This window comes from Galeopterus variegatus, unplaced genomic scaffold (genome assembly GCF_000696425.1).
Source record: "Galeopterus variegatus unplaced genomic scaffold, G_variegatus-3.0.2 Scaffold5334, whole genome shotgun sequence".
Classification (NCBI taxonomy): Eukaryota; Metazoa; Chordata; class Mammalia; order Dermoptera; family Cynocephalidae; genus Galeopterus; species Galeopterus variegatus.
Window position 1 is genome coordinate 1 of NW_007731445.1, and position 56,096 is coordinate 56,096.

The 56,096-nt window shown below is 44.0% G+C and overlaps 3 protein-coding genes and 1 non-coding gene across 4 annotated transcripts in view; 2 read left to right on the top strand and 2 right to left on the bottom strand.

Annotated features, from left to right (window-relative positions):
* Window positions 1–531: 531 nt before the first annotated feature.
* Window positions 532–29,642, top strand: LOC103604690 (PERQ amino acid-rich with GYF domain-containing protein 2-like; the record flags this gene model as incomplete). The annotated part of the gene is made up of 9 exons (XM_008589264.1): window positions 532–851; window positions 4,777–4,875; window positions 12,781–12,903; window positions 16,247–16,468; window positions 16,589–16,794; window positions 17,933–18,087; window positions 19,874–20,049; window positions 22,844–22,997; window positions 27,831–29,642. Coding segments are annotated over 9 exons (1,523 nt in total), but the record flags the coding sequence as incomplete, so codon positions are not given.
* Window positions 13,291–13,364, bottom strand: TRNAL-GAG. The gene has a single exon. It is a non-coding gene; the product is annotated as a tRNA-Leu (tRNA).
* Window positions 29,643–41,262: 11,620 nt separating the features above from the next.
* Window positions 41,263–47,782, top strand: LOC103604691 (chromosome unknown open reading frame, human C2orf82). The gene is made up of 2 exons (XM_008589265.1): window positions 41,263–41,387; window positions 47,580–47,782. The coding sequence occupies exons 1-2, from the start codon at window positions 41,315–41,317 to the stop codon at window positions 47,780–47,782; spliced, it is 276 nt and encodes a 91-aa protein (XP_008587487.1). The 5' UTR covers window positions 41,263–41,314.
* A 2,142-nt stretch (window positions 47,783–49,924) lies between these two features.
* The window catches only part of NGEF (neuronal guanine nucleotide exchange factor), a 43,289-nt gene continuing 37,117 nt past the window's right edge, over window positions 49,925–56,096 (bottom strand). Inside the window, exons 8-12 of the mRNA XM_008589262.1 lie at window positions 55,183–55,346; window positions 54,589–54,744; window positions 53,301–53,380; window positions 52,439–52,543; window positions 49,925–50,919 (exon numbers count right to left, since the gene is read on the bottom strand). Of these exons, the coding sequence (XP_008587484.1) occupies window positions 50,729–50,919; window positions 52,439–52,543; window positions 53,301–53,380; window positions 54,589–54,744; window positions 55,183–55,346 (696 nt within the window). The 3' untranslated portion in view covers window positions 49,925–50,728. The remainder of the gene's footprint in view (window positions 50,920–52,438; window positions 52,544–53,300; window positions 53,381–54,588; window positions 54,745–55,182; window positions 55,347–56,096) is intronic.

Below are 56,096 nucleotides of genomic sequence, written 5' to 3' on the forward strand. Positions count from 1 at the left end.
AGCCTGCTGGTTAAACTCTCTGTTGTGTTTTTTATTTTGCTGAATAACTTCTTCAGTTCGGGAAGTTCTGCGACATTTCTTTTCAGGACATTGATTTCCTTGTACATTTCCTCTTTCAGGTCCTGTATACTTTTCCACGTTTCATCATGATGTCTAGCTGAGTTTTCTTGTATCTCATTCAGTTTCCTTAGAATTATCACTCGAAATTTCTTGTCAGTCCTTTCAAGGGCTTCTTGTTCTATAGGTCCTAGAGCTTGAGATTTATTATCTTTGGGTGGTGTACTTGACTTTTCATATTTCTGGTGTCTTTTCTTTGATGTTTATTCATTGTGGCAGGGGGTTTCACAGTCCACAGGTTGGACACTGTTGCCTGACTAAGATGTTGCTGGGGTTGCCAATTTGGTACGGCTACTTCAGTGACTACTCAGTTGGCCACTAGTGCCTTGCGTGTGTGGTTACCTCGGGTCTTGGGCCTCTCTGGAGAGCCACCTCTCTGGTCAGCTTCGACTCTGCCGGGCTGCTGGGTGACAGGGCAGTACCGCAGGGTGTTGCTCCTGCCGCTGCTGGTTCCCCCGCTGCTGCCGCTGCCGCCGCTCACGCCGCTGCTGCTGCTCACGCTGCTCCTGCCGGCACCACTGCCGCCGATTCCCCTGCTCCCGCTGCTCCCGCTGCTGCCGCTGGCGCCGTTGCCGCCAGTGCCGTTTACACTGCTGCCGCTGCCACTGGCACCTCCGCTGCTGCCACTGTCGCCGTTACCGCTGGCGCCGCTTCCACCACTGCTGCTGCTGTCGAGGGCACCGTTGCCACCAGTGCCGCTGCCGCCGGCTCCTCCACTGCTGCCGCTGCCGCCGGTTCCTCTGCTCCTTAACTCAGCAGCAGTTTTGGAGGTGTTTCAGAGGCTTTCTGGGTGATCTTGAGATGAGTAGTTCCCTCGTGAGCTTTGGTTCTGCTCTCTAGCTAAGTCAGTTTTGATCTGAAAAGAACCAGCTTTTGGTTTCCTTGATTTTTCTCTATTGTTTTACTATTCTGTATTATTTTAATTTCTGCTCTAATCTTTCTTATTTTATTCCTTCTGCTTGTTTTAGGTTTAGTTTGCTCTTGTTTTTCTAGTGGCTTAAAGTCAAAGGCTAGGTTATTCATTTGAGATCTTGCTTTCTCAATATAGGCATTTACAGTTATAATTTTCTCTCTCAGCCTTGCTTTAGCTGTCTCCCATGTGTTTTGATTTCTTCTTTGACCCATTGATTATTTAGGAGTGTTTTGTTTAATTTCACTTATTTGTGAGTTTTCAAAATTTCTTTGTTATTGGTTTCTAATTTCGTTCCATTGTGATCAGGGAACGAACTTCGCATTATTTCTATCGTTTTAAATTTATTATTGAAGTTGGTTTTATGGCCTAGCATGAAGTTTTACTTCTTTTATGTTATGCATAAAGTTTTTCTCCAGGTCTATCCTGGAGAATGTTCCATGTTCACTTAAGAAGAAGGTTATTCTGCTCTTGTTAGATGGATTGTTCTATAGATGTCTGTTATGTCTAGTTGGTTTATAGTGTTGTTCAGGTGTTCTGTTTCCTTGTTGATATTCTACCCAGTTGTTTTGTTCGTTATTGGAAGTGGTATTGAAATCTCCAATTTTAATTGCTGAATTGTCTTCATCTCCTTTTATTTCTGCCAATTTTTGTGTCATGTATTTTGGTGCTCTGTTGTTATTTCTGTATATAATTGTTATATCTTCCTGACTGACTGATCCTTTTATCATCAGAAAATGTTCCTCTTTATCTTAGTAACTTTTTTGTTTTAAAGTGTGTTTTACCTGTTAATGGTATAGAAACTCCAGCTTTCTTGTGGTTGCTGTTTGCCTGGTACATCTTTTTTCATCTGTTTACTTTCAGTCTCTTTGTATCATTGAATATAAAGTGTGTCCCTTGTAGATACGTAGTTGGGTCTTATTTTTTTTAATCCAGTTTGACAGTCTCTCTCTACCTTTTGATTGGATTCTTTAATCCATTCACATTTAATGATATTAGTGATATAATTGGTGTTATGTCTACTATTTTACTTTTTGTTTTATGTCTCATGTCTTTTTTGTTCGTCTGTTCTTCCTTTACTGCTTTTCTTTTTGTTTTTTGCACTAAGTATTTTCTAATGTAGCATTTTAATTTCTTTCATGATTTTTTTTCAGTATAGTATTTTGAGTTATTTCCTTAGTGTTTGTTGTAGGGTTTACCATACTCATCTTAACTTATCAGAATCAGTTATACATTTATTCTAACTTAATTCCGATGTTACATATAAATGCTACGCTATTATAGATGTTCCCTCTTCCCCCCTTTTGTGGTGTTATTGTTATACATATCACATCTATAAATGTTACAAACTCAGTGATATAGGGTAATGATTATTACTTTAATTTTAATCTCTCAGAAAACCTGAAAAAGGAAAGAGCAAGTATATAAGGGTATTTCAGAAAGTTCATAGAAAGATTCATATTATTTTTTTAATTCTACTTTTCTATGAACATTTTGAAGTACCCTCGTATATGCATAGCTTTTGTTATATAACCTTATTTTTCATTTCTGTTTTTCTTTATTTGTTCCTGTGGATTCAAGTTGCCATCTATAGTCATTTACTTAGCCCAATACAGCTTTGTCTCTGCCTATCTCCTTTGTGTTATTGGCAAATATGTTAGATTTCTATATGTTATAGACTATCTTTTATAATTACATGGTTACTCTTATTGGTGGTCCTTGTTTTCTCATGTGGATTCAGATTACTTTCTGGGGTTACTGGCTTCTAGTTCAAGGAACTCCTTTTAATGTTTCTTGTAAAGTAGGTCTGTTACCAACAAATTCTCTGAATTTATCTGAGAATGTCTTTATTTCACCTTCGTTTTTGTTTTTTTTAAAAGATGACCGGCAAGGGGATCTCACCCCCCGACTTGGTGGTGTCAGCACCACGCTCTCCTAAGCGAGCCAACCAGCCATCCCTGTATAGGGATCTGAACCCGTGGCTTTGATACCATCAGCACCACACTCTCCCAAGTGAGCCACGGGCCAGCCCTTCACCTTCATTTTTGAAAGATAGCTTTACTGGATAAAGAATTCTCAGCTGACAGTTTTTATTTTTCCTTTGAGAACTTTGAATATCTTACCCCAGTGCCTCTGGCCGCCTTTGTTTCTGATGAAAAGTTAGTTATTAATTTTATTGGGATTCCCTTGTAAGTGACAATTATGTCTTCTCTTGCTGGTTTCAAGATGTTTTCCTTGTCTTTGGCCCTCAGCATTTTCACTATGATATCACTGTTTGTGGATCTCTTTTTAGTCTACTTGGAATACTTTGACCTTCCTGGATATGTAGATTCATGTTTTTCTGTAAATTTGGAGAGTTTTCAGCCATTATTTTTAAAAATATTTTTTCTATCCTTTTCTGTTTTTTTTCCTTTATTCTGGTACTTGGGTTTTATGGATATGCTGAAGTACTTAATAGTGTTTCACATTTCTCTTAGGCTCTCTTCATTTTTCTTCTTTCTTCTTTTTTTTTTTTTTTTTCCTTTCTGTTCTTTGATTGGTAATCTCTGTTCATCTGTCTTCAAGTTCACTAATTCCTTTGCCAGTTCATATATACTTATGTGATCCTCTAGTGAGTTTTTCATTTCACTTATTGTATTTTTGAACTCCAAAATTTCCTTTTGGTTCTTTTTTTTTTTTTTTTAAATAACTTCTATCTCTGCATTGATATTCTTCATTTGGTGTGACATTGTCATCAGACTTTCCTTTTGTCAACCTTAATAACAAGCATAGAATAGAGAGGCTCTCTAAAAGAAAGTGATATTTATTTGAGAAAAAGTAATATGCATGCCACAGTAAACCATGCATGTATTCAGGGAGGTAAAGGGCCTTGGTGCAAGGTTGTGGTTTTTGCACAGTCTTTTTTGATAGATCTTGTTATCAGTCATTTATGTGTGGGAGTCCTCTCTTCTTGGCCTTCCGTAGCTTCCATATTTGTCAGGGCTTTTTTTTTTTTTTTTTTTTTTTTTAGTCCATTTTGATTCTGACAGCTTTCACAAGTCGGTCTTTTCATGAAGCTCTTTCTCCAAAAGCATCGCTGATCAATCATCCTGTATTTAGCTTTTGATTGTCTCTCAGTGCCAGGGACAGATCTGTCCTTGGTTGTTCTGGCCTGGTCCCACAGCAGAGGGAAGTGATTGGTGACTAGGAGTCAGTGTCAAAACCCTTTTAGCCACATTTGAGCAACAAGGGAAACTTGAAGGGAGTGGCTGTCAGGCTAAATCTACCTGGAGTCCATTGTTAAGTTCAAGTTTGTCTTTTCCCCAGGCATTTGCTATCATTTCAAAGTTGTTGGTCCATTATTCTGTTAGGAGTTGTACTTCTGTGAAAGTTTAACAAGTAACAGGTACAAAGTTTAAAAAGGGAAAATACAAAGTAAAATTAATAGTAATGTGATAATCCCAGTTTATATAATGGTTTTGAGTTGTGAACCTAGGCTTAAAGACAACCAGTTGTATAAATCACATCATTGTCCTGCCAATTAAAAAAGGTAGGCATTAAGTGTCATTATGGTCTAGGATCTTATTCTGACATCTTGGGAAAAGCTATCTACAATGTGAAACAATCAGCTTCTCTCCCTGGTTTGCAGTTTGAATGTCTCTAGTTATGGCTTTCGGTGGTTTGGTGAATTTTCTTTGTGGCCCATACATTAGGCCACATACACATACGTGAGATGTATTCCTTAAAATTTTTCTAGTTTCAGCTTATAGGACTTCAGGAACAGAGAAGTTCTCATTTTTAGTAATTCTTTGGAAGAAAGTTGGATTGGAAGAACCTGGAAGAATTTAGAAGAATTTACCTGTCTACAGGTAGATAATAAAAACTTGAATACAATGCATAGGGCTACAATCTAATAAGAGTATTATAGTTTTTCTTTATAACTTATTCTCTCTACATCGATCATATGGAATCTCAGATTTAAAAACTTCTTGAGGCTAGGAAGTGAAACCAAGGCAGGCTTCAGATTTCATCTATAGTTTTGAGGTTACTGGGCCTGCCAGTAACAGTTTTTACTCACTCACTGTAAGGCTGGGAACCCTTGAAACTAGGCATTCTATTCGCATTTTCAAATATGACATTCCAGTCAAAGCCTTGGTACTGTAACCAGTGTTTCCAGTTGTATCCTGTTATAAAGAGAAAGGAAATTCTTATTGAACTTATATAGTTAACCATATTGCCAAAAGAATACAAACAGTTTTCAAATTTTGGAGGGATCAAGTAGGGAGAAAAAGCAAATTTTTCCACTTTTGTTCACAAGAATATATTTTACCAAATTGCTGTAAACTACAGATAGCTTAAAAGAAAAAATTTCCTTAAGTCTGGAAAACTAAATATTTAAGTAAAAAACCAGTAATGTTTCAAATAAAAGTCATAAAAACATTGTCTTCATAAGTTATTTAATCTCTTGTAATTAATTTTTATTCTGTTTGATCTTGATTAGCAGTTTTATGAACACATGAGTTTCTTCATTAGAGTTCTGGAAAATTTTTATTTTTTCAGTTGATCTTGATTATTAAAAACCTGTATTTAATAGTACTTGTTAGATTTTCTTCCGTGAATCTGATTGCAAATACTTTTAGAGAAAAATTAAAACAACTGGATAACTGAACTTAAAATAGCCATGGTTAAAAATCTGATGAAAGTTCATTATAATCAGCAATTGACAAAGAAATTTGGTTATTTTTGAGATATACAATATAATTATGATTGATGACATATTAGATTTTTAAGAATTTTATATAATTTTGGAAAATTTATATCAGTAACATGCCCGTAAATGTAATTGAAATAAGATCAAGTATCACTTAGCACTTGACAGTGCTTCTCACACAGTTTACCAAATAAGCCTAATCATTTAATATCTCTACAGGGGCCCAGCTAGAAAAAATCCCAATGTTAATTCTAGGTCAAAAAGACTTAATTTAGAATTTTGATATTGATATAAGTCCATCAAAGTTGCCAAAAGGTTTAAGACATTTTATCAACACAGGATCATAAGTCACTGTGAAATAATAGTTATGCTGTTAATCAGAGTGATGATCAAAGACTTCAAAAACAGTATAGAAAGTTACATGGATATAAAAACAAACACACACCTTACTCTTTCAAAGTGGCTTTTATAAGTAATAAAAAATTTTTTTGAAAAACCTAATATAGATAACAAAGGAAATTATCTTGATAAGACATTAAAGTCTTTGTTTCTTAGGCCAGTTACCAAAAAAGGTAAAGAAAAACCTCCTGCAGTGTGATTACTTCTCTTTATGGGAAGCCTGTTCAGATAACCTGAAAGTCTAACCTGATGAAAAGGTACTTGAATTTAATCAGACACAGGAAGAGTGTATATCCAAGGTTATGAGTATACATCATATTATAGAGGAATGTAAACAAGAAAACTAGTACCTTGAGCAGGGGATTACATGGCTATTAGAGCATGGGAAGTTTCCTGGGTCGGAACAATGCAGGCACATGAAGAAGGCAAAAAGTACAGTACAGAATCAAGTTACAGTAGAAGAAAACATTGCTTTTCTAGGCCTTCAAGACAGATATTTTCAGGCTGGCTGTTTGGCTCAGTTGGTTAGAGCATGGTGTTATAACACCAAGGTCAGAGGGTTCCAGTCCCTGTACCGGCCAGCCAAAAAGAAAACCCCAACAAGACAAACATTTCATCATCAGGCCATAACAGCAGAGTTAGAACTGGAGAAAAAAAGTTACAGGAGCTGATGAAAAAGTTGAAATAGAGAGTTGTCATCCCAGCCAAGCAAGAGGTGTACCTTTTCAAGGGGAGAAAGAGCTGAAGGCAATGATGTATGACCTGCAAATCACATGCAGCGAAATACAGCAAAAGTTGAACTTCTGAGATATGAATCCAAGAAGCTTTCAAGAGGAAAACTACCTCAAGGACTAACCGAAGAGGACAGCATTTCTAACCACACATTAGGGAAATTAAATGGATCTCAGGAAGAAATGTGGCAGAAATAGAAACTAAAACAGGAAAAAGCTGCAGTTCTGGAAATGGTTGAAAACTTAAAGAAACAGATTTCGCAATTAAAAATTAAAACCTCCTGTAATTTTTTATTAAGAGAGGATCAGTACTTCTTAAAAACAAACAATCAAACCTGTTCTAACATAGTGGCCAAATTTTTAGTTTTGTATTTCTATATACCAAAGCTCTATCTTTAGAAAGACTTATGAATAATTTCCTTCTAATCATAGTCAGCTTGATCACACACACGTTTCTTTCATAAATTTATTCTCCACAAACTTTCCACAATTTACTCAGAGCTTTCACTACATGTTTAGACCTTTTGCTTTGTCCTGTACTTTCTGTTTCTTAAATAACCAGTCATTTTAAGACAAAATTTACTTTTTTTTCTTTTCATTTTGAAAAATTATTCTCTTTTTAAGCTTTCTTACCAAAAGTACATCTTCATACACATAACTTTCTTTACCTCTCTCTTCTACTTACTCCTTTCTTTCTATCTTGTTTCTTCCTAAATTTATTTTTTGAAACAACCTTAAATAAACTCTTAATTCAGATAAAAAATTTTTTCTTAATAAAGAACATTTTTAAATGCTTTTCTTATAATTTTTCTCATCAGAAACACACCTTACTTTTTTAGTGCACTTTACATACAGAATTATACATATTGATTAGACTTTCAACTCTTAGTAACCTTAGTTTCTAGTGAAAACCTAGAAAGCAAGGAATTTTGAACTGTCACATATCAGTATTTTCTCTTATTTGGAAATGACTGAGACATTTAATGAATCTCTATCACTTAATTATAAACATTTATCCTATTTACATTTGCCTAATTTATTTTTGTCAGTTATACCTAGATTACTTACGAAAACTGAGATACTACACAATGCTAGTCATCGTTTCATTTCCCTGTTAACCATTTTTATAGCCTGTGAATATCAGGTGTTCACCTAAGTAGTAACTTTAAAGTTAAATATATGAATAATTTGCTAATACTCAGAAGTTACAGCTACTTTTCTTAAAACAACAATATTAAATTAGTCTTATTTATCAAAGTGTTATACAAAATAGTTTTGTTTTTAGGCTGGGTTTACCATTTTATGACTTAAAAACATCTAGCAGAAACAAATATAAAACTGTCTAATCAGTAAACCCAGGCAAAAATGTATGCTCACAATTCTAAAGCCATCTCTTATTTTTATTTTATCAACAAGTTTAAAACCAGCTTATTTATCAAAGATTTATTTAAGTCATGTTAACTAAAAGGCAACTGGGTTAATTACTATATATTTTATATGAGTACTCATTTATCTAAGCTAATCTGAGTAGAATTCCTTAAGGGGTTTCTGGCCTACTATGCCACATTTTACCATGTAGACATAATGTCCAATGTAATGCTTGTACATGTGGGTAAATATACCTAAACACGTATACACACACACAAAGATCTTAAAAGCTTTCATTTTAGAATTTTAGTCATGCATGAGACAGTAAAACATAGTAGTAATACAGACTCATTAGTGTATAAAAGACAATTGGATCCAAATTATGTTTCTGACAAAATGGGGCAAGTTTACATGGCTAAACTTCATTTGTCCCAATAGATAATCTTAGGAAGGCTGTGGGACCAAAATTTTGGGTAAAGCAGTTTGGTAAAAAAAAAAAAATTCTCTTTTACCCTTTCTTCCTTCTCTTTTCAGTTTCAAATGAATATAGGGAGTTTAATTTTCAGTTGTTTACACTGGCTGAATGAAAAAATCTCCAAGTAACTTTGAACTAGTAATGAGTTTATCTTTTGTTTGTTAGTCTGGTTTGCTTGACTAGTCAATGTAAATGGATAAGCATTTAGAAGGTTTATTTTTTTCTCTCCCCCATCCCTCGGCTCTTCCTGGCATATGTGTGGCAGACAAAGCAATTTTTATGCTGGACAGAGAGATACCTTATATTATTGCTCTGAGCTCAAGATTTTGACCTGTTTGATCTGAGAGACTAACATTTATAACCACTTATCTAGTTCTTTTCCTTTAGCCTACCAATCATTCAATTACGTCTTATTGTTTTTGGCAGGCCAGTATGGGCATGTGAACCCTTTACCTTGGTGTTAATAACACTGGCTGTAACCAACTAGGCTAACCAGCCAGCCCCAATTAACTTTTCATCACCCTAAGCAGTAATTAGCCATGCTCACGTAAATTTACACTTTCAAAAGGTGTCTAGGTTGTTGGTTTCCATGGAACTGTTGTAATTTGTAAAGCCATTCACTTGAAAGCCCCTTAGGTTTATTTTTTAAAATCTTGGCTGGAATGCCATAAGCAGTGAGTTTTATCTCAACCCCAGCAGAAAAGTCAACAGATTCAAAGTAGGCAGAAAAAATAAAATACAGAGACAATTTAGAAGGCTCTACACGCTCTATAGTTGGCTGCAATTTTTTAACAAGCTTAGAGAGTTTGAATAATGGCCATTTGAGCTCTGAATTTTCTTTGGTATAGTTTGTCCATTAGTTTAAAAATGTGCCCAGTAATGGGCTGTATACAGCTGGCTGGAATCTCCAAAGAAAGGTTGTTTTGGCATGCCTTTAGAATTTTGAGGATCTTGTTTCATTCTTATTAATCTCTCAAGAGCAAAAATAATCTTATAAATCCTGTCAGAGAATATCAGGAGTTTGGATCCATGTTTTAGATGGTGGTGACTGCCCTAGTAGCTTTTAATTAGCCATCCTGAGCTCACCATTTAGAATGTTTATTTTTGCTCTCAGAAGATTTTCAGAAGCAAACAAGGAAAAAGAGCCAAATTATTTACAGATGCAAGTAACCAAACCAAAATGAAACAAAAAATAAGAGTGTTCACAAAAATTTTAAGCCAGGTGTGCAGGTCAAACAAAATATTAAATTAGGTGTGCAGAAAAAAAAAAACCAAAAGTAAATTCAACAGAAAAGACATGCCTCACGGACAGGATGTAAATTCTGTAGAAATCAGAGTACTTAAACCAGAAAGATTCTTGTCCTCATACCAGAAGGACTTGCCAGAAAAGATGAAAAGTCTTTTATTATCCCAGGGGGGGTGAGAAACACTGTTGCCTTTTCCAGGTAGAGAGCCTACTGACTAGCGGCATAGGGTAGAGGGAGCCCTGTGTCTTGATGGCACAGTCTGGAGTGGGTTTCCTGTCTCACTGAGCTGGCAGTAGGAGGGAGAGAGTGAGTCTTGGTTCAAGTGCCACCGACTTTTGTTGTTTTAGCAGATTTTCTTGAATAAGTGTTTCTTCATTTGCTGGATGCCCTTAGGAGCATTTCCAGAGACTTTATTTTTAGTTTTTATTTTTTTGTTTTCTACTTGTTTTGGGGAGGCTGGCCGGTCTGGGGATCTGAATCGTTGACCTTGATGTTACAGCACCGCACTATAACCAACAGAGCTAACTGGACAGTCCTCCAGAGACTTTAAATGGTTGCTTTTTGATGATTTCACTGGTTTTGGTGGGGAGCAGGTCCACAGAGTTCCTCATGCTGTAACACCAACAGTGGAACATAATTGTTTTTAAAGCAAATACAGTGTTGAAAATTAAGGTAGAAACGTCAGGGCAGAAAAAGAGGAGTACTTTTTTTTTTTTTTTTAAATTAATGAAGGATATTAGGCATTCAGGGGACACACAGTGTGCCAAATTGCCTACCGTTTGCTTCAGATTTGGGAAAGGGTTGTTCCAAAAAGCGTGATTGACAAACCACAGTTCTCTCAGTGGGCAGTATAGGATAAGGGCTGAACTGAAAAATGTTCTGAAGCAATGTTGAAGGAACTACAGGATAATATTTTCTATATACAAAGAAGTCTTAAGGAAAATGATAGCTATCTACAGATAACTATCAGTCTAATAGATGAAAAAGACTTAGGTTTAGTCTGCATTACCCCAGAAAGCAGACCCATGAAATCATAGAGTACAGACTTTGTAGTGTGTGTGTGTAGGTATATATGTGGAGAGAGAGAGAATATAAATTGAGTATATTTCAGCACAGCAATGGGAAGAATCTTAGAAGTGCCGGACAGTGGAATTTGTCATTTCTGGAGGCAGTGCATCTTTTCCTGGTGCTGACTGAGGTTCCACTGGAGAGGGCTGGAGATTGTTTCCTGGGTACAGTAGGGTGACACATTCACTGGGATTTTAGACAATATCAGTGGTTACTGACAGATCTGTTACATCAGAATTACAAAAATACACATTCTCTGGCCTCACTTTTGGATCTTCTGATTCATTAGGTGTGGTAGAGCCAGGGTATCTGCATTTTTACAGGTTCCATCATGTGATGCTTCCAGGCTTGAGAGCTACTGTCTTACTTGATCTTGATAGCACCTTCCAAATGTGTTATTTCCAATGGAGAAAAAGAGTTAATTTTTGCTCGGTTTGCTTACCTAGGGCACCAGTCCCCTTTTTTAACTTTCTCTGTGCCTCTCCCTGACACCAGCACAGATGCATTTTGAGAGAAATACCCTATCAACTATCATATTGACCAGAAAATGTTAAGGTTCTATTATGTTCAGAAGTGTTGAGTGTATTCGTTTGGACAGCTGTTCAGCAACAGTTTAAACTGTTTATGCCCTTTATCAGTTCCACTGTTAGAAATTTCTGCTTTATAGATCCATTTTGGGGGGGGGGCATTTGGCATTTTGTTTGTTTTGATCCATGCTTATGTATTATTTTCATTAAACGTATTTTAAAAGCCTGGTTAGATTTGTTTTTTACTGTTTTTTTTTTTTTTTTTCTTTTTTTTTTTTTTTTTTTTTTTTTTTTTTTTTTTTTTTTTTTTTTTCCTTTTTGTCTTTTTTTACTGACCTGTAATGGGATCGCAACCCTCGGTGTTGCGCCCGCACTGCGCTCAGCCAGTGAGCGGGAACCGGTCTCCACATGGGATCCCAACCTTCGGCGGGAGTGCCGCTGCGCTCCCAAGCGGCGCACTCTCCAGTGCGCCACTGGGCCGGCCCGTTTTTTACTGTTTTTGTTTAAGAGCCCTAAGATGCCTCAAAATTAAAGTATATTTTTTTCTGGCTAAAAAGAACAAGGGATTTTCTTAGAATAACCGGCTTTGAGAACATTGAAATATTCAGGACTCAGATGTTTATTTATACTCTATTTTAGTCAGTTATTTTAAAGGATTAGGAAAAATATTTTTTGATTAAAAACAGGTTAATGAAAAAAAAAAAAGAAAAATAAACAGGTTAATGCTCATGACTAGAAGCTACAGGCTGGTTAACAGTATCTCCTTTTCGTAAAAGACTGATTGAGAACTATGCCTAGCATCTCCCATCAGTTACCTACCGTAGATTTCCCCTCAGAAATCTTGTCCTTAACCCTTTCACTAGATAGTAGCACATCATGTCCTTTGTTGCCTTCTTGGATTAAAATTCTTTTTGTTTCCATATTGCCAGTGCCAGATGTAACAAATCAAAATATGCCAGTGCCAGATGTAACAAATTTACAGTCCCCAAATAGTATATCAAATATGTGTGTTTGTGTCTGTTTTGTTTTAAAATAAACTTAGGCTTGGCCAGTATATAAACTTAAGCAGAAGAAGTGAACTGACTGGAAGAAAAGTATGTAAAAGGAATGAAGAAGGAAATTTGAATTGAATGTTGTAAATGGAGTTGAGGGAAGCATGGATGTTCTGGCTGTACATAATGCATTATTGCCTCTTCATTTCCTGTTCACACTTCCTCATGAACTCTCCTACTTTCCCTTTTTTGTTAGCTTCCTTCTTCATCAACGTGGGGCCAGCAGTCCAATACAACAGCATGTCAGACCCAGGCCACACTGTCATTGGCTGAAATCCAAAAACTAGAAGAAGAACGAGAACGGCAGCTTCGAGAAGAGGTAAATTTTTAAAGTAAAAGTGGCGTAGTCAAACAGTGTTACAGAATACTTAGTGTGCATTACAGGTTAGTGGTTACTGAAGACAATTATTATTGTCAGAATTGCTGTGTGACAGAATTGGATTTTCACTTTTAAACTCTTTAACCTATAATTTGGTCACCCTAGCAAATATGAAGGATCTAGTAAAAATAACATTAATATTGGGAACATAAATGTTCAATTTTCCTTAAGATTTTATCGTGGCTTTTTTCTTTTTTTGGTGGCTGGCCAGTATGGGGATCTGAAGCCTTGACCTTGGTGTTAAAATACTGCACTGTAACCAACTGAGCTATCCAGCTATCCCTTTTTTGTTGTCGTTGTTGGTTTTTGTTTTTGTTTTTTGGAGGCTGGCTGGTACAGGGATTGAACCCTGGACCTTGGTGTTCTCAGCACCTCACTCTAACCAACTGAGCTAACCAGCCAGCCCCTACTGTATGTAGCTCTTGTGAATACCTCGAAATAAAAGAACAAGGCCACATCAAAAAGTTCATGGAAAAATTGAATTGAAAGATAGTGCAAATCTTTCCACAAACTTCTTGAAGACCTCTCGTATATAAATTGTTCTAAATTGTGGGTTAGTTTTGTATAAATATCCTTTTGTAAAGTTGATGTTTAGAATACAGAATACATTTTTCTCTAAAGGGTATAGGGTTCCTTTACTAGCCTAGAAAATTATATTATGACAGAAATACAGTACTTCTACTTTTAAATCTGTATCCTGTAGTTTATCATTAGATTAGGAAGTATACAAAAGAGTGAGAAAAGGCTGGCGAGGGAAAGGAATAACAGTTTTTGACAGGAGACATGGTTTGGTTTAGCATTCCATTAAGCACCTCATTCATTCATTCAATACATATTTACTGAGCACCTACTCAGTTATAGTCTGGAAATATACTTGAGTCTAAAACAAACAAAATTCTCTGCTTTCATGAAGCTCACCTTCTAGTCAAGGAGAGATGGAAAATAAAAATTAAGTGAAACATATGGTGTTCTATATAGTGATAATGTCAGAAAAATAATGCATAATGGGTAAGAGAGAGTGTTGGGAGTCGGAGATGGTATTGATAATGATATGATTTTAGGTAGTATGGTCTGGGGAGGCCTCTTTGAAAAAAGATGACTTTATGTGCTTTATGTGGATATGATTTAAATTAGAGCAGTTTGTTAGAGAATGCAAGTTGTCACTTTAGGTCTGGGTTTGTGTGGATCACTGAAATTGGAGAGCTATGGATACACAAAGACAAGTGGCAGTTGTCTATCCATATTTACCATGTAGTGTGCTTGATGTCATTAAAATGTTTCTTCATCGTGAAGATTCCCTTATTTCCCACCTTCATTAAAAAAAAAGTATTGAACTTTCTGTAATCATCTTTTTCCACAAGGCTATCAACAAACGGATATAGAGCAGAGTATATCTCTCCCTTAAGGGCTGGAAATTATTTCAATAATTTTAGTCTCTCCTGAGCGAAAAATTAGTAATAGTGATAATAAGTAGGAATCACAGATCTTTTCTTGTTACCTTTTTGTCTAGCAGAAGTTAATAATTACTTCCTTTGTATTTTTATTTGATTAGTTTTCTTTGAATTTTTAAGTCCTCCTACACCCTTCAAAAGGCATAAAATGCCACCCAATACATATTTCTCACATAGAGAAACTTAAGATAACTTAATTTCATTTTTTTCCCTGGAGGCATTCTTTCTGAGACCCTCTAACCTGTTCCAGTCTGTACATTCTTGGCTTTCTACATAGCTATTCTATTTTCCTTGAATTCCTGTCATGTGTGTGTTCCCCTGGCTTGATTTTGATTTCCCATGTTTTCTCACCTGTTGTTCATCTCTAGTCTTTTTATGTCTTTTGATGGAGCATGTCTTTAATTATTTTATTTTATTTTTTTTTGCAACTGTCTGGTACAGGGATTGAACCCTGGACCTTCATGTTACTAGCACCACACTCTAACCAACTGAGCTAACTGGACAGCCCATTTCCTCAATTTTATCTTTCAGTCCTGTTGAGCTTTTAATGTATGTTATGTTAAATTTTTGAGTCCTTATTTTGCTCTTTAAATATTTCTTTTTATAGCATCTTTTTCTTATTTTATTGAATGCATAATTTTACCTCTCTAAGGATATTACTTACTGATAGCTTTTTTAAAAGGCTATATTCCCTTGTTTGTTTTCACTGAATTTTTTTTTTTTTTTTCCTTTTTTGTCTTTTTTCGTGATCGGCAACGGATCGCAACCCTCAGTGTCGCGCCCGTACTGGACCGGGACCGGCAACGGGATTGCAACCTTCGGTGTTGCTCTCTCGCACCTCACTCAGCCAGTGAGTGGCCGGTCTGTATGTGGGATCCGAACCCTCGGCGGGAGCGCCGCCGCACTCTCAAGTGGCTCACTGTAGCAGTGCGCCACCGGGCCAGCCCTGTTTTCACTGAATTTTGTATGTTTGTTTTGGTCTTTGACTTTTATCTTAGAATCTTATGTGAAATATTTTTTGATCCTTGGCTATTTGTTCATTTCCAAATGAGGCACTTTAAAAAGCTGATTGGAGGTTCTGGTATGTATGCCATCGAAGTGGGCTTCCCTGTAATGGTTCCTGGCAGGGCCCTTCTGTTGGGGGAGTCCCCCATCTGTTGGTGCCTATATATAGGTGTATTACCTTGTGCTGGTTGGCTTCCCCATAGAATGATCTACCAATTTGTTTCAGTCTCTCCAAACAGGAAACTTTCAGTTTTCTGCCGGGGTGAAGGAGAGACAGTTGTGCAACTGCATGGGGTCAGGGAGGCAGTCTGGGGTTTACTGCTTCTTTTTATAGACCTTCAGTCAGTCTTCCTCTGAAATATTTAGCACCTCCGATTCCTGACCTTTTTGTATGAATCTGCCTGTTTCTGACCTTCCTTTACTGAGGTTTCAATTTATTGGTACTGTTATATTGGTTATTATTTCTCTGCTTTCCAACTTTTGAAATCTGTTCTGTTCCCTTTGTCCTTATGGGTCTATGCTTTTTAAAAAATCTGTATTACTTCCATTTTGGTGGGGCTTTAGGAAGTAAACATAAGTGTTTCATTTCTATGCTTAACCAAAAGACATACTTAATTTTTAAAAAGTAATTCTGCATTTGATCTTTCTGTTCTCCTCTTAGTACCTCTAGCAATTTACATCTTTATTTGCAGCAAAAGAATTAACCCTGTTAGGTTACTTTGACATAGCTACTATGTATTTGCATTCCATTTAGTATACTGGACATTAATAGCTGCATATTATCTAAAAACAGGAATCCTGAGCTAGCTTCTATTTTTATGCAATAGCAAAGGCGCCAGCAAAGGGAATTGATGAAAGCTCTCCAGCAGCAGCAGCAGCAGCAACAGCAGAAACTCTCAGGTTGGGGGAATGTCAGCAAACCTGCAGGTACTACTAAATCTCTTCTGGAGATCCAGCAGGAAGAGGCCAGGCAAATGCAGAAGCAGCAGCAGCAGCAGCAGCAGCAGCAGCAACAGCACCAGCAACCAAACAGAGCCCGGAATAGTACGGTGGGTTCATGGTCTTGAGCTGTCGGTGTGTGGGCTAATATTATGTTATCTTTTCTGACTATTGTGGAGTATCTTTTTAATATTGTTAACCATAATTATTTTTCTCTTTTTCTTTAACAGCATTCCAGCCTGCACACCAGCATTGGGAATTCTGTTTGGGGCTCTATAAATACTGCTCCTCCTAACCAGTGGGCATCTGACCTAGTCAGTAGTATCTGGAGTAATGCTGACACTAAAAACTCCAACATGGGATTCTGGGATGATGCAGTGAAAGAAGTGGGACATAAGAATTCAACAAATAAAAATAAAAACAACACCAGTATCAGGTAGGGCTCCAAATGATCACACTGTTGCATCTTGGTTGGTTGGGCGGTGGGGGTAGGGGGAACTAGGACATCCAGTGGGCAGAGCAAGGTAATTATTTATTTAGTTTTTACTTACTATTTTCATCTGTGTCCAAGCATATGAAGTCATAAATATGGTGATTGCTTTCTTCCCCCTAGAAACACAATTTTTATTATTTATAGAGGCTTCTTCTACTGCTGAACACTTAATCTATTGTCTATCACATGGTAACCACTTAATATTAGGAATAAAATAATATTTTTGTTGGTGAACATTACTCTAAGTATTCTCTAGATTTCTTAGCATTTTTTCTAAGTTTATATTTTTAAGTTGTTTACATTATAATGAATACGATAATGCCTCTATAATAATCTTAAACCTATTTATTTTTATGGTAAATTGTTACATTCCATCTTCATCTTTCAGTATACGATGTTGTTGAATGAGCATGGGTTTTAGTGTTAAATACATGAACTCAAATCCCTATCACTTATTAGCTGTGTGACCTTGGGCAAGAGGGAACGTTTTTGAGCCTCAGTTCCCTCATCCGTAAAATGAAGATAATAACAACTTCATAGGTGTAGTTGTGAAAATTAAATGAATACACATGAAGTAATAAAGTGCCTGGCACATAGTAACTACTTAATAAATGGTAGTGTTGTCAGATTGTTTTTTCTTGGTTGAGGGCCTAATATATTGTGAATAGAACAATAAATATCTGTTAGTTTATTGAGCATCTTTGCCAGGCACTGTGCTAAAGGCCTTTGTGTATAATATCTTTATTCTTTATCATAACCCAAAGAAGTGTTAGTAACATTTTACAGATGAGGAAACTGAGGCTTAGTTAAACAACCTACCTGAGGATACAGGGGAAGAATTTCATCATTTTCTTTAAGTAGAAGCCCTGTGTTCACGAATTAGGATCTGTTAGCTGAAGCTAGGTTTTAAAGGGGATATCCAGTCCAAATATTTGAATTATTCTTTTTTTAGAGCCAAGCATTGGATTACTGGACAGCTGTCCAGAGTTGCCAAGACATTATTATCTATTTATGGTGTTGTAGTATAATCATATAGTAACAGTTTCTGGGAATATAATACCGCCCTATTGTTTTGCTTTAGTAAATCTGTAGGTATGTCTAACCGGCAGAATAAGAAAGTAGAAGAAGAAGAAAAGTTGCTGAAGCTCTTTCAGGGAGTAAATAAAGCCCAAGATGGATTTACCCAGTGGTGTGAACAGATGCTTCATGCCCTTAATACGGCAAATAATTTGGATGGTAAGAATTGGGGAGGGAAACCCAGCATGTGGAATAACAGAGCAGGACCCACAAAGAGGTTGGCAAATTTGAATGATGGGCCAGAACTCAGGAGATAAAATATAAGATCAAGGCTTGCACCTGACATGATAACTTAACTCTTTAATAGTTTTACTTGTGAGAAAAGTGTTGTAATACTAAGCTCAGATAGGTTCAGTGGTTACCAAAAAGTGAATGCCATTTCAGGCTGCCTTAATGATGTACAGGGCAGAGGAGGTCATAGTTCCATACTGCTCATTTAATGGGGGACATTGCCAGCTGTATCAGGTCCAAAAGAAAGTAACTATCGTGTTGGGGACAAAGGTCAACCTGGGCAAGAGAAGGCTGGGGTGATGTGACATCATTCCCTTCCTACCTTTGGGAAAGTGGGGGGTAATTGCGATAGAGCAAGTAGACTTCCTTATTTTGTGTGGAATAAAACTAGGATCGGGGCCGGCCCGGTGGCGCACTGCTACAGTGCGCTGCTTGGGAGCACAGCGGCGCTCCCACCGAGGGTTCGGATCCCACATACAGACCGGTTCCCGCTCACTGGCTGAGTGAGGTGCGGGCGCAACACCGAGAGTTGCGGTCCCGTTGCCGGTCCCGGTCCGGTACGGGCGTGACACTGAGGGTCGCGATCCATTGCCGGACACGAAAAAAGACAAAAAGGAAAAAAAAAAACTAGGATCAATATGCAGAAGTGGAAGGGTTTTAGCACAGTTTGAAGACAAACTTCATAGGTAGATGTTTACTAAGAGAACTATCTGCCTTAGATGGAAGTGAGTCCCCTCACCCACCCCTATTTGTTTGAACAGAGACTGGTCAACATGCTCCAGAAGGGATTTCCATAACTGATAAACTAGGCTAAGTTGAACTAGCCCACCCATGATATCTTATCTAAAGCCAAGAAGCTGTTAAAAACAGTAGTAAAGGAATTGAAGGGTTCCTTTGCTGCATTGTAACAATATCTAATGGTCTGAAAGTCTGCAAAGAAAACAGTTGTAAATAATAGTAATGGCTACCATCCATTAAGCACCTACCATGTGCTAGGCACTCTCCAGGGGTTAACATAAGTTATCCCAGTTATTTAATTTTTGCAGTAATTTTTTATGATACCTTTACAAGGTAGGTGATATTATCCCCATTTTATAAATTAGGAAACAGAGGCTCAGTATGGTTAAGTAATTCATCAAGGTCACACAGCCATCATATTTCAGAGTCAGGTTTTAAACCCATGTCTGTCTAACACTGATACTTGTGCTTCTTCTCCTATACCACACTGCTTGCATTTTCCATTTGATTTCTCTGTAAACATAGAATATCTCAGTGGATTGAATGTTCCAGGAGGATATAGGATATAGGTCTGACAGATACTAAAGAGTATCTCTCATGGTGTTTGACACACATCATAGCACTTAATGAATATTAATTGAATTTAAGAAAGAATGAATTCCCAGATTACTTCAGTCTTAGGCAAGTAACCATTTCAATCAGCATAACATTTAGTTTCAACCAACGTAACATTTAGTGAAATTAAACATGCGTAATATGTCCTTGACACTATGCTGTTTCAGATTATTTGGGGCATTGCAATGATAGTGTTTTTTCATTTCTACAGGGTAGATTAAAGAATATTTAGCACAGTAGCTGCAAGTTTCTGTCATTAATGTCTGTAGTAACAAAATGTTAAAAACTGAAACTGATTTTTTGTATGTTGTATTTCATTATTTCACTGTTATTATTTGTGTTCTCTCTTCCCGTATTGCAGTTCCCACATTTGTTTCTTTCCTGAAAGAAGTAGAATCTCCTTATGAGGTCCATGATTATATCAGGGCCTATTTAGGAGATACTTCTGAGGCCAAGGAGTTTGCCAAGCAGTTCCTTGAGCGCCGTGCCAAACAGAAAGCCAACCAGCAGCGTCAGCAGCAGCAGCAGCAGCAGCAACCGCAGCAGCAACCGCAGCAGCAACCGCAGCAGCAGCAGCAGCAGCAGCAGCAGCAGCAGCAGCAGCAGCAGCAGCAGCAGCAGCAGCAGCAGCAGCAGCAGCAGCAGCAGCAGCAGCAGCAGCAGCAGCAGCAGCAGCAGCAGCAGCAGCAGCAGCAGCAGCAGCAGCAGCAGCAGCAGCAGCAGCAGCAGCAGCAGCAGCAGCAGCAGCAGCAGCAGCAGCAGCAGCAGCAGCAGCAGCAGCAGCAGCAGCAGCAGCAGCAGCAGCAGCAGCAGCAGCAGCAGCAGCAGCAGCAGCAGCAGCAGCAGCAGCAGCAGCAGCAGCAGCAGCAGCAGCAGCAGCAGCAGCAGCAGCAGCAGCAGCAGCAGCAGCAGCAGCAGCAGCAGCAGCAGCAGCAGCAGCAGCAGCAGCAGCAGCAGCAGCAGCAGCAGCAGCAGCAGCAGCAGCAGCAGCAGCAGCAGCAGCAGCAGCAGCAGCAGCAGCAGCAGCAGCAGCAATAAAGCAGCATAGTGTATATAGTACCTCTGTGAGTCTTAATATTTTTAGATGTTGAGTAACCAGAGAAATGAAAATTAAAACAAAGATAGCATTTTTGTATATCCAATGACCAAAGCTTTTAAAAATATGTAGACTTCATATTTTCAAATTACATGTTCAGAGACCTTTGTGAATTTTCCAAATAGCAAATTTCTCTACTATGCTTGCCAGACCAATTTTTCTTGATTCATATATGTGGATTGCAAATTCCAGAATGTCACAGAATTTTACTTTCAAAATTTTACTTTCAACAGTTAAAACTTGGAAATGTTAAATCCTCCAGCACTCAGGATCCACTGTACTCAGTACTGACAGCACTGCAGCGTGTCAGTCATTTCATATGTTGTTGATGGGGATGTAACAGGAACAGTCAACTCTTGTTATTCACAGTAGTTATGTTGTATAAAGTCCCCATGAACACTGAATTGGCAAATATCAAACTATTGCTGCTATACAACATCTTCATCAGCTGATCAATACATAACCTTGTTTTATATATGTTTCTGTTTAAAGACACCTTATTTAATATATGTTGATTGATTAACATTGTACTCTGCCAAAACACTAACTCATGCCTGAATGTGGTCTATCTAACACACATAGTTTCTCCATAAGGAACAGCACAGCCTTCTTGCACTTAGGTGCCCTAGATAGCACTTACGCATTATACTTGGGGGCCATTTTAAACAATGAAATTACCAACAAAAAGGACAAAAATGAAAAACATGGCACTATTAAATAGACTGAAAAAAAAAAAACAACTTTACAGTTTAAGAGTTAAAACAAAAAGGCAGAGTTTTTCTTTGTTCTGCCTCAACTGGGTATGTGTACCTTGAGTGTGTTAAATTTATCACTGCTCTGTGCATGTGCATGTCTGGAATGACTGAGAATACTGATTTTGAGGATACAAGCAAATTTCAGCGAGTAGGTAAATTCACAAACATGGAATCTGAGAATTGATTGTACAAGTTTACAGCAAGACATTGGCAAGGCTTATGGAGAGGCTTAAAAATATTCATATCCTTTAATCCCATAATTCTTATACTAGAAATAGTATTGTTAATAGGTCACTTCTGGGGATGTGGAAGATACAATGAAGTACAAGGCATTTAAAATCCAATTGGGTAGGGCCAGCCCGGTGGTGTACTGGCGCTCCCGCCGAGGGTTCGGATCCCATGTGGAGACCAGTTCCTGCTCACTGGCTGAGCGTGGTGCAGGCGCAGCACTGAGGGTTGCGATCCCGTTGCTGGTCCCCAGTACGGGCGCGACACTGAGGGTTGCGATCCCGTTACCGGTCAGTAAAAAAGACAAAAAGGAAAAAAAAAAATCCAATTGGGTAGATGGGCCTGCAGGGATAAATTGAAGGAAAGTGAAAGATGTGAACACTAGAACAGCATTTTAAGGAAACTATTTTAAGGAATCAAAGGAGAAGGCATCATATAGCAATACAGAAGGTTGTTTGCATTTGTGAGACGGCCTCCTCTGTGGACTGAAATAGGAGATGGAAGCCCAGTGCACATATGTGCACACATATACACACGCACTTGTGCATGCATACACACACTAAGCTTGTCCTTGTGCAGTGCTTTCTCTACTCTTCCCCTACTACCACCATCTGTGCCTTCGACTGGCTCACTGAAACTGATCCTTGTTTAAAATGAATTCCTCTCCTAAAAGCAACAAGTAAGTTCAAGGAGCTGGTAGACTATTTCATAGTCTTACCAGTTGGTAGAAAGTGTATGGACAATATTTTGGGGCCATATCCCTTCTGGGATTGCTGGTTGAACTAATATACATGACTTTAATCATGTTTGATAATAGGCTGCTAACTGGTCAGCAGCCTGTCCTCTCTGTCCTGGGGCCCAGAGAACAAAGATACCTTCTGCTTTGAGGCGTGTACATTGCCAGAGTGCACAGATCTCTTCATGATTATTTGCCGTATATTTTGTTTCCGAATGGATAGTACAGACTCCATATATACAAGAGAAATTCTGAGAGTTGTGCTGTCACAGCAGGATGGAAACCTGGAGTCACTAGGAAAGGCTTTGTGGAGGCATAGAGCTTCAGTGGGATGTCTGAATCTAAATGAAGGAAAATGGTGGCTCAGTGGCCTGCTCTTGGCTTTATTTTTACCAGAACCCACGACAGGCTTTTTGTTTTTAAACTCATACTTGATAAAGTGAAGACAAACCAGCCATTTTCTAAGAGTGGACCAAGTCTGCATCTACCATGTAATCTCCGTTATGCTCTCTTGTTTCACAGGACTCTGTGTGGGGGATGAACCACAGTACACTCCATTCAGTATTTCAGACCAATCAAAGCAACAACCAACAATCCAATTTTGAAGCCGTGCAAAGTGGCAAGAAGAAGAAAAAGCAGAAGATGGTCCGAGCAGATCCAAGTTTATTAGGTGAGCACAGGCCTAAAGCCTCAGCTGTGTGTTGGGAGTGCTGATGATAATAATTACCATATGTGAGTCTCCACAATACAGTGTTTTTCAAGAAGGGAAATCTCTCTCATACAAAAATATTTTTTTTAACTGGTACAAAATAAATAGCTGCTATTTATTGGGTATCTCAGTGCAAGAGCTGTGTGCCTCATGTTGTTTTTGGAAGTAAGAAAAGTAATAATAGCATATTGTATATAGTATGGTACTTTAAACTTTAAAGCATTGTTTTGTATTTAATATGAATTTCTCTGGAGGGCTTTTCGATTTTGTTGGATAATAATGCTAACGGAAAATAGTAAAAGTAGTTTAAAAACTTAAATGCTGATTTGCATTGGAAGCAGATCATAAATCCAATCAGGTGTTCAAAGACGAGAAACAATATTTGTTTGTATCGACTATATGTATCATATATGAGGAGTCTTCAAAACGTTGATGGGAAGGTTTGTATTATCCTTTAATTCCATTTTTCTATGAACTTTTTGAAGCACCCTTGTAATTTTCAGAATTACTCTGCATTATGAAGAGATGTTGTAATTTTAGCAATGAATAGACCAAGGCCCGGAGGATTTAGAACATTTCCCAGTGTCACACAGCTTTCAGCAGAGGAGCAGGGATTTCAGAGCAGGACTGTTTTCTTTCCACTCTTCTGTGTTAACCAAAGTTATTCTTGTCTAGCATTGAGGACTAGTGTCTTCATACAAAGCAGCTTCCTGGAAAAGGTAACATCTGTATTGGGGCTTTGAAAGACTGGCAGGAAGGATGAGGAATGGTGTTTTAGGAATAACAAATAGTATATGCTGCCTGTGTTTCTTAAATTAGCCTAACAACTCGCAGACACTGATGAAACTAAAATATTTTTTATTTGTGAATGTAAAATAAGCTGTTATAAATCCATGCTCTCTGTAACAGAATGAATGTGTTTGCAAAGATGGCAGTTTGGGATGTTGGCCTGGTCAGGAGGCAGACCAATTAGGAGGTTGCAGTATTGACCAGTAAAAGATACTGGCAGCCTAGATAGGGTTTTGGAAGTGGGATGAGAGGAGTGGGGTGGATTTCAGAAATTTGAGAGATAGAATCAGCTGGACAAGGAGAGTGGAAAGCTCTCTGGTTTGGGGAGCAGGATGGTGTTGCCATTTGCTGAAATAATGAGCACTGAAAAATGGAGCAGGCATGGGGGAATGAGATGGTGTTTAGGTGCTGGGTGGTGTATTAATCTGTTTCTGCTGCTTATAACAGAATACCTGATACTGGGTAATTTATAAAGAAATAGAATTTATTCCTTACAGTTTCAGAGGCTGGGAAGTCCAAAGTCCAGGGAACACAGGCCCTGATGAGGGCCTTGTTGGTGGGTGGTGACTCTTCACAGCAACACAGGGTATATATCACATGGCGAAATGCCTAAGAGAGAGCTAACCTCACTTGCTCTCCTTTTAAAGCCATCAGAACCACACCCATTACTCCATGAAATGCATCAGTCCATTCATGAAGGTATAGTCCTTACAATCTAATCAGCTCTAAAAGGCTACACCTTTCACTTACCATAATAGGATTTCCCTCCCTCTTAACACTATCACAGTGGGGATTAAGTTTCAATGAGTTTTTTTTTGGGGGGGTGGGGGGTGGCATTCAATCCACAGCAGGTGTTGAGTTTGAAATGCCTGTAAGACATCAAATAGAGATACCTGCATGAAAGAGCTTGATAGCAAGCAAGGCACAGCAAAAGGAGATTGCAACCCTGCTTGGCCCTTTGTAGGATCCTCACTTTCCTTCAGTGGTTTCCTGCCTTGAAGAAAACAACATGACAGTAACAAAAACCTACCTTTGAGGGCTGCCCTTCAGAATTGGTGCCTGAAAGTTGGGTTTGGGAACATAGAGATAGTCTGGTGAAATTCTGTTTTCTTCTGCTTGTCTCAAAGGCCAATGTTGAGGATGAGTGGAGCAGTTAAAAACTTTATCCAGTTTTGACAGAAATAGGTGAATAGATTTTAAAGCATTCCTTAGATTGTAACTGTGGGTTCCAGCTAAGAAGCTTTTGTTATTTAGCTTTGAGACTTGAGGAGTAGGTTGTCAGGGAAGAGGTTCCTCTGAAAATGAGGTCAAGCTGTTTGGACTTAAATGTTTGATCGGATCCTGTCTTCTGTTACAGATATAAGAAAGGAAAGGATTTTTAAAATCCCCCTCCAAGGGAGTGGAAGATCCTAGGAAGAGTTTAAGGGAATCCATATATCTTGAAAGGAAGGGGGAAAAAAAAACCCAAATGTAAGCGAAGTATAAAACTGTGCAACAGAGTATTGAGGAAGCTCACTTGTGTAGGCTTTTACATGGACTGGACTTTTTAATGAGAATTACTGCTCAACTAAACCACCCTCTGGAAATTCCTCTGTAATTGATAATTTCTGTCCCATACCTACTCATTTTCATATATTATTTTTTAACATATATTCCTTATAGATTTACAGGTAGAGAAAAATTAATAACTATCCATCAGTCACAGGTTCTGCATGCTCAAATTGGGAAAATAGGTTCTAATTTGATCTAAAAGTATCCACTGAAAAAGCAGTTTACAAATCAAAAGAGAACATTGCTTCTAAAACAAACCAGTAGAGGGAGCCCTGGCTTCATTTTAATTATTGATATCCTCCATTGTACTCAAAGAGTTCCCAGGCAGCCACTGAAACCAGCAAACTGCGCTTGGATGTGGGAAATATGCACACACACAATATAGTTTTTCCCCAGCCAGATTTTCCTTACAAGAACAGTTTCAAACTTTAAAAGAAGTCATGTGAGTGAGACTCTGTTCTGAACCTCACAGAATGTGGTGTTTTGAGCCAGGCACAATGGGTTAAATCCTCATTTGTGTTGCCTTGGGTTTCATGGTATCCCAGAGCTTTCCCTTCTGTTGAGTTGTGAATATAAATACACAACTTACTGTTTTATTTATTTATTTATTCATTCATTCATTATAGTGAAGTGAGACCACATTTGTTAAAAGCCTAGCATAGTAATCAAAATATTATAGCCTTGAATAATGATTTTTTTTTTTTTTTGGCACCAGACTTTTCCATTTCATCTATTCTTGAGAGGGGGGGGGGGGGGAAAAACAAACTGCCTCAGAATAGATTAATGGTTCACTTCAAAAAATTATTTATTTATTTATTCATTCATTCATTATAGTGAAGTGAGACCACATTTGTTAAAAGCCTAGCATAGTAATCAAAATATTATAGCCTTGAATAATGATTTTTTTTTTTTTTTGGCACCAGACTTTTCCCTTGCTGTCTTTGTATGATTAACATTACTTTAGTTTTTTAATTATATTCCCACTTGTGTTGCTCATTATTGTTTTTATCCCATTTCATCTATTCTTGAGATATATTTGAAGTAAAAAAACAAACTGCCTCAGAATAGATTAATGGTTCACTTCAAAAAATGGTCTTTAGATTCTTGTACTTACCTAATTAAACTATTACTTTAAAAATGTGAACAACTAAGCCTTTCATTATTTTCAAGGGAAGAAGTCTTGCCCATTATGGAAACATAGTTGATGGAGTAGAACTCAGGATGGGGTTTGGAATTCTAGCCTCTCCCTGTGTTAGGCCTTGTAAGCAACTTGTACCACAGCTGTCTTGGTTAATAAATAGGCGTGTTTGTTTTTTCAAATCATGATATTTTGAGCTGTTTTTATTATGTAAGACATTTTTGTTTATTATTGGTACATTTCTAATTTGTATTTGTTTGAGAACCTCAACATTAAAGAACAAAAAAGGTGCAGAAAAACCCAGCTAATATTAACAGAACTACTTTTAGAATGGAACACATCACCTGTTTACTTATGGTATTCAAATAGTAGCTCAAACAGCTTAGGATTTCATTCAGAGCAGATGAACTGGAAAGATTTTGGGGAGTCATTCACTCCAAGAGGCTCTGTTTGTTATAGCTTTTATCAACCTCTGATTATGAAGTTTATTGAAAAATTACATGTATGTGTCCACTGGCTTTAGGTTTTCAAATGTCATTAGAGTTTGTGCGTACTGCTTGTGGCCTTCAATGGGTATGCTAGTACTGCTTTTTCTAAACCAGATTCCATTTTGGTTGATCAAATATTGCTAACTGAAATCTTTTCCTTTGCAGATCTACTCACAGCAGATTATATTGAATAAAGTACTTTAATCTTTGTGTTCTGTCTACTGTGTGATAGGAAGAACTGGTGAGGGCTCCAAGGATGTAGTACTGGATCTTCTCTGAGGCCCCCCTCCTCTGAATAGCAAAAGCTCCTGGCCAGAACTTTCATAAAGTTTTTGACCAATGGGAAAAAGTATTCCCATTAAAGTAAGTGTAGGGCTGAAGGAGTATTAATCCCATTCAAATTTCAAAGTCATACTGTCAAGTAGTTAGAAAGTACTTAGTGCTATTATTTCCTCCCACCTCCACCCATTTCTTTTAAGGTATACCTCCTGAATGAACTCTCCCCAGGGCCAGCCTGGCCTGTCCTTAACATACACTCATGCACCTGTCTCTTCTCAGATTCTCTAAGGCAGTGGCTTGCAATTCTTTTTAAGTGGTGGTGCTGTTTTGTTTTGTTTTCCTCCCCAAATCCTAAAAAATAAAACAAAGAATCTCTCACTGGAAGATTACAAAACCACTGCTGTGACCTTTTTCTTTCTTTCTTCTGTCTCCCTTTACTACCCCTGTGGTATGCTAAAAAACAGGAGACTCATATTCCAGCCACTACCTAGAATTTGAGTCACTTGGTTGTCTGGATGTGGTCACTCATAGCCAATTTTTTTCCTGCAGGGTTTTCGGTGAATGCATCATCAGAGCGACTCAATATGGGTGAGATTGAGACTTTGGATGACTACTGAGCGCCTGCCAGAGGACTGGCCTTCCCTCTTCTCTCTGCCGACTGTGGATTCTCCACCTTTGGACACAACACTCATTCACCATTTACACTTTATCACTCTGCAACAAATCACAGAACCAATCATCTCAGGCTTTTTCTTCTAGCCCTTGTGTCCAAGATTCTTTAAACCGTCTTTGTTGGTGAGCATCTCAGACTATAGATAAGTGGACCAGACCCTGTGTCTTGGGGGTGGCAGTTGGGATTACTCCCCAACAATGCTGATTTTGGGCAGCACGTTTTCACTGTGCCGTGATTTCATCTAGTGTCTCCCAGAAGGTGTGTTGGGATCTGCCAAAAACAGCTTACTTTTATCACTTTTTTCCTTCTATTTTTGTTTTGTTTTGTTTTTTTTCTTCCTTTTCCCCCCATAAATACAAGTGGTCTAATTGTTGCAATCATGAAGAGAGTTACTGGTTAACAGACATTGGCCAGCAACACCATGCCCCATGGACTGTCACTGGAATGTCCTACAGAGAGTCAGAGCTCTCCCAGTCTGAAGGTTACCTTGCCACTGCTAACCTTGGGATTGCATCAAAGAGGCCCTGAGCGGGGTGGAGTTTAGATTGGATTGGTTTGATGTTGCACACCCCTCGCCTGTTCTTTCTGAGCATCCTTTCGGGGAAAGGATTCATGTTTTTCTTCATTAGATAGTGACTTCCAAGCAAGCTGACTTCTCCCCTGGCATACTCCAACCTGATTGGACAAAGGAAACCCTATGGCCTGGGAGAGGGACTTACTCTTCATTTTTGTTTCTTACAAAAACTGATTTTTCCCATAAATATTTTTACTTCAGAGGACTAGGACCAGTTCGTTTTGGGCCCTTCTGCTGAAAATTTGTCTCGTTTAAGAGGCAGCTAGGATCTTTACCATATGTATGAATTTGTATAATTTCATTTTGGGTAGGGATAAACTTCTGCTTCCGATAAAAGCCCGGAATTTCATCTGGTTCCTCAGAGCATTGTGTACGTGTCTTGTTGTGGCCCCAAAAAGGTTCTGTTTAAAGATTCTGGGATGGCAAGTTGCTTTCCTTTTCGGAAAAAAGAACATACAAAACCTGACCACCTTTAAGACCTTCATCCGCGGAAACCACTATACAGGAGGATGCAGTGGGATGGAGGGATGGGCGAGAATGGGAGAGGGAAGCCTGGTCTGGCTTCTGGGTGCAACCTCCTAGCACCCTTTCCCTTCAAGTAGAAATGTACTCAAGCCCTATTTATAAACAAGGACTCTTCCTGCCTCCAGCAGACCCCCACAGAACATCACCTGGAATTGCTAGTCACACTTTGGTTGGAGCTGTTGGGCTGGCTGTGCCTGTGGAAAAGGTGCTGCGGTTTGGGTGGCTCCTGAGTAAAACACCTTTTCTTTCTGTCATCGTTGCCTGAAGAAGGTTGGAGTTGCTCTGAGAGGATTATATTTGGTTTCTATTTTTATTTTGGATCACCATTCTCCCTATCCCTTCTTGTCTCCCTCCCTTCTAAACATGTACAATAACTATACAGAGACTGCTACAAACTTGTATATAGTTTTCGGATCAAATAGCATGAGGAGATGGGGAACCATTAAAAACTGGGACTCCTACTCTCCTTTGCTTTGTAAATTCAAAAGTGGGGGGTGGGAAAGAGGGATAGTTAAAATGTTTACAAAACTTTATGCTCCCTCGGAACTTTTGCCAGTGTGGAGGAAAATAAAAACGAACTTAAATAAAACCTGGTTGTATTCTATCTGAGCACAACTCTTGTACCCGCCTTTGTGGAGGCTTTTTAGACCAAACTGTTCCTCTTGGCACCATGGAAAATCTCCAGGCCCCCAAGCACCTGAGACATGGAAGCAGCCATGGCTTTTTATGCCAGGCTGTGGAACACTGGCTGGTTCTGTATTTGAGAACGTAGAGGTTAAGGTAAACATCAGTAAGTTTAACCAAATATCTTTCCTCCTCTGACTGTTCCTTTCTGCTGACCTGTGGATTGGCACCTGCCCTCACCCCCAGACACATCCCCTCTGAATATGCGCCTCCAGAGCCTACCCACATCTTCTAAACTATACTATGTGGTTGTTCAGGAAAAATAAAAATAAATTTAAAAAATAATTGAGAGTGGAGTGGGCAGATGGGAGAACAAAGTCATTTTAGTCATGGAACATTCCATTTGCTTAACCAGGAGACTTGCTTCTGTCTGAAGAATTTCTCACTTAGTGGAAAGAAAGAAATCACTCTTCCATGGGAATGTTTGTTTCTGTCTCTCTTAATTCTATTCTCTCTCATAATCTCATTTGTTCACTCTTCCAATTATAGCCACTATTTTCTTATTGCCTTCTGTAAACTTAATCCCAGATTTTCTTAACTCTTCCAGAGTTTTAAAGTATTTGTTTTGTACACTATTTGTTTTCAGTTTTTTTAATTTGGAGATTTAAAAAACGTCTCCAGACAAAATAGTTTGATTATGGAGACTTTCCCCGAAATAGTTGGTGTTCTGGTTACTGTTGCTGCATAACAGATTACCTCCAAATTGGCTTACAACAACTTCATTTTGTTGGTAAATTTGTGGGTCAAGAATTTGGGGAGGGCTCAGCTGGGTGGTTCTTTCATGGGGTCTCCTGTGATTGTGGTCAGATGTCAGCTGGGGCCATGCTCTTAGGAAGGCTTAATTAATTATAGTATACACACACACACACACACACACATAACACAATTTGTGTGTGTGTGTGTGTGTGTATCTCCCTATTTTAAAATTGACCTGGTGATGGAATTGGTAGTTTTATACAAAGTTCTCCTCTCTGCATTATTAATAAAAATAACAAGTCTGTGTGTGACTTTAATTAAACAGAAGTGGTCCTTTGAAATGAATATTTCTACACTGTGCTTCCAGTGTGTCAAATAGAGCTTCCTCAAAAGAGCAGCAGGCGTGCACATTTTAGAGTATGGTACAACCAGAGCACATTCCAAATGGAAGTTGGCCTCATAGTTGATGGGTTTCTTAGAACAACCACCACCACAGAAGCCCAACTCTGGAGGGTGGCTTTGGTCCTGCTTGAGTTCAGTCAATTCTTGGTGAGGAAACTGCAGTGCTTGCTGGGACCTTGGGCAGTCTGGAACCTTGAAGCAGCCACATGTATGATTCTCATTTTTACAGATGTTAGATTTCCTGAGAATAATGGGCTTACACAGTTTTTGCTAGTGCTCGTTCTGGCCTGGGAGCCTCAAGTCTTCAAGAGGAGTGTTTCCCTCCAGGAATTAATTGCAACTAAAGTAACAGTCATAGCTATGGTTTACCATATGGGAGAAACAGCACATAGATGACTGGGAAGGAAGAGAAATGGGCTTTCCCTAATAGCTGCTTTGCAACCTAAAGGCTGTCATTGCCTCCCTTTTCATTGCTCACAAAGTGATGACATTATGGGCGTGGAGCTCACAATCTGGACACTCAGTTCAATCCAACTGATCTTAAGAAGCAGAGGCATCACTTCTTAAGGATTGTTTACTTGTCCCCCCAAGGGTAGGAGTAGTAGATTAGTTCCCTTTGGCAGCAAATTGCTTTTTTTCTTTGAATTCCTCTTTTAGCATGAGAAATGGTCCTGAAAATGGTTGGTGGGTTGGTATTAGGTTTGGTTGCATATAACAATACATGAAATAACAATGACTTAACAAGGCAGTTTATATCCCAAGTAAAATGTGAGGTATGTGGGTGAATTGTATGGTGGTTCAAGGATCTGGGTTCTTTCTGTTTCATCAGTCCTGATCGTGGCTTCATCCACAAGGTCATTTATGGTCCAAGGTGACTACTAGAGCACCAGCCATCATCCCCATATTTCAGGCAGGAGGAAGGAGTGGGATGAGGCAAAAGGAGTGCATAGTCAGCCCCCTTTAAGGAGCTTTTTTGGGAGCCCTACACAACATCTTAAGTGTTATTGGTTAAACTGTAGATATAGAACTATAGTTATGAAAGAAAGACTAGAAATTTTAGGATTTTAGTTGAGTGCTTTGCCATCCTAAATGCCATTGGGATTCTGTTGCTAAAAAATAGGGAGAATGGACATTGCATTGGCAGTTGCAGTCTCTGTTATAGTCATCTGTTCAGTCTTCTGTTTTGAAATGGGAAAACTTGGGATAATTGAGTTTGTACACTCTGACCGTGGGAAAAGAATCTTAGTGGCTGCCTCAGGTAGGCCTGGGGACTTCTTTCCCAATGAGGGGACTCAGAATAGGCTCTGGTTTCTGTTCTTGTGTGGAGCCAGATACTGGAGCTGCTTCTGAAGGCTCAACCTTGCTGTCTGTAGTATTTTTCAATTCTATGTAGAATCTGGGGTTTGTGTTTTTTTTAAGTACCCTATGGAGTGAAACTGGGAGTTTTGTTAATGGGGGCCCTGGAGTCAAGCTGTCAGATTTGAATGTTGGTCTCATCACGTTTTTGGGACAAGTTTCTGTCTGTATTTGTTTCCCTGTTTATGAAATGAGAACTGTCAGGGAGTTGTGATCAATAACTTAAAATGTAATTATGTAGTGCAGTTCCCAGCACTTAAGTGCTTGATAAATATTATTTGTAGGCCATTTTGCAAGTGAGAAGGGCATTTATGGGCACATATATAGTTGTAGTAGAGCATATTAAATAGGGGTAACTACCTCTTTAGATATCTTAAAATTAATGCAAAGAAGTAATGTGGTGTGGGTTCCAGGAGACCGCATTTTAGCACCAGCCATTATTATTATTATTTTTTGTCTTTTTCCGTGTCCGGCAACGGATTGCAACCCTCAGTGTCGCCCCCGTACCGGACCGGGACCGGCAACGGGATCACAGCCCCTGGTGTTGCCCCCGTGCCTCGCTCAGCCAGTGAGCGGGAACCGGTCTGCATGTGGGATCCGAACCCTCAGCGGGAGCGCCGCCGCGCTTCCCAAGCGGCACACTATAGCAGTGCGCCACCGGGCCGGCCGAGCACCAGCCATTATTAAACGGTCCTTCCTGTCTTGTCCCTGGGTCTCAATTTCCTCATGTCACACAAAGGGGTTGGCCCAGATTATCTGAGGAACTTGAAATAAAAATTAATCCCTGAGCTTCATGTCCAAGAGTTTCTGATCTGGGGTGGGGCTCTGCACTGGGAATTATTTTTAAGTGGGGACCAACCGGCCTAGCAGATCTGAGAGGTTTCATTTACCTGTAACCTCCTAGTGTGTGAGTGTGAGTTGTGTGTGCAGCAGTGGACTACTACTGGCACTTGGTTCCTTGGTGGTGCATGACAAGTAACTCTTTGCAGTTTTACCGAAGGAGACCCAAGTTGAAATGCAAGCATGGTGAGCCCTCGTATAGAGACCGAGTCATCTACCTGGATTCTCTGACTTCGGAAACATGAAATGGAGCCTTAAGCAGGTCAAGTACCTATCATCAAACAGACACGAGTAGATAATCAAAAGATATGTTTAAAAACAAAAAGAAAAAGAATTGGTGTTGGAAGGGGTAGGGGCAAAATAGGGGAAGGTACAGTTACTGAACGATTATTGAGTGGGAACACCATATCCACTGGTCCCATCCATTAGTCATTATGTCCATTTCCGGGTGATATACCAACCTCTAGTTCACTTATGATCTCACCTGGGTATTTGGTATCACAAAGACTAAATTTTATCCTATGTAAATCAATAGGGGAAAGTAGGAGAAAAACTGGTGCATATCTACAAATATATGTGGAATAAAATATACATGGTTGCTATGGTTCTTGTTTTTGTACCTGGCCACGAGGCTGTGGGTGATATTTGTTTAACATTCTTTACTAACCATTCCAATTTCTGTTAGCCTCTGCCAGCCCCTCAGCTGCTGGGTGATTGGAACGTGAGGAGTCTGGGTCTTCAGTAGTCCTGAGGTCATTGGGTTGCTATCATCTTCAGTTAGTTTTTTCCGAAGTTCAGCTTTTCTTTTTAATGAAAAAATTCAAACATACATAGAAATAGACCAGTGTAACAAATTCCTACCTAATATCAGCTTCAACAGATATTGACATTTTGCTCATTTTGTTTTATTTATCACACCCTTTTCCCCTTAAAGTACTTTAAAACAAATCCTAGGTTCATGTCACTCAAACATTTTAATGTGCATGGTAACAGAGAAGGACACCTTTAAAAAAACAAACCACAATGCCGCATTAATATCGTTAATGTGCTATTGTCAGTATTGTTAATGTGATATTAAAGTGATATTGACAATATCACAATATTGTTAATATCATTAATATGATATTAGCGTGATATTGTTTAATGTGGTATTGACAATAATTTCTTAATATCTATGCCCAGTCTGTATATGATTTTCTCAGGTTGTCTCAAAAGTGTCTTTTACAAAGTTTGAATCAAAAAACAATGTTCATTGCATTCCTTGGTATGCTTTAAGTCTCTTTTAAACAACTCCCTGTAAAGAAGAAAAAAAAAATGAAAAACTGGATCGTTTATTCACAGAACATCCCATATTCTGGATTCATCAGGAAGTATCCTTATGGTGTCAGTTTCTTCATCTCCCCCCTGTTTTCTGTAAATTAGTAGTCAGATCTAGAGGCTTGACTCAATTCAGGTCCTCCCTATCCCACTCCCTGCAAGAATACTTTATTGGTGGCATGGTGTCCTTCCTGTTGCATTACAGTTACATTGGCGGCAATATTATCTGGTGTCCCATTTTTTACTTATGTCAAAATTCATCAGTTCTGTTGCCATCAGGTTGATTCATCCATTATAAAAGTCCTATTGCTCTTTTGTGTAGTAGTTTTAACATCATTGATCATTGCCTAGATCTATTATTTAGTCATTGAAAAATAGTGATGGGGAGAGAGGACTTTTTATTTTGAAATATTTTCAGACTTAAAGTTGCAAAAACGTTATGAAAAATTTTACTTAGTATTCACCCAAATTCTCCAATTAACATTTTGTCATTTTCTCTGAATAACTACACTCTCAATGTTTTTTTTAATGAGCCGTGTGAGAGTAAGTTGCATACATCATTGTCCCTTATTGCTAAACACTTGTTTTATCCCAAAACAAGGACATACTCTTACATAACTACAATACAGTTGTAAAACTTAGCGTACTAATGATATAATGCTATTAGTATCTGCTTTATTCATATTTCACCAATTGTCCTGCTAATGTCTTTTATAAGGAAAAACAAAAAGGTACAGGATGTCATCTGTGATCACTTTTTGCATGTCATGTTTCTTGAGTGTCCTTTAATCTGGAACAGTTCCTCAGTCTGTATCTTTCATACCCTGACATTTTTTAAGGCTTCAGGACGATTATATTTTAGAATGCCCTCAATTTGGATTTGTGTGATGTTTTCTCATAATTTGATTGTAATTATGCGATTTTGGCAGGAATACAACAGAAGTAATGTTATGTCCTTGGTATGTCATATTAGGAGACACATGATGTCAGTTTGAGCCATTACTGGTGATGTTAACTTTAATTACTTGGTTAAGGTGATGTCTGCCAGGTTTTTCCTCTGTAAAGCAATAATTTTTCTTTTTGTGGGAGACACTTTGAGACTATGTAAATATCCAGTTTTTCATCAAATTTGTACTAGTTTTAGTATCCATTGATGATTCTTGCTTGAACAAATTATTACTAAGATGTGTGCCAAGCATTTCTTTTACAATTATTAGTTAACATTCTACTATAAAGAAGAGCTTTTCATATGCACATGCATGAACACACTATATATTAGCCATAATATGATCCTATTTTTTGTGCACAGATTATCCATTTGGTGCCAACCTCTGTCGTTTTGCCATATCATCATTCTTTGAGTACTTCCTAACTTTGGCACAAGATACTTCTCGGCTCATCATTTGCTTTTCCTTCCCAGATATGGAATTAGCCATTTCTCCAAAGAACCCTGGTTCCTTTTGGTGTGGAATGGTGTCTAGAAACAAAAATCTGGGCACTGGGTGTGCTCATTGTTGCTGGGGTGTCGTTACTTTCAGACCATCTTCACAGAGACAGGGAGTTAGTTTAAGTATGGGTATGTGTACATATACATCTGTATATTTACATATATCTGTATATTGATCTGTACATACCATGAGTTCATGCTGTTATCTCTAATTCCAATACAACACCATAAGACCCATTCTAATCTTTCCGTATTTGTAATTCCCTTCTCTAGTACTGAGAAATCTGGCTCCCATTATCCTCAGTGTATTTTCTTATTTGCTCAATCCTAGAGTACATCAAAGTGGCTTCATAATTGCTCATTTGTACCACTGTGAGGGACAAACTTTCTAATTAGAGCTTGATATTTGTTTATTCTAAAAATATACCGTCCTCTGTTACCAGCCAGTCACCCAAATAGATACAGCTCCAACATTACAAAAATACATATGTACAAAGTTATTCATTGCGGCAGTCTGTATAATTTAGATTTTTTGTCTAGTCTGAGAGTGTATTTTTTTTCCTCCCTTTAGTTTGTTTATAATAATTATTTGATTTGTGTCTTGCCAGAGTTGCCAAAAAAGAATTACTTGAAATACAATTCACTGTCTTGAAATTCTTAATTTTATCTTTGGAATTTGTGTTTTATAAGTAAAGTATGATGGAATAATAGAGCATGCACCAGGGGCTTGGAGCCTTGGCTCAGGCATGGTGCTGCCTGCTCAGGATGGGTTATCAGCTGCCTACTCCTGCCCCCTGGCAGCCTCCTCTCCCTACCTCTCATCCATTGAGATGGATTCAAGCCAAGACTATATTTATCATTTCACTTCCATAAGCTCTCACTTGGTGAATACAATGGCATTCTGGTTATCCAGAGATTAGTGTCAACACAGAGCCAATGTCTAATGATCCCTGAAAGATATGTGTATCTCCCGTCCCCTAGTGCACAGCTATTGTGGCATATAGCTGCCAACACCTTTGGGGAAGATTTACTGTTTACACGTGTGGCCTCCTTTCAGGGTCCGTCCTTACGGATAAGTTTCCTCTCTTTTTCAGGAGATTGGGGGTCTGGGAACTAGGTGAGGGGCACTCCATTGTAGTAAATAACAAGTGTCTGTTCACCTGTCCGTTTTTGCCTATCAAGTGATACATTCGTAGGCTGCTCATCTGTTTTATTCCTAGGGGTCAGGTCACTCTGTCTTTGCTATCCATGGCAGTGGTCGCATCCACTTTGCCTCTAGCAGTTCAGTGCTGCCACTTGGCCTCTGCTGCTTTAGAATCACATTATTCCCATTGAAATCAGTGATCCTATCATGAACCCTGGCCTACAGAAACATATCTTTTAAAAGAAGCTGGTCATCTTATCAACACATCTCTCAATGTCATGGTAAAGAGAATGTACTTTGGGACCTACTGAGAATGTGAGCCACCTAAGATAAATCTACCCCAGTATTCCTTTCTTCCTAAGCCTGTGGCGTCTCGCCTTTTCATTGTTAGGCTTCTCAATCTCATTGCACCTAGGCTACTATTGAGTCTAGGTTTGAGTCAGCCAAGTAAACAAACAGAGCTACTCTTAAAGGCTTGAGCTGAAACACTGGATTCAGAATCTCCACTAAGCACACTTGCACTATCAATACATGTGGCTGATTCACATCCTGTCCATTCAGTCTAGCACCTTAGAATTCATTCCCACACTTATTCTCCAGGTTTCTATTAATATAAATTAGCAAAATCTTACTAACTTGGTACTCAGTTACTAATCTATTGTTAGCGCATGTTAACAACAGTGTCAGTTTATGTTTATTTCCTCATGTCAGACTTTGTGCTGGTTCTCCCTGGGAATGCTGATATTTAACTCTAATTATGGATATGGAGGCAATGAGGAGTGTTAGGGTGAATCTTGAGAACAGGCATCCTCTGGCAAGAGAACTTAACAGATGAGGTTATCATTCAGACAACAAAATACTATTCCCTTCAGATAAGGGAGAAGTGCTTGCTGTTTCTTCAAGGGAGGCCTTGGGATGTGTATGTGGGTGGGTGATTCTTAGACTTGTTTTATCTACCCAAATATCCCCATCCCACGTCTCAAGGTCTCACTCCTTCCTAATCAGTACCTTAATTTCACCTGAGAGAATTGACAAGGCTATGAATTCACCTTGACATTGTAATTCTGCAACCTGCACATTAAAATTTTGGGCCTAAATTGCAGCTAATTATACTTTGTTGCTACAAGAAATAAGATTTTTTTGAAGACTGCCATAGAAATGTTCTAGTTCTCTGATCATGCCTTGACCTGAAGAATGTAAAGCCCTGGGCTGTCATTTTCTATCTGAGCACACAATGCAGTAAAAAGTAGCCAGTCTGCTTCACTATCATTTTGATCATAATTACCACCATAAATGTCAAGTGCAGCTCTCTCGGCCCTTTAAATCTTGTCTTCAATAGGCACTTGTTGCTCAATAACCACAAGTCTCAATGTGTGGCAGGCCGTACATTATCAGTGTCTCATTTCCCACAGGCAATGAGGTGTTCACTGCATTCAAGCTCAAACAGGATGGCAAACCAAGCCAGAAAGAGATCTCTCAGTATCTGTTTCCAAGTACTGTATTGGTCAGAGTCTGACTAGGAAACAGAGACGACTCTAGGTGTACAAACAGAAGAGGTTTAACACAGGTATTTGTATTTTTTGTTGTTTTTGGTGGCTGGCTGGTACAAGGATCCAAACCCTTGACTTTAGTGTTATCAACAAACACAGGTATTTATTATGATGATGTTTAAAGGACCGAAGGGGCAAAAGAGGGAAGGTAAAGTTATTACCTTAAAAATTAGTAACTGTAACTAAGAAATTGCCACCACGCTAGGCTAAAGGGGCAGAAATTACTCAGAGGCCAGAGTGCTGTCCACTAGGCTCCTGGTGTCCAAGTTCAGCTGCCTGAAGAGGATCCAGGAGCCTGTACTTCCAGCCTTCTGTGGCTGTCTCCGAAGCCACCACCTCCTGACCTGTTGACACAGAATTTATTGATGGGGATCTGGTTCTACGTGATGTTGCTATGTTACATTGCGGAGCACAGAAAGGTGAGGATGTGATGTTGCTATGTTACATTGCGGAGCACAGAAAAGTGCTGAGAGCAAACGAATGAATGAATGAATGAGCAAGTGAGAAAATGCTCAGTGTTAAGTCTATCCCAGAAGGCCCAACTGATGGCCCCTGCTGTGGCCGAGCATGGTGCTTGGTTCCGGGAATGCCCACGTGAACACAAACAGACCTTGCTTTCCTGGGATTTATAGTCACAGGGTGGAGATACCAAAAAACAATCCAAAGGGATACCCTTACATATATCTGACTAAGGATTTTTATCTGGAATTAAAAAAAAAATAAATAAATAAAAATTTTAAATTTACTCCTAAAAATTTTAAAATATAGATAAAAATATATATAAATATATAGGCGAAAAAACAGAGCAAACCTTTCACAAAAGAGGATATTCCTGTGGTCAATATCTATGGAAAGGTGTTCAGCTTTATTAGTCATGGCAACACAAAACCAGTGTGATACCACTACATACCTATTGAAATGACTAGAAATAAAAAGATGGGCAACACCAAGTATTGGTGAGGATATGGAACAAGTGGAACTCATACTGCTGCTAAGAACATAAATTGGAAAACTGCTTGGCAGTATCTACAGAAGCTAAACATATACTACCCTTGACCTAGCAATTCTTTCCTTAGATATACAACCAAGGGAAATTAGTGCCTACATCCACAAAAAGACATGCACAAGAATATTTATAGAAGCTGTATCTGTAAAATCTCAAACCTGGAAACAACGCAAATGGATCTGGATAAATAAATGGGCAAAATGGATAAGTGAATGGATGAAGTGTGCCGCAGTCATACAACTGAATACTATTCAGCAATAAAAATGAATGGGCTACTGCTCCATGCAACCACACAGGTGAATCGGAATGTTGGACATGATTACATTTATTTGAAGTGCAAGAGTAGACAATCTATGGTAATAGAAGACAGAAGAGTGCTTTTGGGGGTGTTGACTGGGGAGGGGCACAAGGGAGCCCTGCTTGTATGTTCTCTTGATTTGAATGGTGCTTACACAGGTGTGTGTGTATATATGTGTTCATCAATCTGTAGACATAAGATTTGTGCACTTCACAGTATGTTATTCCTCAAAAAATTAACAAAAAAATGAGAAAAAATAATTTCATGTAAATGTAAGTGCTAAGAAGGAAGTAAAGGTGATGTGATGGGTGGATTGGGGGACTGACTGATCTAGCTGAGACTTGAATGGAAATGAAGTAGCCATGTAAGGAGCCTTAGGGACGGATTGCTTTCTGGGAGAGAGGACCGCAAGTGCAAAGGCCCTGAGACAGGATCAAGTTTGGTGTGTTGGAGGAACCTAGTCAAGGCCAGTGGACTGGAACATAGAGAGGGGAGTGGAGGAGGTGAGTAGGGCCAAAGCAAGCCCTTAGTTTGGCTTTTTGCTCAAAGAGCAGTGGGAAACCATGAGAAGTGTGGAGCGGCAGGAACTTCTGAAGGCTCTGACGATGGGGAGGGGGAGGGAAAGACATAGACCTTTGGTGACTTTTAATGGTGTGGCTAGGACGCCTGCAAGGTGGGAGACTGGGATTCCAAGGACTGAGCAGGGGTGGAGGTGTTGGGAAGGCATGAGCAGTGCCCTGATGTTCTGGGCCAGGCCTGGGGGGGAAATGGACGTCATGAGCACACGGGTGGTGTTTTTAAGCCTCAGGACCAGAGAGAACTGGGAGAGAAGAGAACAAAAGAGAGGACGCAGGGCACTTAATGAGTTTAAAGCTGCCAGAATGTTTGGATCGAAACTGCTTTAAAAGTGCTTCTTTAACAAGCTCTGTGGAGTGCCTACTCCTGGCCAGGCATGAAGAAGCCAAATGTGAAAAGAGCCCAGCTGGTGCTCAGTGATAACTGCCTAAGGACAAGTCTCCCAGAGCCTGGGACACAGGCATCAAAATGCAGATTCCTGGGTCTGTCCAAGACCTGCTGAAACAGAATGGCTGGAGGCATCTGCATACATCAAGTTCTCCTGGTGATTTCTTTGCACAGGGAAGTTTGAAAACCTCTCACTTCCAGTGGCGCAGGAGTATGTGGGAGGTGTATGTCCTCGTGTGTGAGTGAGTGAGTGAGTGTGTGTGTGTGTGTGTGTGTGTGTTTTGTGAGAGAGCGCAAGCGATTTCCTCTTTCCTTCTCTGAGGGTGGGGCTGCTCTCGAGTTCAGGAAAGCAGGTCTGTTCTGTAAGCTTTTGCTGTGCTTGTGTGTGTGTGTATGTGCGTGCGCGTGTGGGGGGCGGGCACGGTGTCCCAGGAGGACAGAGTTTGCATTGACGAAAACCCTTCCCAGCCCTTTGATGCCTCGTTCTTGCTGCCCTGAACTTCACCAGCTCAGTTCTCTGTGCATCCCGCTCGCCAGCCACACTCGCTCACAGCCAGGATGGCATCCTGTGTGGCCCTGCGCATGGCACTGCTGCTCGTCTCGGGGGTCCTGGCCCCTGCAGTGCTTACAGGTAAGGGGCACAGGCCTTTGGCTCTGTTACCACCAGCTCCCAGTCCCCAAAACTACTTTGGGACCAAATTCTCCAATGTCCACTGGGGCGGAAGCTCCTCATAGGAGATGGGATGGCCATTTGGGTGACTTTGCGAAGAGATCCCATGAGACCGGCTGGCAGCAGCTGCGGAGGATGGAGTCTTAGGGAATGTTTGCAACAGGGACAATGGCCTCTGAAGTAGGAGGGTGTCTTGGGAAGCAGGACCGTTAGCTCTCTGGGGGATTACTCTAGCACTCTAAATCTGAAGGCTTCCAGATCTGAGAGGCAGGAGGGGGCACCAGGCACAGGGCAAGTGGCTGAGGGGCTGGAGTCCCCTGGGCCCCTACAGAAGACCACGGAACCGTTGCTTATTACTTTTCAAACCCTGCAAACACTTCCCTGGTGGTTCCTGCCATGTCCTTGGAAGATGAAGACCCAGGTACTGTCCCCATTTTGGGAAAAATTTCAGAGCACAGGGCCTGAGATCCCCCCACAAACCATGAGCGCTGGACTTAAGCTCTGGACTGAGGCTAAAATGCCAAGTTCTGGGGTCTGGTGAGAGGGAGGCCCACAGCAGGCTCCCAGGGGCCCTGCACTGGGAGGGGCTGGCTCAGGCCGCCTTCAGGGCCTGAGAGAGAAAAGGTACAGAGGCTCATGGACAGGCTTTGCTCTGGGAAGAAAAGCAAGCTCTGTTGGCCAGGAGTTGGGCCGAAGGGCAACCTACCTCTGTGTCCCAGGAGCGTGTCTCAAGGCAACCGGAAGCCTGGGTGTTTGGGGTGTCTGTGGATCTGTGAGGGAGGGGAATGGACCTCTGTCATGAGAGAGCTGCTGGGGGACGTGAGGTCTGGTGCAACCCCCTCACGGCCCAGGAAGAGGCTTGTGGCCTGGGTTGGCTTCTGGCTTGGTCCCCACCTGGCTGTGTCTTGACCTCTCTGTGCTTTCTCATCTGTAGGATGTGATGCCTGCCATGCCTTGCCTCCCTTGCAGGGACTAGGAGGCCTAACTGCGAGCTCAGATATGTGGAGCTTTCAGGACAGGACAGGCATCCAGTTGGCGTTCAGTAAATGTTAGGGGAATGTATATTCAGCATCCCCAGCCCCTCCACCAAGCCCAGGGTGGTCTCAGGGCAGAACTACCTCCTTCTGCATGCTGGAAAAGCACCCAGCCTCCCTTCAGGTGGGAGGAGTGCCAGCTGGCAGGCGAGTGTGGTACACTCAGCAATTGGGGAAGTGCCCACCAGCATAGGGTGGCATCTTCCATTGCCTGGACCTTGGGACTGTGATCCTGGCAGCTCCCCTCACCCCAATGAAACTGCTCCTTTCACCAGGTGGTCCACATGGGTGGAGGTGAGGACATTGGCTCCTGCCTGCCCTGGGGCCTGAGATGCCTGGTGGCTCCTGTCCAGGTTCCTGCCCCTGTGCAGCCAGCTCTCCCAGCCCAGGCCGCCAACCAGAGGCTCCTGGGTTAGACTGTACATACACAATGTGGGTGCATTGGCTTCGTCTGCAGTCACAGGATGTTCAGGGACAGCCAGGACCTCACCTGGCCTCCCCTCCCGTCTCCCTCCATGTGTCCTACCAAAAGCAGGCAGGCCCGGCAGGCAGGGGGCCAGAGCTTGCCAACCCCACCCAGGGTCTTTGAGGCTCTGACTGTTGTTCTGTCCGTTCTGGAGGAAGTGTGTTTGGGAGGCTCTCAGGACTGCACCCCTGGACTAGATGCTCTGAGCAGGTGTGTCCAAGGCCAGGCAGGCCCCCTGCCCTCTGCATCATGGGCTGGGGTCCTGCAGCAGACCTGAGGGGACGGAGTCGCCCTGTGGGCTGAGGCTCAGGCCTGGCCTGCTGCCCTCCCCGCCGGGTGCAGTGGCCGCAGCTACGGGGGGGAGGGGGGAGCAGGCCAGTTTGGGCGGGTGGGCAGGAGGCCAGTCCAAGGGATGAAAAGGCCCTTCATGGCCTGCACAAAGGCTGTCTGTGAGCATGGGCGCCTAGTCTCAGGCCCTTGTGGTTAAGACTGAACGTTGAACAAACTTATTTACCGAAAGGCAGGGCAGCTAGGGGCGGCAGGGCAGCTAGGGGCGGCGGGGCTGGGGGAGAGCCCTCGGAGGCCAGGCTGTGACAGCACAAGCAGGCCCCTGCTTCCCTAGGTTGCCTTGATCAGAGCGCATAGTTGCTCACTCTGGTCCATGGAGTCTGGGCCTCATCACAGCCAAGGCGGAGGGAATGTTTTTGGGGTCCTCTGTGGCCCTACCCTTTCTCCACGCTCACTTTCTGTCACTGAGCCTGTGCACGCTCACCTGACGTGCCTGTGGCTTCTGTCCTCACACCTTTGCTCCAGCGTGTCCCTTAGCCCGGCCTTTCTTTCCCATCTTCACCCCTCCTTGGGCAGGGCCTCCTGCTGGCCAACTGGCTGGCAACTGCTTCTGTTCCTGGCTTCCCAGGAAGACAGATTTTGGGGGATGAGGGGCTATTGCCTTTAAGCTTTGTTTCTCATTCTTACTACAGCAAATTTAGAAAATGCAGAGAAATACAGATGAGGGTAGGAGTGCCTTGGCCCTTCCACGGCAGCCACGCCTCTTGCTGGCGGGTTGGTGGCCAAGTTCAGGCTGTGGCTCAGGGCCTGTGTGTCTGCCACTGGGCCACCAGCCTGCATTTGTAGCTGGCTGGACCCTGGGGTCCTGGCTTCTTGGATGCAGATGAGCTCTGGACCAGCCTTCCAGGGTGTCCTGTGACGGCCAGCAACAGCAGGCACACACAGCAGCTGGGCTTGTGTCCAGATGTGTCCCCCAGGCCAGAGGGGCTCCTTGTGCAAGGTGCCTCAGGGGCATGGGCTGAGCCCCCACTTTACAGGTCAGGAAGGTGAAGCTGGGTGTGAAGCCAGGCTGCTGGGCTCCCGTGGCGAGAGCAGGATGAAGCTAGGGTAGGCCCCAGCCCTCCTGATTTGAAAGCCAATAGGCCCAGCCCCTCAGGCTGCAGGGACCTAGCTGGCAGGAGGGGTGCACACAGAAGGGATGAGGTGGGCTGGATGGGTGTGTCTTGAGGGGGGCATTGAGGCTTCTCAAGGGAGCAGCAGAGAGAAGCTGAGTCTCGGGGTGTGCCTCACAATTGCCCTGCTCAGAGGGTGACTCTTCCCCCCCGAGTGGCAGCTCACTGTGCTGGGTGAGCTCTGGGGAGTGCGCCCTGCCTTCATAGGTGCTCTGGGGCCTGTCACCTCCTTCTGAGCTCAGGGCTGATTCCTGCAGACACCACCCAAGTTGGCTGGGCCTGGAACCCAGTGGCTCTGTAGCGGCCTACCTGGCCAGAGGCCTGGGAGTGATAGGACAGGGAGGTGCCTGCCTGCCAGTCTGTTTTGGGTGTGTGGCGAGCAAGCAGGGGCCCGTGGTTTGCCCATTTCTCTGGGGAGACAGGCAGTCCTTGAGCCCAGCCCTCAGGGCTGCCAAGTGAGGGACACACTCAGGCCTTTTCTCTGCCCAGCCCCTGGGAGCCTGAGGCTAGCATGCCTGGTGCCTGGAGCCCTCCATGGGGACTGCTAGGCTGCAGACCCCTGCCCTCCCTGGCTGCAACATGGGAGGCCTGGCTAGGTCACCTCTTCCTCCTCCCAGGGTGGTCTTTGAGGTTGGTGGGAGCCTGTGATGGCAGCCATGCATCAGTGCTACAGTTCAGCCTTGGGCCCCAAGAGAGGGAAGCCTCCCGGAGTGGGCACAAACCAGCCTTCTGCCCCAAGGTGGAGGGTCTTCTTCCACAGGGGTCCTTTTCGAAAAGGGGTTCTGGCTTGGACAAGCCCTGGGGAATGTGCCAGTGGTCTTTACCGGCAAGCTGAGCCTCAGACCTTGGGAGAATGTGATAGGCTGGCAGAGCTGCAGAGGCAGGGCCTGAGGACTCAGGGATGTAAAATTTATTGTGAAAATCTCTTTAAGTTTACAGAAAAGTTGCATAAATAATCCAGTAAACTCCAGTAGATATGTCACCTAGATTTACCAGTCACCACCACTTGCCACATTGCTCTTCTCTATCTACCCATCTGAATGCTGATCATTAGAGAGTAAGTTGCAGACATCACACCCCTTTGCCCCCAAATGCTTCCTACGGACAAGGAAATTCCCTTACACACAAGACAGTTATCAACACCAGGAAACGAACATGCGCAGTGCTAAGCTGCAGCCTTCTGCAAATTGCACCAAGGGATCCCACGTGTCTTTTATAGCAGGACTCTCCCTTTCCCATCCAGGAACACAACGTGCATTTAGTTGTCTCAGTCTCCAATCGGGAACAATTCCTCAACCTTGTTTTGTCTTTTCTGACCCTGATATTTTTGAAAGGCCCACTTATATTAAAAGTCACCCCGAGCTTGGGCTTGGCTGATGTTTCCTCATTTGCCCTAGATGGGTATCACTGGCAGAAACCCCCAGAAGCACCTCTGTGTCTTCTCTGAGCATCCCCTTCCCTGGGAGCTGGTGAACCTGGGAGCAGGGTGTGCATGGGGCCTGCCCTGGGGAAGGCTCAGGGATGGAGCCTGCAGGGACAAAACGTGCCCCAGAGACCTGCAGGCCGGCTGGCTGGGGCTGCATGAACAGAAGTAAAACTTGGGTGTTTCTTGGGAAGCACCAACTGGTTACTGCATTGTCCAGGGGCTACAGATCAACCCAGGACTTACCACCACGGCCCACCTGAGCTTAATCTGAGCCTTGGATTTTTTTTTAAAGATGACCGGTAAGGGGATCTTAACCCTTGACTTGGTGTTGTCAGCACCACGCTCTCCCAAGTGAGCTAACTGGCCATCCCTATGTAGGGATCCGTAGGGATCCGAACCTGTGCCCTTGATGTTATGAGCACCACTCTCTCCCAAGTGAGCCACTGGCTGGCTCTGAGCCTTGGTTTTTAAGTAGGGATAACATTCCCATGCCACCGAGTAGCTGGAGTCAACAAGATGGTGTATCATGATGCCCACTAACCCCATTCTAAGGACCTGCCTGGAGACTGTATGTCCCTGGATCACAGTGAAGAGTAGGGCATGGGCAGGCCCTGACCCTGCCAGAGCTGTGATGTCAGATGGTCGGGTTGAAGTGGAGAGGCGTAGAGCCTGCCTATTGTCCCAGCCTTGAACTTTGCTGCATTTCTGGGGCCTCTGGGAAGGATGGATGGGCCCAGGGCTGGGATGGTGACGTATGACTCCTAAGACCAGTCTTCCTGGGGGTGGGCCTGGGGAGAGCACACTGGCATGGGTTGGCTGGGGCCAAGGTGGGGCTAAGGCTGGGCTATCCTGAAGGCTCACATACTGGGCTTCCTGCAGGACCTGAGAATGTTTCCTTCCTCCTCTCTGGGGTCCCTGGGTACTGGAAACCCTGCTAACTCCCAAACCCATGGGCAGAGGGCTCTTGCAGAAAAGGTTGCACAGAGATTGATAGGCTGACTGAGCCCCAGCTTGTGTGGGTGGTCCCCTTACTCTGACGATAGACATCCCTGCCCACCCTCCATCCTGTCCTTCAGGGGGCAACAAGATGCTGGTGTCAGCTGCCCTGGGCTGGTCCCCACGTCCTGTGGGCTGCACGACTGTCCAGGTTAGGGCCAAAGAGGAGAAGAAGGGCTGGCCGTGCCCCAGGTCTCATGGGCCTCTCCTCTCCACTCCACTCCACTTGTGCAGCAGTGGAGTCCTCATGGTCCTGGGGCGGGCAGGTACCCTGGTTCTCAGCCTCTTCCCCACGGTGGAGGCTGCCCTGTCTCTGCCCTGTGGGGGCAGAGGGTCTCTCACTGTGTCACCTCACCCAGGCCCATGCAGCCCTGCAGTTCAGATAGGAGAGGCCAAGCCCCTGCCCAGTCTTGGGGTTTGGGCCCATGTCACCCTGCTTCAGCTGCCCTGAAGCTCTGCTGCCAACGCAGTTTCTTGCAGCCCTTTTCTGAGGGTCTGTTGGTTCCTTAACCCACCTCCCTCCTCCCCCACAATCAATCTGTCCTCACAGGGGCTGCAGGTAGGCTGGTCGCAGTAGGGGCTCTGGGCAACAGACTCGTGCCTCCGGCCTTGAGTGAATTTCACGGGTGCGTCGCCTGTGAAATGGGAGGGCAAGTGTACTGCTGAGCCCTGGAGCCCCGCACATAGCAGCCCCCAAGTTGGTTACCCTTGGGGGCGACGTCCCTGTCGGCCCTGGCTCTTGGGCCCCATTCCCTATCTTTGGCTTTGCAGCCGAGGGTCCGCAGGAGCCCGCGCCCACCCTGTGGAACGAGCCCGCAGAGCTGCCGTCGGGAGAAGGCCCGGCGGAGAGCACCAGTTTGGGCCAGGAGCCCGCGGTCACCGGTCCCCCGGCCCCCACCGCCGCGCCGGGTCCGGAGGACAGCACAGCGCGGGAGCGGCTGGACCAGGGCGGTTCCGTTTATTCTTTCTGTTGATTACTGAGAGAGGAATGTTGAAGTCTGCAGCTATATAAATTTGTCTATTACTCCTTTTAATTCCATCTGTTTTTGCTTAATGTATTTCAAAGTTTTGTGAATGGTTCCTATACCTTCAGGGTTATTATGTTGTTTTGGTGAATTGGCTCTTTTACTATTATGTAATGTCTCTTTTCATCACTGGCAATTTTCTTGGCTCTGAAATGTACTTTGTGTAATATAAAAATAGCTACTGCAGCTTTCTTTTGATTACTGTTTGCGTGATTTTTTTTTTCATCGTTTTACTTCTGACCTACCTATCATATGTGAAGTGAGTTTCTTGTAAACAGCATATATTTGAGGCATGTTGTTTTACCCATTCTGACAGCCTATGTTCGTATAACTTCGTATAATGTATGCTATACGAAGTTATTACGGGCGGGAGCGCGACCCCGGCCCCTCCGCCCCGCGCGGAGCGTTCAGGGAGGGAGAAGCCGGGGGCCGCGAGCGCCTGCCGGGGGCCCGCCGCCCCGCTCCTTGAGGCCGGGCTGGGAGGTGGCGGGAGGCGGCGGGTTTTGGGGGAGGGGGCGTCTTTCGACTCTGACTCGGGCAGCGGGGTCCTCATCTGCGGACCCCTCTACTCTCCAGGCCTGGCACCCGGGCTCGGTTGTTGTCACTGTCCCGACTGCAACCTCGCGAGCCTGGGGGCTGAGTGAGGGGCGAGGATCCGCCGGGCACACTCCCCACCCGCCCAGTTTGGCCCTGGCACTCTGTCTTCCACACTTGGCAAGACGCATAGCTTTGCTAACTTAGATTTAAAGTAGTGGCCGACCTGCCCTTCTTCCCAAGCCGGAACTCCGTGCCCACCCCCAGGGCTGTCGTCTGGTTTGGAGAGACGGGAAGAGCCCTGTGACCCGGACGCTGCTGGACGGGGACGCTCCTCCTGCTCCCGGCTCTCCGGTCTCCCTGAGCTCCCTGAGCTCCCTATGGCACCTTGTGCTGCAGGGACCGGTTTCTACTCTTGGACACTCTGGATGAGCCCGGTGGTGCTCACACGCCTGTGACATACACGGCGGCAGGCGCAGGCCCCAGTGGAGTCTGCATTTAGTGTCCCACTCCAGCAGTCTCCCCAAAACACACCGAGGCTAAAAGTTTCTGCTTATAAAGGAGCGTTATAAAATGGACCAATTTTCACCAAACTGCTCAAATTATTTCACTTTACATAACCTCGAGCAGCCAAAGCCCTCTTAGAGCAGATGATCCAACTCAAATGCTGCTTCCCAGCCTCAGAAAGCGAGGGCCAGGACCAATGGCCACCCTCTCCTTGTCTCCACCCCCTACCCCCCCAAGAGCCCTCCAAGCTTAGAAATGATCCCTCTCCCCCTCCCCCATTCCTGGGGGACCGGGGAGCAGGTGCTCCCATGGGGCTGCAGCACAGAGGCCCCAAGAGCACGAGTTCTGTGCTGGGACGTGGGTCTCTCCCTCCCAATTTAACCACAGTGTTGCAGGTGGACGCATCCTTTCAGGGATTCGCAGATTCTCACAGGGTCCGAGGCCTCGGGGATGCCAAGAGCTGTGTGGTGGCCTGTGGGGAGATGCTACAGTCCCCCAGGATCTAAATCAAAGGCCTGTTCTGGTGTGGAGAAAATGTTCTGGCAGATGGCATGGTCCCAGGCATGCAGTGTTTCCCTCAAAACTCCAGGACAGAATGGGGTGGTGTGGGGCAGTAGGGGATGGGTGTAAGGGCCAGCTGGGCCGGGGAGGAGCTGCAGTTTCTGGGTGACTGGCTACCACAGAAGGCACAAAGTGCCCAAGATCAGCATCTGGGCCAGACAGGAAGTCCTAGCCATGAGGCCTGTGGTCAGGTCCCCTGTGAGACCACTGCCCACTGACACATCAGTGCCTCTGTGGTCTTCCAAACCTGTGTTCTCAATTCCACTGCAGCAAAAGCACCTCCCCAACTTCCTCAAATAATCCCATTTTGTTTCTGAAGTCTTTCCACAAGTGTTAGTCCAAATCCACTCCCATTCTGAGGCCTGAACTTGGCTGCTCCTTCCTCTGGAAGTCTCCCAGACCCTCTCCTTTGGGACATGCCTTCTCCACTGGCCCTGAGGGTCTCCCCTCTCCCTAACAGAACAAAACACCTCATTCCTGTGTGCATCATGGCAATAAAGAATAGAACTTCACCTCCTTTATTTTATACATGATGCTTCTTTTAATGCAGCCAAAAATGATATTTGATTTTCTCAGAACCATAACTGATAACAGGATGCAGTGACCAATTCATTCCATATAACACCTGAGCTCCTTAAAGGGACAGAAGACACAAGTTACGTCCAGCCCATCAGGGAGCCAGAGGTGGCACGAGCCCTCAGCCAAGCTCTGGTAGGCCTGCCACAGAGCAGGCCTGGTCGTGCAGCCAGAGGCTGGCAGAGGCACGGGGACGGGTGGACAAAGGCGGCTGGTCTCTCAGTCCTGTGAGTCGGAGACCAAGGGCAGCTCATCTGTGTGCCTGGTAGAGTCTAACAGCTTCCAAGGTAGAGGACACGTGCAGGGGATCATTGTCACCTTCCACCTACCCCTCGCCAGGGTCTCCTGGGTCTGGGGCCTCTTCCAGTCCCGGGAAGGCCCCTGGAGCATGCCCAGCTGCTCCACCCCTCTAAGAGACGAGAGAGAGGTGGCATAATACTGCTTAAAATACACTTTCTTGTTTACAAATGCGTCAGGAGAGACGTGGGCACCCTTTCTCCAGTTTTCAAGCGAGGAAGGGAGGGGCCAAGGGCCAAGACACATGAGCACTCACTGCGTGGCAGGGAGGAGGGGTGGGCAACCCGAGGCACATCCTGCTGCCGGGGCTGGTGCTGTCCTGCCCTTCCCCAGCGCCCTCCACCGTCTGTCAGGGTCACTTGCCAGGCCCTGCTCCTGCCCGACCACATCCCTCCTCCAGGCTGGCGGCCCAGGTAGGGGTCATTGCCGATTTCGGCTGCCCAGCTTCCTACGGTCCTTATTCTGGCTGCGCTGAGGGTCGTCCATCTTGTGGACACGGAAACATTCCTTGAGGTTCTGGGACCGGATCTTGGGATTCAAGATCTCCTCAGTCATGGAGCTGGGGAACCAGCCTCTCTCCTGGTCATGCAGTCGCTCACCAAAGATCCACCCTGCATGGGGAGGGGTGGAGAGGGTCAGGTATTCAACAGGGCAGGGGCACACATTGGGGTGAGGCTCCCTCCCAGCCAGGGCTTCTGTCTGTGTGGGGAGCAAAGTTGAGTGACACTCAGGAGTCCCATGGCCTTTCCCTGATGGAGACACTCAGCTTGGGTTTACCCCCCCATAAGCTGGAGTGGCATATGGACATGTGCACAGGACGAGGCCCTGGTGGATGGAAGCAGCTGCACTCTGTGCCATGAGTTTTTGCACTTACTTTGGAACTCACTCCAGAACCTTAGCAATCCTAGGCTGCCCTATAGGAGGCCAGAAGAACCCCCAAAGTGAGAGGGATCCAAGGGGCCAGTGGGGATGGAGGCTAACCACTTGATTATCCGACCTGGACTTTGAGATCACCCTCTTGTTGGGCAGTTCCTCCTCCCAGAGTCTCAGCCTACTGAGGGCCAGCGTGGTCAGCTGAGGGTGGCCGTCATGAAATGGCCAACACCAGGAGTCACAGAGTGGCCTGGTTCTCTTTCCCCTGCTTTCTCTGCCTCCTCCCTCTCCCAGAGGCCACCATGTCTTTGCCCAGGGCCTGCGGCTGGATCTGTGGCATCTCCTGACCTGGGGTTCCAGGGGCCTGGGACATGCCCTCTACAAGTCCATTAGGAAGGGGTGTCAGGCTGTTTATATTCTGTAGGGGGGGGATAGCCCCTAGGACTCTGGGAACTCAGCCCACAAGAGGGACTCAGTGGAGATGGCCTTCCCTGGAGATCACCAGCCTGAGGTCTTCTAGCCAGGACCTGGCAGGAGAGGAGGGAATGGAAAAGGGAGATGCTTTTGTACACTTTTGATCAGGAGCAGTTAATGCGGAAACAGGGATCTGACTTTAAAACGGAAATGGGGGGCTAGCTGGTTAGCTCACTTGGTTAGAGCTCAGTGTTATAACACCAAGGTCAAGGATTTGGATCCCCATGGCGGCCAGCCACAAAAAAAAAAAAAAAAACCCCGGAAAGGTGATGAATGTCAAATTCTGTAGGGGCTGGGAGCCAACTTCATTTGGCACTGATGCCATCAGCGGGGCTGGCTTCTTGGCCCACATGGGGCTCCGGACCTGGTGGTCAAGGACTCACCTGGAAGCTTGTTGCAAATGTGGGGCCTGGGGTCAGGGTCAGGATGTTCCTGGTTGTCTTCCCTCCCACTGTGATGGGCCAAGGCCAGGGCCATCCAAGGGGAAGGGGACATGGAGCCACCTGCTTGGGCTGCGCCCACTGCAAAGGGGGAAAGGTGGGACCTCACAGCTCTAGGGGAGGAAAATAGAGGCACTGATAAAAAATCCTTTCTCTGGTTCTGGGGAAAGGCCAAAGGAAGCCAGATCGTGGGTGCTGGGGCAGAGTGTGTAGGCAGCACTGAGACCAGGCTGCCACTGGCCAGCTGTGACGGGCCGAGACCCTGCCTCACCCTCCTGCCCCAGGCTGGGCAAAGCCCAGTGCAGAGCCTGCTGGGGAGCATGGGGGGACCACCAGGCCTCACCGTCTTCAGTCTTGTCCAGGATGTTGAGAATGTCAGCGAGCTCCAGTGTCAGCTCGTCAGGCTGCTGGGCCACGTACGGGTGCACGCACTGGACCTGGGGGCAGTCTGATGAGGGAAACAGGGATGTGGCACACCCCTCACCACGTCACCTGCCCCGTCCCCACTCAGGCATGCCCTGGGCCCCACCCAGTGGCTAGCGGGAACGGTGCTGCCGGCAGGCGGCCCAGCCCTGTCTAAAATAGGAAAACAAACTCCCAGCAACTGAAAAAGGGTTCATTTGAGGAAGAGGAGGATTTGTTTCCAAAGAAAACAGCCAGGAGTTCTGGGGAAAAACTACATGGATACAGGGACTTGTAGGCTGTGAGGTGGCTCTTAGTTTAGACTTCAGAAGGAACTTCTGGTTCCTGGGGTGTGGTCCCGAGGGCAGTTTTGGGTGGTCAGCAGGAGATGCACAGGGTCAAAGTCAGCAGCTTCTCTATAAGGCGCTGGACTTGTGCTCCTTTATAGTTTATGCGCTTCTCAGACAACTGGCAACTCCGACAGAGGTTTAGGCCGAAATTCCCCCTGGTGTCCAGGTGGTGCCTGACACTTAAGACCTGGAGACTGCTGGTTTCTGCATTAACCACCGAATGTTCGTAGAGCTTGGGCAGCCGACATTCTTGGTCGGGCACTAAGCTTCCAGTGAGTATGCAGGACCTGGGGCCGGCAGGGGCAGCTTCCTGGGGGCCCTGCAGGCCTCTAGAATGCCCACGACTCAGGAAGCACATCCTTCTCAGGCAGAGCACAAAGGGCGCTGGAGCTGAGGCCTAGCCCATCAGGCAGCACCGCGCCACAAGCTGCCACCTGTCCAGCTGCCACTTACCCAGAAGCCGGGATGTGAACGAAACGAACTTGGTCCTCCTGTTGGGGGCCAGTGAGGTCATCCAGCGCTTCATCTCACTCCTGGCACAGGAAGAGGACAGTGTCCCAATCTCAGAGCAACAGAAAACCCACCCCAAAGACACGGCGTGACGCTCCCAGCAAGTGGCCACTGGGGATCCTCATCTGTCATCCTGGGCATCACCAAGGCTACGTCAGGGCCAGCCCAGTGGTGCTGTAGGAATGGGCTTTCCGAGGGCTCAAAACAACACAGAAACCAGCAGAGGGGCACAGGGAAAGGGGAGCCCTTTACGATCTTCCCTGAGGTGCTTTTAACAAGTTAGGCAGCGAGGTAAGCCCTCCATGAGATCCCACTCGCAAAAGCACATTCCACAGCCAGCTCCAGCTTCCCACCCCTCCGCTGCCCCCACGCCAGAGCCCTGACAAGAGAGGACACCTGCTAAGCTGTGGGTGAGGGGCAGCTGGGGGACAGGAGGGGAGGCGAGAGGGGGCTCGGCAGGACACGAGGGAGTTCCAGGCTCTGGAGCTCACAAAGCATCTCTTCCCACGTTTATCTTGTTTGTCCTTCTGGAGAGCCCTGGGTGCAGGGAGGGTGTCCTGGCTGCTTAGAGACTCAGAGAGGTGAAGGAATGAGCTTGAGGCCACACAGCGCGTGACCAGGCAGGGGAGGAGGAGGATGGATTCTTTACAGCCTGGCTCAGGGCTGTAAAGAATCATCTGAAAAGAGGGACTCGCCCAGAGTCTGAAGCCCCGAAGGACACATGCATGTGCGTGCACACACCCAGGAAAAGGCGCACACATGTGCACACACGCACCCAAGATCAGGTGCACACCTGTACGTGCACACACCTGGGATCAGGCGTGCACATGTGCCCATTCCCACCTGGTGCACACGTGCCTATTCCCACCCGGGAGCAGGTGCACACACGTGCTCAGGGATCATACACACACATGTGTGCACATACCCAGGATCAGGCACGCACATGTGCACACACACACCCAGGAACAGGCACACACGTGTGCTCACACACCCCCCCAGGAATGTGTGGCCACCTCCTATGGGGCCCCAAACCCCAACACTACCAGCCCAGACCCTACTGCTGCAGGGTCCTGGAGGAAGGAAGGATGGGACCTGCGTGTTGACAGAGTCGCCCCCACAAGGGTGTGTGCTGAGCCTCGGGGCCTTGTTCCACTAGGAATGGGCTTGTGGGCAGATAAGGCCTTACAGAGAGGTGACGCAGAGGCGCCTGTGGGCGGCACGTGGCACTCACTGAGAGGATGCTTTCAGCATGTAGGTGGCCTCCCGGTCGTCGGCGTTCTCGAGCAGCCGCAGGATGAACACGTTGGCCAGCGTCTGGCCCTGGTCCTCCAGCTCCTCCACCCGGAGCAGGCCCCGAGGGGCTGAGTCAAACACCTGGTACTTGTCTCTGAGGCCCGGAAGGCAGGGCAGGCATGTCAGTCCCAGGAGGCCCGTGGGGGGCCCAGGAGAGCCCCCCCTGGACCACCAGCTGGACTGGCTCCCAGCTCTGGCCACTCTTCAGCTCCTTTTGGAAGCCTCCACGGGAATGCCTGGCTCCCTTATCCCAGAACAGCACCCACCCCAGGGTGTGGATGGTGGGCTGGGGTCAGCCCTGTAACCACAACAGCTGCCACTCCACTGGGCATCTGCATGTGCAGATGCTGAGCTGGACTCTCCACATCCCTGGGAGCAAAGCCCCACTTGACTAGGGGAAACTGAGGCTCAGAGTGTTAAGTAAACTTGCCTGGAGGCCCAAAGCCGGACGACGGCACAGCACCTTTAGCCCTGACCCCAAAGCCTGAGCTTTGTCCCGCCCCCATGCGCCTCCCCAGGCCAGTCAACTCACCCGGGAATCTGCCGGCAGATGACCAGCAGGTCGTTGAAGAGGAAGAGGTAAATTTCGCGGAAGAGCTTCTTGGTCCGCAGGGTTCGGGACGTCTTTGGGCCCGACATCTGCTGCAGCTCGCCCTGCTTCAGCAGCCAGCGGGAGTGGGAGATGATGGGCACCGACTGCGGGGCAGGGGGCGTCAGACGGGCTGTGCCTCCTCCGTGCCCTCCACACCCTCCCGAGTCCCCCCACTCGAGGAATATGATGAGCAGCAGCGTGTGAGGACTGCGCTGGCTTTGTCGTGATCCCTGCTGCCTGCCCAGCGCCGGGCACACACAGCCCCGGTGGGAGGATGAACGCACGAGTCCTGGAGAGACGCGGGAAACGGCGTGAGAGTGTGTATGCCAGTGTGTGAGTCTCTGTACACACGTGTGTTGTACGTATGTGTGCATGCGTGCCTGTGTCTGTGTGTGCGTGTGTGTGTGGTGCATATGTAGCCACATGGGCTTCTCGACATAGGAGCTTGTGCCTATGTTTCAGTGTGTCCCTGTGTGTGGGCATCCGGTCCTGTGTGCGCGCGTGTGTGTGTGTGATGTGTGTGGGCATCCTGTCCTGTGTGTGTGTGTGCCTGTGTCTGTGTGTGTGTGATGTGTGTGTGTGTGCCTGTGTCTGTGTGTGATGTGTGTGTGTGTCCTGTCCTGTGTGTATGTGTGTGTGCCTGTGTCTGTGTGTGATGTGTGTGGGCATCTGTGTGTAATGTGTGTGTGTGCGCGCCTGTGTCTGTGTGTGATGTGTGTGTGTGCCTGTGTCTGTGTGTGATGTGTGTGTGTGTGTGTGCGTCTGTGTCTGTGTGTGATGTGTGTGGGCATCATGTCCTGTGTGTGTGTGTGCCTGTGTCTGTGTGTGATGTGTGTGGGCATCGTGTCCTGTGT

Bases quoted from the DNA above. Each gene is read 5' to 3' on its own strand.
- LOC103604691 (XM_008589265.1), top strand. From the start codon at position 41,315: ATGGCATCCTGTGTGGCCCTGCGCATGGCACTGCTGCTCGTCTCGGGG. The intron at 41,388-47,579 runs GTAAGGGGCACA...TTGGCTTTGCAG, and splicing joins GGCCCCTGCAGTGCTTACAG to CCGAGGGTCCGCAGGAGCCC.